General features: G+C 36.7%; 4 protein-coding genes, 3 long non-coding RNA genes, 1 other non-coding gene and 2 pseudogenes across 22 annotated transcripts; 8 read left to right on the top strand and 2 right to left on the bottom strand.

Moving 5' to 3' along the window:
- Positions 1-6,157: 6,157 nt before the first annotated feature.
- Positions 6,158-13,724, top strand: LOC126605674 (pleiotropic drug resistance protein 1-like). Its single transcript, XM_050273090.1, has 24 exons — positions 6,158-6,741; positions 7,008-7,128; positions 7,217-7,305; positions 7,392-7,476; positions 7,566-7,725; positions 7,818-7,894; positions 8,006-8,059; positions 8,158-8,248; positions 8,339-8,640; positions 8,741-9,022; positions 9,178-9,494; positions 9,581-9,741; positions 9,835-9,938; positions 10,019-10,175; positions 10,253-10,360; positions 10,446-10,609; positions 10,811-11,143; positions 11,241-11,531; positions 11,622-11,705; positions 11,824-11,957; positions 12,088-12,315; positions 12,407-12,578; positions 12,805-13,059; positions 13,177-13,724. Exons 1-24 carry the CDS (start codon positions 6,413-6,415, stop codon positions 13,432-13,434), a joined length of 4,356 nt encoding a protein of 1,451 aa, XP_050129047.1. The 5' UTR covers positions 6,158-6,412; the 3' UTR covers positions 13,435-13,724.
- Positions 13,725-18,306: 4,582 nt separating this feature from the next.
- Positions 18,307-26,699, top strand: LOC126605675 (pleiotropic drug resistance protein 1-like). Of its 2 annotated transcripts, XM_050273092.1 has the most exons (23): positions 18,307-18,833; positions 20,170-20,290; positions 20,414-20,502; positions 20,580-20,664; positions 20,760-20,919; positions 21,021-21,097; positions 21,229-21,282; positions 21,466-21,556; positions 21,624-21,925; positions 22,032-22,313; positions 22,539-22,855; positions 22,944-23,104; positions 23,196-23,299; positions 23,405-23,561; positions 23,634-23,845; positions 23,953-24,285; positions 24,434-24,724; positions 24,815-24,898; positions 24,984-25,117; positions 25,282-25,509; positions 25,601-25,772; positions 26,016-26,270; positions 26,376-26,699. In XM_050273092.1, the coding sequence occupies exons 1-23, from the start codon at positions 18,526-18,528 to the stop codon at positions 26,631-26,633; spliced, it is 4,275 nt and encodes a 1,424-aa protein (XP_050129049.1). In that variant the 5' UTR covers positions 18,307-18,525; the 3' UTR covers positions 26,634-26,699. The 2 variants fall into 2 exon arrangements, with proteins under 2 accessions (XP_050129049.1, XP_050129048.1); XM_050273091.1 differs by having other exon boundaries at positions 23,405-23,845.
- Positions 26,700-27,860: 1,161 nt separating this feature from the next.
- On the bottom strand, positions 27,861-30,732 carry LOC126605943 (probable protein phosphatase 2C 22). Its single transcript, XM_050273399.1, has 4 exons — positions 30,057-30,732; positions 29,601-29,807; positions 29,144-29,355; positions 27,861-28,642 (listed from the first exon to the last, which is right to left on the bottom strand). The coding sequence occupies exons 1-4, from the start codon at positions 30,207-30,209 to the stop codon at positions 28,078-28,080; spliced, it is 1,137 nt and encodes a 378-aa protein (XP_050129356.1). The 5' UTR covers positions 30,210-30,732; the 3' UTR covers positions 27,861-28,077.
- A 1,567-nt stretch (positions 30,733-32,299) lies between these two features.
- LOC126601699 (protein CHLOROPLAST VESICULATION-like) lies at positions 32,300-33,050 on the top strand. Its single transcript, XM_050268440.1, has 2 exons — positions 32,300-32,511; positions 32,624-33,050. The coding sequence occupies exons 1-2, from the start codon at positions 32,408-32,410 to the stop codon at positions 32,967-32,969; spliced, it is 450 nt and encodes a 149-aa protein (XP_050124397.1). The 5' UTR covers positions 32,300-32,407; the 3' UTR covers positions 32,970-33,050.
- Positions 33,051-35,992: 2,942 nt separating this feature from the next.
- On the bottom strand, positions 35,993-36,064 carry TRNAE-UUC (transfer RNA glutamic acid (anticodon UUC)). The gene has a single exon. It is a non-coding gene; the product is annotated as a tRNA-Glu (tRNA).
- Positions 36,065-36,263: 199 nt separating this feature from the next.
- LOC126604843 (uncharacterized) lies at positions 36,264-37,247 on the top strand. Its single transcript, XR_007616757.1, has 2 exons — positions 36,264-36,624; positions 36,764-37,247. It is a non-coding gene; the product is annotated as an uncharacterized LOC126604843 (long non-coding RNA).
- A 2,054-nt stretch (positions 37,248-39,301) lies between these two features.
- Positions 39,302-50,915, top strand: LOC126605948 (cysteine-rich receptor-like protein kinase 44; annotated as a pseudogene).
- Positions 42,065-43,862, top strand: LOC126605949 (uncharacterized; annotated as a pseudogene).
- LOC126605951 (uncharacterized) lies at positions 45,646-50,271 on the top strand. 14 transcript variants are annotated; one of them, XR_007617076.1, is made up of 11 exons: positions 45,647-45,804; positions 45,866-45,928; positions 46,226-46,436; positions 46,582-46,672; positions 46,813-46,964; positions 47,102-47,224; positions 48,173-48,246; positions 48,602-48,695; positions 49,173-49,631; positions 49,739-49,840; positions 50,003-50,271. It is a non-coding gene; the product is annotated as an uncharacterized LOC126605951 (long non-coding RNA). The 14 variants fall into 14 exon arrangements; XR_007617072.1 differs by having other exon boundaries at positions 45,648-45,804; positions 46,236-46,436; XR_007617075.1 differs by having other exon boundaries at positions 45,647-45,928; positions 46,357-46,436.
- Positions 50,916-53,502: 2,587 nt separating the features above from the next.
- LOC126605165 (uncharacterized) lies at positions 53,503-57,216 on the top strand. The gene is made up of 2 exons (XR_007616859.1): positions 53,503-53,634; positions 57,176-57,216. It is a non-coding gene; the product is annotated as an uncharacterized LOC126605165 (long non-coding RNA).
- Positions 57,217-61,347: the final 4,131 nt, after the last annotated feature.

The raw sequence follows: 61,347 nt of genomic DNA, 5'->3' as shown, positions 1-61,347 counted from the left end.
CACTCTCATCTAGATTCATCAAAAGCTTATGTTTCAAGGCAGCTTCTTTCGGACTTAGATGTTCTAGGTACATTTCTATTTCCCTAACCCCTGGAACGTACTTGCACATTTCACCCACATCTTGGTCCCGTTCAATAAGCCTTAATCCCTCACAATAAGACATCCCAGGAATCCTATAGTGATACAACATAAACCCATCATATCCTAACTCCTTAACCATTTCATCAATCTCGAAAAAAGACATGAAGTCTTTGTCTACGTAATCAAACCAAGCCTCAAACCCTCCCGTATATGCACTTTCAGACCACTTCCCACCGTGGTTAATTTTAAGGCTAAATAATTCGGGCATCCCTACAAAGTCAAGGAGAAAGGTGAAAACAACATAAAATCCTGGAGGCACATGGGGGAAAAGGTGAAAACATTGGTAGGACCATGAGGAAAAAAGGTGAAAACAAAACCATGAATACAGTTTCACCTTTTTTTCCTGAAACCATAGAAAAAAAGGTGAAAACAAAACCAATGGGGACCACGATTGAAGACAAACAATTGAAAAATTGAAAGCAAAACCACCACGGGGACCACGATTGAAGACAAAACCAATGGAACTCACAGATCCCTAATCCCTAAAATTCAAAATTGAAAAATCGAAAAAGGTAGGTTACTTACGATAAAGTGGTGTTTCATCCACTTCGATCCTCCTTTTATCCCACCCCATCGGCAGTGAATAGTGGTTTCACTTTTTACTTTTTCACTTTTTCTGGGTGAGATGGGGGGTCGCGATTTTTGAATTTTGAGGTGGAGTGACGGCGTGCGAGGTCGAGCGGACGGCGAGGTGAAGCGACGACGAGGTCGAGTGATGACCCGTGGGTAGGGTTTCAGACAGAGATGGGGGGTCGCGATTTTCTGGGGAAGTGAAAAGTGATTTCACTTTTCACCTTTTCACTTTTCTGGGTAAGATGAGGGGTCACGATTTTCTGGGGAAGTGAAAAGTGATTTTTGATTTTTGAATTTTGAATATTTTTTTTTCACTGAAACCCTCTCTTAAAAAAAAACACGTGGACACACATGGCGACCCATGTGGCGCCCAATCATTTGCCACATGGGCGCCACGTCACAGTTAACTGGAGACTTAACAATTTGACTAACGGATGTATAAGACTGTCCCAAAATTTACACTTTAGGTATGACTTTGAGACAAAAAAAACTTGATGTACTAAATGTTGAAAACCACTAAACTTGAGTGTATTAAACAGTCTTTTACCCTAAATTTTAATAATTTTATTAAAGATATTTATTTATTTTTGTTTTTTTAAATAATATGTTAAAAATGCCTACTAAATACGTGAAATTTATGTGTATTATTGATAAATACGTCTAAATACATAACATGACACACCCTGTCCCGAAGAAGGGCATGCTGGCCATCACGTGAGAGTGACGTAACCATTTACACAGTTCGGAAGCTTTAAAGATACAATTATGAAGATGTAACACCCGAGGGTGAGTCCTATTTTTGTGAATTCTGTCAGAACACCGTTGGATTCCTCGTGGCCACCAAAGCTCTGCTATCTTGAACCTGGAGGGGCGCAAAACAAATTTGAGTGGGTCAGTAAAACAAAGTTTTTCGAAAACATTTCCTTGAACAACATTTCTAACCCCTCGCTGTAAAACCTGTATACTTTCCCAGAAAATAACATAATATACATATAAACCTTCCTATATCTCAAATCACAAATCTTTATCCAAAACCAGAAAGTATGCCATGCTATAAATGTCAATAACAGATTAAGAATGCATCAATATAACAGGTGAAATAAGGAATCAACCGGAGACCCTGCAGTTGGTCCTGTACGGTTAATTATAAAGCTCAATATCCAATCCAACCGGAGTCACCGCAGTGACCTGTACGGCGCTACTCTGCACATAAATTGGAATTGCCTAAAGTAGTCTGTACGATAAGAATGGTGTAAGAATACGCTCTAGTGCTTCTCTCATCAACAGCTGTATAATAATCTAAAATCACCTACAGTCGGAACCACTCTATGGTCTGTACGACATGTCGGAACCCTCTCATGGTCTGTATGACATGCACCTACTTGGATCCAAGGTGAGCGTGTGGTGCGGGGTGAATAATATAAGCACTAACACCAGGGTGCAGGTTATGAGCTCTCAACACAATTCACATCATCAATGATTCACATGAATAACATAAAACTCACCTGTGCGTCCACATCACCAATTCACATATATATGCATCAATTACTAATTCATATAATTCATAATATGCATGCATGGCATTTTAAAAACATACTTTCATTTAAATTCAATTTCTGGGAAATTCAGTAGTATATAGGTAATAACAGAAAATAACTGCCCACTCACCTGGAGTTCGCCCTACAACTCCCTAGCACAACACATCAAGGCATTATGACGATCGGTGCCTAGAACAATCATTAAATCAAACCTCAGAAATCATATCGATAGAATATATAACTTATATAAAACATGTCACTATGCAGTTCGATCCGAAAGATCTGCAACACAGATTTCCAATCCATAACTTCCAGAGGTCCACAATATATCTCTAGAACAACATCCTAAAATTTCCTTACCATCCAACGGTCAGATCTCCGTCAATTGTCAAAACCAAGTGACGGTTAACATTATATTTTATGAACTTACAACTCCAATTTCGGAAGATCCGTAAATCGAATTCCCAATCCGTAAGTTCCTATAATCCGCAAATATTATGTATTACAACGTATCAAAGTTTGGTGACGATCTGACGGTTGGCTTGTCGATTCACCTTTTGGCTTAACCATGAATTGTAACGAGCTTAGGTTCAATTACTCAATTTACGTCAATCAATTATCAAAATTGAACCTAGAACCTTAAACACATGCTAAGAATGACATTAGCGGGCCATTGGTCATGCGCCGCCTCACCGGCCGCCCCGGCTCGCCGGAAAATCTAACTATTTCCAAAAATTACCAAAATTTGCAGATTTGAAGATCTCAACGAGTAAAGTAAACTTTATACCTAAGGCCAAGGCCAATTTGGCCTGGAAGAGCTCCAATTTTGCCAAAACCGTGAAGAACCCTAGAATTGGGTGTTTTCAATTCGACCTTCAAATCAACTCCACCGTCCCAACCAATGCTTGGGCTTTGTTCTAGGTCCTAAGGGAATTTGAACAAGAAAGTCGCGGCACCCACGTGTGTGTTCTTCACCAAACCACCATCAAATTTCATGATTTTTGGGGTGAAACATGAAGAGGGAAGGCATAGGTGTTGATTGGGAGTGGTACCTTGATCCAATTCATCGGAAAATTGAACGAGAACGGCGAGAAACTGCCGGTTTGAAGGCATGGGTCGCATGGGTCAAGGATGACCCGTTTCCTCCTTTTCCCCCGTTCATCACTCTCCCTCATTTCCCTTATTTCTTCTTCCTCTGATTGGTCCTCCACTTTCTCTTCTTTCTGGTTGGCCCAACTCCTCCCTCTCTCTTGTTCCGATTGGGCAGCTTTGCCCTTCTCTCCTCCTTTCTGTTTCTCTTTTTCTTTTCTTTTCCCCGATGCCTTCCTCTTTCTTTCTTTTCTTCTTGTTTTTCGTCACATACACACACACACAAAAACCTTTCAACATCTTTTTATTTTTATTTTTTTTCCCTTACATCCAAGCCATCCATTTCAGATTTCCTTTAATCTGAGCCATCCAAATTTTAATAATAAAATTCATAAAATGCCCAAACTTCAAACTTTAAAATCTTTTTCGTTATAACTCCAAATAACGAACCGTTTGCGCCCATGCTTCCGTAGCGACGAGTACTACGAGGATATGTCAAGAAAACAAATCTTAGATGGCACGACACGACGATTAACCTCAAATAATGCGCATGCCTCAAAGGGCATTTTTGTAAAATCCTTTATTAAAACTTTAAAAACTCTTAAAATTAGGGACGGGCTGTCACATAGCATGTATTAAACGTGAAAAGTACGTAAGTACGTGTGTCACATGTTGGAGTTTTAAAAAACGTGCAATTTAAAGAATTATTAAGATGTGTACTAAAAACATAAGTATTCTTTAAAAACATGTACATATATATATATATATATATATATATATATATATAATACATGTATTATATGCGAATTTACTATATATGGTGCTATTTGCTAATCTATTATATGCTACCTTGACATAAAAATTAAGTAGCTAGTACTTCTAGAAAGATGTCAACTTTGTCACTCTACCTCACCCTTTAATCCATATTACCCAATCTTAATAATTAAGGGACATTAATATATGTGTTAATTTTTTTTTCTTTTCGTCAGTCGGATTTTATGGTAATTACATGACACAAATTTTGTGTTAACTTGCCGCATCCCTTTGATGTGGTTAAATCCTAATGTGCCACACCTTTTTTCAGCTGTGTGGATCGAAGCATGCCTTGGCGATGCTCAAATTTTGATTGTTTTCCAAGAAATAGGTCTCTTAATTTCCTGGAAACTAGAAGACTGCCAAAAGCTTTTGTTAAAGGAGTAGTGTCTGCCAAGAAATAATGACTAAATAATATGAATTACTTGCCCAAAAGAAAAATCATATCTTAGAGCAAGTCCACCCCTAAGGACTTTGCGCCAGCACCCAACGCATTTATCCACTCAAGTGAACAGTAATAGACTGGAGTGAACAGTAATAGGCCAAGGCATCTCCACCCCTAAAAAATTGCGCTGGCACCCAGCGCATTTATTTGGTGTGTTTTTTTTTTTAAGTTTATTTCGGATAAGATTTTTAACCAATTTCGGATAAAATTTCAAATAAACTTAAAAAAAATACACACTAAAATAAAATTACATACTCATCAAATAAACTTAAAAAAAAACACACTAAATAAATGTGGTGTAAGGTGGAAGATGAGGGTTAGGTATTTATAGAAAAAAAAAATAACTTTTTTAAAATTTTACTGTATTTTTTTTATATTTTTTAATTAATTTTAATGTAGTTAATTAATCTGGACCGTTGGATTTGAAAAATATTCAAATCCAAGAACCCAGGATCGGCCACATGGCCATGCACCAGCAAATGGTCGGACTTCTTGGTCAGCCTGTTTTGTGCTGGCCCAGAGACCAGCATGGGCTAGGTGCCAGGCTGTTGCGCGGGCTGGAGGACATGGACAGGGTGCTGGGCTTCTATTTGGACTGAGTGCTGGGCAAAGTCCACTCCGGTGGACTTGCTCTTATAGGTTAAACAAAAGGGTCCGTTCACTAAAAAGTACAACATTCTTCTTCTTCGTCTTCTTCTTTTCTTGTGATGAAATATGCTTATTTCAGGGATTACATTACTAGACTGCATGTGCCATATTACTAATCCAATCTTAGGGATCCTATAAACAAACCCAATACACAGTTAATCCTTTAATTTAAAAAATTCTTTTATTTAGAAGTACTTAAATTATACAAGCTTTGTATGGTGGCATAAGATTTACAATCTCTAACCAGGGCCTAAGTTGACATTAAAACTTATTCTATTTAGTGTTGTCTCGGAGTTAGCGTGACGAAGAAACAATACTTGGCGCACAATCATTTCTAATTTATTTTTCTTCTGGACAGAATCTTTCTTCTTCCTTATCTATTGATTTTTTGTTACTAGTTCTCATTGATTGTTAAAATTGTCGACAAGTCATGTATATTATTTGGATTTTGGATTCTTGGACAGCTCAAGTAAAATGCCACTTCATTAATGATTTTAAAACTACATTGTGAAGGTTCTCAAAAAAAAGCATTGTTCAGATATGAGTTAACCAAGTTGATTAGAACAACGTTCACTTTCATATGTACTCAAGTTTGAATCTTATTTCTCGTAATTTAGATAATTCAATGTAAAATATTGCTTGTATATATATATGAGAATCCCACTGTGAAAATAGCACACGGTATTACAGTCACTCATAATAATTTTTCACAACCGAAATACAACTATAGTAACTTCCACCCATTTTATTGGATAATATTTTCATAACTTCTAGTTTATTTTTTCATTTTTATTTCAAGTTGAGCCGTGTATATATGATATGTGCCCTTGCATCATATTACAACAACAATATACAGTACTATACAAGTTGACTATTAATTTAGTTTGTGTATAAATACCCTTCTCTCGCTTCATACTCAAAAATTCAGAAAACCCCCACAAAATCCTCTCAATGCAGGAACACAGAAACACGGACCTGCCTCATGCCTTATTAATGTTAACTCTGCAGCCTGTTCATCCATAAATATTCAGTCCCATCCGGGATACCGAGCTGCTTTCTTCTCAGAAATCCACGACTACGTGTTTGTTTGCATGAGATTTACACAAGGCCTTGTGGGTTGTTGTGCTTGATTGTATTGGGAAGTGAAAACAAAAAGGAGTAAAAAATGGATAATGGTAATGGTGACATATTTAGAGTGAGTAGTGCTCGTTTGAGCAGTTCAAATATTTGGAGAAACAGCACCATGGATGTTTTCTCCAAGTCTTCACACGATGCAGATGATGAAGAAGCTCTCAAATGGGCAGCCATTGAGAAGCTGCCTACTTATTTGCGCATTCAGCGCGGCATTCTCACTGAGGAAGAAGGCAAAGGAAGAGAGATTGATATCAAGAATCTTGGGTTGCTTGAAAGAAAGAATGTGTTGGAGAGGCTGGTGAAAACTGCAGATGAAGATAATGAGAAGTTCTTGTTGAAGCTCAAGGACCGGATTAATCGGTAAGTTTTGCATCTTAATTAACTTGTATTGTGAAATTCAAGAGAAGAAATGGGGATCGTAGACGGCCAGTGGGTCAAGGTAGTCTCGCACCCAAGTTGAAATATGTTCCTGTGAATCAGAGTAGTTTTAAATATCATCTTTTCAAAAGAAAAGAAACAACATGGGACTTTTGTGCAATAGGTTTTCATATTTTTAGCTTTTCTGAAGAAATTTGTGGTCAGATTTTGTTTTGAAAATTTTATGTTTGTTGTTTGGTTTGTCTCAGCGTTGGACTTGATATTCCAACAATTGAATTGCGTTTTGAGCATTTAAATGTTGAAGCAGAAGCTTATGTGGGAGGCAGGGCTTTACCTACAATATTCAATTTTTTGGCTAATATTTTGGAGGTGATTCAACAATTTCACCTTTTAAATTATGCAACTTCAACAATTTATAGTTTTGAAACTTAATGCCGAATACATTTTCTGTTTGAAGGGATGCCTGAATTTTGTTCACGTTCTTCCAAGTAGAAAGCATCCGTTACCGATCCTTGCCGATGTTAGTGGAATTATCAAGCCTAGAAGGTAATTGGCTTGAACTAAGTACTGGTGTAAATCATCACGCACCTTTTAACTGTCCACTTCTAATTTTTCGGATTCGGCTTCTGCAGAATGACACTGCTTTTAGGACCCCCAAGCTCTGGAAAAACCACATTACTATTGGCTTTGGCTGGAAAACTTGCTAAAGATCTAAAAGTAAGGATATAAGATTCCAATTCTGTAAGCAACCCTTTTAATATAGTTGTTTCACCTCATGATTCAATAAATTGTTCATAAACTTGTAGTTTTCTGGGAGAGTTGAGTATAACGGACATGGGATGGAAGAGTTTGTGCCGGAGAGGACCTCGGCTTATATTAGTCAGCATGATCTCCACATAGGCGAAATGACAGTGAGAGAAACACTGGCTTTTTCGGCAAGATGTCAAGGGGTCGGACCACGTTACGGTGAGTTGAAACCCCAAGAAATTTGACTTTTGTGTTTTGACTGAAGAATTCTCATGAATCTGAATCAAAATTTTCATTTGGAATCTTTTCAGAAATGTTGGCAGAATTATCAAGGAGAGAAAAGGAAGCGAACATTATACCAGATCCTGATCTAGATATCTACATGAAGGTAAACTTAATATGCACAGAACTTTCTGTTAATAACATATTTCAGATAATGCAAAAGTGCTGGTAAAAAAAGCCGTTTTCAATATTTTGAATTGCTTTTCAACTTTTTTAGGCAGCATCACTGCAAGGACAGGAGACCAATGTAGTTACAGATTATATACTCAAGGTGGATTCTTTTTCCTTCTAAGTTTAAGCTCAAAGCTGACAAAATGTATTAGATTTTGGGACCATTTTTTCCTTCAGATGATAACAAAAATTTTGCAGATTTTGGGACTTGAGGTTTGCGCGGACATCATGGTGGGGGATGAAATGGTACGAGGTATTTCTGGCGGACAAAAGAAGCGACTCACAACAGGTAAAACATCGATTATCTTTCAGTCATAACTAATGCTAGACGCTCTTTCTTTGCCTATTGGTTATAAAAAATTCTGATCCATAACTGCAGGGGAGATGCTGGTCGGGCCGGCAAGAGCGCTTTTTATGGATGAGATATCAACCGGTTTAGACAGTTCAACAACATTTCAGATAGTGAAATCACTCAGAGAATCTATCCACATCCTCAGTGGAACTGCTGTTATCTCTCTTCTACAACCGGCACCAGAAACCTACGACTTATTTGATGACATAATTCTTCTGTCTGATGGACAAATTGTGTACCAAGGTCCCCGTGAAAATGTGCTTGAGTTCTTTGAGCACATGGGATTCAAATGTCCAGAGAGGAAAGGAGTAGCTGACTTCTTACAAGAAGTATAATTTGCACTCTTATTGTTGTCTTACTACTTCGTTAGGTCACTTTCTCCTAAGTTCCTAACCTTTCAGTATTTTTCGCTTGCCTGCTGCATTATAGGTAACATCAAAGAAAGATCAGGAGCAGTACTGGGCGGATAAAGAAGAGCCATATAGTTTTATATCTTCCAAGGAATTTGCTGAAGCATTTCAGTCATTTCATATTGGTCGAAAACTTGGCGATGAGCTTGCTACTCCATTTGAAAAGTCCATGGGTCACCCCGCAGCTTTGACAACTCAGAAGTATGGTGTTAGCAAGAAGGAATTGCTTAAAGCTTGCATTGATAGAGAATTCTTGCTTATGAAGAGGAATTCGTTCGTCTACATTTTCAAAATGACTCAGGTAAGTGGTACTTAATGTAAATTTTAATCACACTGTATTTGTAATCTGCTGGAAGATAATATGAAATAAGTGCAAACTCTACATGGAAAGAAGAGTTGTTCGGTGAAACTCAATGAGTACTAGACATATTAATTTCTTGTGGTTTTTGGTCTCAGCTCACTCTAATGGCTTTTATATCAATGACGCTATTTTGCCGGACTGACTTGCACAAGAATACAGTTGACGATGGGGGTATTTTCATGGGTGCTATGTTCTTCGCAGTGGTCATAATTATGTTTAATGGGTTCTCAGAGCTTGCCATGACTATCATGAAACTTCCTGTATTTTTCAAGCAAAGGGACCTTCTGTTCTATCCTGCTTGGGCATACTCTTTACCGACATGGATCCTTAAGATCCCTATCAGCTTCGTAGAAGTTGCAGTTTGGGTGATCATGACATACTATGTAATCGGTTTTGATCCAAATTTCGAAAGGTGAGAAAGAAAACGTCTTACACACTACATTTCCTATTTATAGTTCAGATTTGGTTCCAGAATCTGATGACAACTCTCAATGGCAGGTTTCTCAAACAATATCTTTTACTCCTATTGCTCAACCAGATGGCATCAGGACTCTTCCGATTTATGGGAGCATTAGGGAGGAATATAATTGTTGCAAACACATTCGGGTCTTTCGCCTTGGTTGCAGTACTTGTTTTGGGTGGCTTTGTCTTGTCTCGAGGTGAACCATGCACGAAAACAATATAATCTAAGTAACAAGAAAACTATCACATTTCTTTTGGCTGATGGTTTTGAACATGTCCTTTTGAATCAGATAACGTGATGAAGTGGTGGGTATGGGGTTATTGGGCCTCGCCGATGATGTATGGCCAAAACGCTATAGCTGTCAATGAGTTTCTCGGAAACAGTTGGAGCCATGTAAGCAGAAATAACTAAAATATTGTGATTTAATTTTGAAAACATTAGCTGATACATTTATGGATATATTTGTGTTATAGGTTCCTCCTAATTCAACAGAATCGTTAGGAATCATGGTCTTGAAGTCTCGTGGGGTTTTCTTAGAACCGTATTGGTACTGGCTTGGAGTAGGAGCTACAATCGGTTATATTTTCCTATTCAATTTCTTCTACACTTTGGCCTTGAAGTTTCTTAACCGTAAGTATCTATGCACATATGTTTTTGGAGTTTCCATATGAACAGAATTTCTAATGATCCGAACAACATTGTTGCAGCATTTGGGAAGCCTCAAGCAGTACTATCCAAAGAGGCCTTGGCTGAGAAACTTGCCGATAAAGCTGGAGATTCCGTTGAGCTATCATCAAGAGGAAAGAACTCTTCTGGTGGGTTGAAAAGTTCCCAGGATTATGTCTCCATTGTAGCTTTCCTATTTCAATCTATAACACGATTTCTTGGTTAACAACGCAGACTCAAGGAATGAAAGTCGAAGAAGCGTATCATCCAGAACACTGTCTGCGAGAGTGGGCAGCATTGCTGAAGTCAATGGAAACAAGAAGCGAGGAATGGTTCTGCCTTTTGAACCCCTTTGGATTACTTTTGATGAAATCAAATATGCCGTTGACATGCCCCAGGTATTTTTCAGTTTTATGTAAGAGAAAACAATGCTTGAGATTTCAGGCTTGAAGAGCTTTTCTAAAAATAAAATAAAAATGCTTCTTTTGTTTTTGGTTATTCATGAATTTTTTTGACACTCAGGTAACAATGTTGCTCTTTACTTCTTTGTAAGTAGCACTGATTGCATCTTTAACCTTCCATTTATAACATGGTTGCAGGAAATGAAAACTCAAGGCGTAACTGAGGATCGACTACAACTCCTGAAGGGTGTGACCGGTGCTTTTAGGCCGGGAGTCTTAACAGCTCTAATGGGTATTAGTGGCGCTGGAAAGACTACTCTAATGGATGTGTTGGCAGGGAGGAAAATGGGGGGATATATCGAAGGAAACATTACAATATCTGGGTATCCAAAGAAGCAAGAAACATTTGCTCGCATATCAGGATATTGTGAGCAAACCGATATACACTCTCCTCATGTTACAGCTTATGAGTCTTTGGTTTACTCTGCATCCCTCCGGTTGCCTCCTGAGGTTGATTCCACAACCAGAAAGGTAAAGTATATAACAGAAAGGTTGCATATATGTCATTTTAGTGTGGTCTGCTCGGTCAAGTTGTTTGCTATAAATCTGATGATAAAATTGTTTGCAGATGTTTATTGAGGAAGTCATGGAGCTTGTGGAACTGACCTCGATAAGGGAAGCACTTGTTGGATTGCCTGGAGTGAATGGTCTCTCAACTGAGCAGCGTAAAAGGCTAACGATTGCAGTAGAGCTTGTTGCCAATCCATCCATAATATTTATGGACGAGCCAACCTCTGGCCTTGATGCCAGGGCAGCTGCAATTGTAATGAGAACGGTGAGGAATACAGTGGACACCGGGCGAACTGTAGTCTGCACCATCCATCAGCCAAGCATTGACATATTTGATGCTTTCGATGAAGTATGAGACACTCTTTATACTGTACAATTATAAAATTTGAATTTGCTACTTAATATTACCAGAACTGAGCAATTCAATACCCCACTGCAGCTGTTTCTTTTGAAAAGAGGAGGTGAAGAAATATTTGTCGGTCCTTTAGGTCGCCATTCTTCCCATTTGATCAAGTACTTTGAGGTAAGGCTTATAGAAGCATGTTGCCAATATATATATTTAACATGTTTACAAATTCCCAGTCTCGCAAACGTTGTCATATCTAATTGTAGTTACTGACTTGATTTTTGTTTTATCAAAGGATATCGATGGAGTTCCCAAAATTAAGGATGGTTACAATCCTGCAACTTGGATGCTAGAGATTACTGCAGCCGCACAAGAAGCAAGCATTGGTGTTAACTTCACCGAAATATATAGGAACTCAGAACTATACGGGTAGGGTTCCACCACTGACGTTTCTAATACAAATTCTAAATGCTCCTAAAACCTGGAAGTTGAAGGATTCTCTAGTTCAGTTTAAGTACACTTGGTTTTGCAACTACTAATAACATCTTGAACTGTTCAGGAGAAACAAGGCCATGATCAAGGAGCTAAGCACTCCTCCAGCAGGTTCAAAAGACTTGTACTTCCCTACTCAGTACTCTCAGTCTTTCTTCAGCCAGTGTATGGCCTGTCTATGGAAACAACATTTATCATACTGGCGAAACCCGCCGTACAGTGCAGTGAGACTCATGTTCACAACTTTCATAGCTTTAATGTTCGGAACAATATTTTGGGATCTGGGCTCAAAAAGGTAAATGGTACCCCAAGTTTGAAACATACAACGTAGTGTGAAAATGAAAAATTTTACTCCTTAATTTGACAATAATTATTTGAAAATGCAGGACAAGCAAACAAGATCTTTTCAATGCAATGGGTTCCATGTATGCTGCTGTTCTCTTCATTGGGGTACAAAATGCCGCATCAGTACAGCCGGTTGTGGCTATTGAGAGGACAGTCTTTTACAGAGAGAGGGCGGCTGGAATGTACTCGGCATTGCCATATGCCTTTGGACAGGTATTTCACTGAATAAAGGTTGCCTTTCTAAACGGTAGATGATCCAATCAAACTGTGATTCTTTTTTACTGAACTGTTCAGAAGCTCAGAAAAAAAAACAATTTATCCAAGCACGTTTCAGTCTCTACTTGGTTACTCTTACCCATGAAGTTGTATAAACATGAACTTTATTGGTTTTTGTTGAACTCGACCATGATGGTATCTCACCAAGTTCCATGATTTGCAGGTAGTGATTGAGCTCCCGTATATTTTTGTTCAGACAATCATATACGGAGTTATTGTATATGCCATGATCGGATTTGACTGGACAGTCAGCAAGTTCCTTTGGTATCTATTCTTCATGTACTTCACTTTCTTATACTTCACATTCTATGGTATGATGACCGTTGCCGTGACTCCCAATCACAACATTGCTGCTATAGTCTCCTCTGCCTTCTATGCAATATGGAATCTCTTCTCAGGATTCATCGTTCCAAGAACAGTAAGTTCCTATAATTCTTATGCATCTCTGGTTTTTGTTTAAAAAACTTCCCCGTTGTAGCACGACGAAGGATGAACCATCGCTAGTTACAATGTACTGAATATGTTTGTATCACAGAGAATGCCAATATGGTGGAGATGGTACTATTGGATATGCCCAGTTTCATACACGTTGTACGGATTGGTTGCTTCGCAGTTTGGAGATATAAAAGACAAGTTCGATACAGGTGAAAGTGTGGAACACTTTGTGAGGGATTACTTTGGGTACAGACGGGACTTTTTGGGTGCAGTTGCAGCTGTGCATGTTGGCATTTGTGTGCTCTTTGGCTTCACTTTTGCCTTCTCAATCAAGGTATTTAATTTCCAAAAGAGATGAGAGGAAATTGTGGAAAACGGAAAAAGCAAATACCATCGCTTCGGGTCCTTGGTTTTGCTGAAGTTCCAAGATTCTGTGCATAATATACATGTTAGGAACTATGCCAAAGCCTACTCCATAGGTATGGAGTTTGATCTTAAATTTTTAATTTTATTTTCATTTAACATGTAAATTTCGTTTTTGTTTAATATATATTATATATATCTTTGGGCCAATGTCCAAGGTGTTGTATCTCAGCTATGTGTAATAGTATGTTCAACCTATAAATTAGGAGTAGAAACTGCCGCACTCTTCTTTTTCTCTCTACACGCTCCTTCATGTTTTTTTGTTTGTTTATGGATTGAACAAATCAAACGAGTATAGGGATAGGAAATTAAAATGGAGAAGCGTAAAAAGAGAAAAAAGAAGGGTGAATTTACTTCCTAAATCAATAAAGTTTCATGTTGTCCTAAAAATGAATAAGATTTTAAGTATGTTGACAGTAAGATGCTATATTAAAACAGAAAATTGAAAATGATGGATAATGAATGATAAGTTTAATTCAAGAAGACTTATCATGGATTATTAATAATCACTACCTACGACTAGGGTTAAAGGAGAACAATGAGAGAGAAGTGGTAATCATTTAGAAACAAGATAATACACACTTACGACTAGGGTTTGTTAATGGGTCGGGTCGGGTTAGTTCGGTCTAGGCCAGACCGGACTTTTTCAAAATTTTAAGGCTCGGACCCAGCTCACAACTAGCATTTTATAGGCCAAACGGGCCGGTCTGGATCACAGGACCGAGTTAAAATGGCCTTACTTTAAAAAAAAGTGTTTGGGTTAATAAAAGCTTTGGTACAACTTATTCTTCAAAAAATATAAATTTTCAAGTGATAGTAGCTATTTTTTCTTGTTTGTAACCACGGAGGGCTAAGTATAGTCCCTTTATATTTTTATTATTTTTTGGGGTGTGCTATCCATACACCCCATTTTACTTCTTACACACCTCTTGATAATTTTTGTCTGTTGATCTTCTTCAATTCATCTAATCCGAAGACCGAAAATTAAAAAGATGTGTAAGAAGTAAAATAGAATGTGTGGATATCACACCCCTACTTTTTAGTATGCCCAAATACCTCTTCGATCTGTCACAAAATGGTGGGCTTCACGAAAAAAAATTGCCCAAGTGTCCGGGGCCAACACTTTGTAGACCTTCTAGGGGCTGATTTGAACCTCCAAAATACGCCCATTTACAAAATGCCCTTTAGTTGGAGACTGTCGTATCCAACTTTAGGGCTAATGTTGGCCAAATGCTTTTGGTTGGAGATGACCCAATGTATTGTTTGAACATGATTGTCATGGGAGAAAAGTGTTCACCAAAAATTTTCAGAGAGAATTAATGTAGGGCAAGGAAGTAAATTGATATTGATACTATGCATATAAGCTAGCTCGAATGGTGACTAGATATTATTATTTTTGTAACAAAAATTTTTATGGGAAATTTTATTTGGATACATTTGTTTTATTTCTACACCCAATCAAACAATTTTTTTTTGCAATAAATCCCCATATTTCCCTTAAATAATTTAAAAAAAAATAGAGACGTATTTTTATTTCTACACCAAATAACCTTAAACACACCACACCAATGCACCTCTCCATTATTTTCAGCGAACCCAAACCAAACGTCGACAAAAAAATTCCTTGAGTTTGTCAAGAACTGATATCTTCATTCATTCATTTCCTTCTCTTTCTCCTCCTCTCTTTTCTCATACCTTGAAAAGAATAGGAACCCCCTTTCTCTCTTTTCCGATTCATTGAACGTCGAAGCTTCGATTGCATTCGTTGAATAAAATAGAGAGGTGCTGTGGTGAAAACCTCTTTTCCCCTCTGTTTTCCTCGATGGTGGCTTTGGCCAACCTACAAATTCTATTTTTTTTCTAAATTCTTTTTATTTGTTTAATGGCAAAGTTGAAATTCTATTACAAATATTTTTTAAGTTAGGTGCAAAAATAAAACAATGAGTTGAACTAAAATTTCCTATATTTTAATCTCTTCAAAAACAATGTTTGAGCCTCATGATCTTCCCCTACGATGAAAAAAAAAAATCACGTATCTCATTTGTCACTGCTTACGACATTATTGTTCTATCATTTATTATTATATATATCTAATTGTTCTGTGGAATGTATGTATGCATAATTTTCAGTACTAGCATGGGGAAATTTTTTTTTAAAGTTTTTTCAACCACGGAATTATGAGCTATATGTTAGTTGCCTAAATGAAATGGAGTCCAACACGATTTTCTTCAAGGAAAGTGGAAGGAAATGTATTTTTGTGATCTGAATTATGAAGCAAGCAATGACGTCTCCATCAAAGAACACAGGAGTAAGCAATGACGTTTTACAGTCGATAAGAGGACGTCGATGATACCACTGCGTGGTTGGTAATTGGTATCATTATTCGTAATTCTCGTTAGGGCTAACTCTTTTTTTTTTTAAAGAAAAAAAATGGTTTACCAAAACTGTAAATAATTTAAAAACCAAAACGACTAGAATTCCACTAATGAACATTTGACATCTGTATATTTTATTCTTTTAAATTTAAAAACTGACAATTATTTTAAAATAAACTCAAAATGACATCAGAGGCCGCCGAGCATGACGACGCCGAACCACCCGCACCCACCTCCGTCACCGGTCGGTGATTTCTCTGGCATCATCATCATCCTTCTCTCTGTTCGACTTTCTCTTTCTTTCCTTTCCCCTCCCTCTTCCGCTCTTACCTCTACTGGAACCCACAGATTGTCGGCGGCGACTCCAACTCAGATCTGCTGTCGTCAATCTCGATCTGTCAGCCGGAGTTCGCCGACATCTTTTTTGTTCTTACTCTGGAGCAGGAAAGAGAAGAAATAAAAAGGGGAAGAGAGAGAGAGAAAGAAAGAGATAGGGAGAGAGGTGATGCGGAAGGGCAGGAAGGGTGGACTGGTGGAGCCGTGGAGGTATGGGGATGGGGAGAAATGGGTTTTTCAATTTGCAGGAAAGCGTTGGGGCTCACCCCACAACTTCAAATTTTTTAATTATTTAATTATTTTGTGAAATGAATATAAGGGTAAAATGGGTATTTTAGTGTCACTTCAGAAGTAGAGGTATAGGTGTCAGATGCTTGTTAGTGGGAAGCTCCGAGTCAGCATACGTGACAGGTACTTGAAAAAAATTCCTTAAAATATATAGTATATCATTTGTGTTTTCGTGATAATTAAAAATTTCTCCAAAATTACGTGTATGTTTCAAGTTCCAATGCCAACGGACATGGATGATTCCTTAAATATTTGCAAAAGCTGGCAAAATATTGAGATAGAAGGAATTAATTTATGGCTGAAATTATTAGTTTTCGTAGCAAAATTACATGTAATGTAAGAGAAAATGTGAGAAACTTGTACTGGAAATTGTACATTCTTGGTTCTATCACATAGGATTAGTGTTTCACTGTTTTTGATCTGGCCTCGCATCATCACTTTCTCAAAGCATCTTATTATGGAAGCCCCACCAGCAAGCACCCGGTCATCTCCAATGAAGTACTATATGCCATATTTAGTAATAAAATTGATAAAATCTGTCTCTAATCAAGGGGGAAAGGGAATCAACCTAAAAGAATCAGACTAAGTTTGGTATGTAGTCCCATGATAGGCTAAGTTTGAACGAAAAAAATAATAAAATATAGCTCATATGGTTGGAGATGAATAAATTTATCTCTAAAATCATCTTTAAATGTTAACTTTTAGAGAGCTACGTTTAGCCTTTGTGATTAGAGATGATATTATTAACAAAGGGTTGACATTGTAGCTGGTGCTAGGTGATGACATAATTAATTGGAAAAAAAGAAAAGAAAAGAAAATATTCCGATTAATCGTGCTTGTGCTATTTTGTTGAAAGATTACAATTATAATGGCACTCTCAGAGTCTCACTCCTCATCATTTTAGAAATTGATCAAATCTAGCTAGCTGGGATATTAAGCAACAGATTCATACCATGATGAAAGAATTATTTCATCAAATTAATTTGTTCATTAATTGCATAATAACAGCAGACGGTGAGGATGATAAGTCTTGGAATTAGCATGTTTGATTCAATAAACAATCCTGTAGTTTCAGCTCTTAATTAATTAAGCAAATGATCATTGATTTTTGTTTGCTGTGTAAGGAAACTCCTGCAGATCTGATCTGGGGCTGTTTCTTTTCGTTTTGATCGTAAACTCTATTAGTTAAATCTGTGCAATCGGTGGCACATAATTTTGAGTTCTTGGACAGTTCAATATGCACGCAAATTAAAGAAACAAGGCTTCTATACTCTACTGTTCTTGCTTGCAAATCACAATGTTCTGCTATATCTCTTAACTGTATATCGGAGTATTCTTAAAGAATACAAGATTCTTATATCGGAAAACAATATAAATTACAATATGTAATGAACAGTTAAACACCAAAAGATACTGTGACAAAAATTTCTCACATGGTAAAATGTAAGTTACGTATCAAATTGGCATAAGCGTAAGACTAACATTTTTTTTTCTTTTTAAGACAAGTTTTTTTTTTTTTTTAGGAAATGTTGCACTATTATTTGTATACACATGCTTCAAATATAATATGGATCAGTTAGTACTACGATCTAGTAATATTCTTCTTAACTTATAAATGAGAGATATTAAGTTTAAAGTTTCAAATCTCATATGTAACGAGTTCGATAAAATAAATTATTCTCCCACTTTTTTGTTTCTTTTTATAATTATATCGTTACAGTACAAAAGAATAAAATATAAGTCCAAAGTCTCATTTCTAGTCTGGAGTTCGTATAAATAATACGTATCAAACTCCCATACCCACCGAAGGGAATGACATAGCTGGTATGACACATGCGTTTGGTCATCTCTCTGTCCGTTCATAAACCCTGGAGCCATTTCAATTAATATCTCAGTTGATTCAACTCTGAAATCCACGAAATACAATTTTATTTTGCATGTAAGTCTCTGGGAAAGCTTGGTGGGTTGTGTTTGGAATTTGATTTTATATGATAAGAAATTAGTGCAGTAGTTGAAGTGAAGGGACAATGAGCAATCCTGGGAGTGGACGTAGCAGCTTTGACATGTGGAGAAACACTTCCATGGAAGTTTTCTCCATGTCTTCTCGTCACGAAGAAGATGATGAAGAGTCTCTGACATGGGCTGCTATCGAGAGACTGCCTACGTATTTACGCACGCGGAGAGGTCTGCTTGCGGAAGAGGAGGGCAAAGCTAGAGAGATTGATGTGACGAACCTGGGATTACTAGAAAGGAAGAACTTGTTGGAGAGACTGATTAAGATTGCAGAGGAAGATAATGAGAAGTTCTTGTTGAAGCTCAAGGATCGCATGAACAGGTATATCAATTCGACTTTTTCCCTCTTTTTTTTAGAAGAAAATATTTTAAAGGAAAAATTAGTATCCGGTCCCTAGTTCTTACTGTTCATTGACTAAGATTTTATTAGTTCTCAAATTTTGATTCAAGTCCCTAACATTAATGTGATAATGAATTTACATGTTTATTATATAAATTTTTAATATAAAAATAGTAATTAATTTAGGGTTTAATACTCACACCCCTATTAAACTTCTAATTAATTTTCAATTCAAACATTTCCAAAATAATAAAAAATTAAATTAAATTAAGTTTGTACCTATTAGTTTTTTTTTATATATATATAAAAAGATTCTTAATTTTTTAATCTTAAATGTACCCATTCATATAATTTTTCAATTTTTTTAATCTTAAATGTACCCATTCTCAAATATATTAATTTGTTATATGTAAAATGTACCCTTTTTTAATATAAAATCCATTCAAAATTTTTAATCCATGTTTAAACTTATATGGGTACATTCTTTTTCGTTGATTTGAGAATGTATCCATGTTTTGGTACAATAACTTTTTTTGTTAATTTTGGTTAATGTACCCATACATATATGCGTACACACACACAATACAATAGAGAGTATAATTTATATTTTATTATTTTTAATCCCATAAATTATGGATTTTATTTAAAATCTCATTAATATAAACAATTACAAATTTCAATTTTTAATTTTTAATTTAAAAAAATATAGTAACTTATATTATTATATTAGTGTTAGGGACCTCAATAAAAAACTAAAAACTAACAAGGTTTCAATAAAAGAATATTGATAGCTAGGGACCGCATCTAAAGTGTCCCTATTTTAAACTACAATAATTTACAGTTTATAGAGAAAATCATTTGAACTGAGTGCAAGGTTAAATACCGACCAACTGGTTTAACTTACATTTGCATTTGACTTTTTCTTTTTCATTAACTTTTTCATGAATTGGTTGAGAATTTTGTGTTGAAGAATATGATCTCACATCGGTCATATGCAAAATAATTTACAATTAATACATCCGAGATCACAACTAATAACACCGAGACCTTTTTGTGATAAACACCTAGTAATATGTGATTAAGTTGGAACAATATCAGTGATATTGGTGGAGCGTATAGAGATCATTTTGTGTTCAGTATGTTTGGAAAAATAATTCGTCATTTGGTATTTCTTGAACTGGTGTGTCGATATTACATTTAAAACTTTTTGGGGACCCCTCTGGGCGGTCGCACCTGGGCCCCTTGCTGAATGGCCCTAGAAGAAACTCTTAACTTATTTGGAGCTGGTTTTTCTCTGTTTTCCAAAATTTACACTCAGAGTTGGACTTGAATATCCGACAACTGAAGTCCGGTTCGAGCATTTAAATGTTGAAGCAGAGGCTTATGTTGGCGGTAGGGCATTGCCTACAATGTTCAACTTTTCCATTAATATGTTAGAGGTAATTCAACTTTTGAATCAAACATAAATATTCGTTTTTTTCTTTACAAATTTGTGCAGTTTGATTTTGTACGTAGCAATTCAACTTTCTCTTGTGCATCACATTTTTTTTTTCTCTCTGAAGTTGTTCTTGAATTATCTCCATATTCTTCCAAGTCGAAAGCAACAATTACCAATCCTCAATGATGTTAGTGGAATTATCAAGCCAAAAAGGTAATCAATTAGGCAATATTACTGATGCAAATATTTAAATTACGGTAGTTCTCAAATTTATGGTCTAATTTGCGCAGAATGACACTGCTTTTAGGCCCCCCGGGCTCTGGAAAGACCACATTACTATTGGCACTGGCCGGAAAACTTGGTAAAGATCTAAAAGTAAGCATGTTACGTTTTCTTTTATCTAATCAACAGACTATATAGCGTTAACTTTCATGTTCTGGTTTCATGTAATTGCTTGTAATAACTTGTAGCTTTCGGGGAGAGTTACATACAACGGACACGGGATGGAAGAGTTTATACCAGAGAGAACATCAGCTTATATAAGTCAACATGATCTACACATACCGGAATTGACAGTGAGAGAAACGATGGCTTTTTCAGCAAGATGTCAAGGGGTCGGGCCACGTTATGGTCAGTTAAAATACAGTGAAATTTGACGTGTGTAACTTATTAATTAGTTTGAAGTCTATTTCTTGAAAATCAAAGTTCATTTGCGTTGGAAACGCTTTCAGAAATGCTGGTAGAATTATCAAGGAGAGAGAAGGCCGCAAACATTAAGCCGGATCCTGATCTTGATGTTTACATGAAGGTATGAGAAACGGAAGAGTACTGGAGGAAAGCAAAATTTTAGATTTCTCTTTGTAATTCATTTATATCAGCAATTACGCACCTATTCTTAAGAAAGAAATTTTATTTTCCGGTGTTGCTTGTATTTTACAGGCAGCAGCACTGGAAGGACAGGAAACCAATGTAGTTACAGATTACATAATCAAGGTACCCACCATTCGTCTACATTCTTGCATTGTGAAAAAATTATTAGCTAGAAGGACCGCATTTCTTTTACCACTCAATGACCGCATGATGTAAGAAGTACAAATCGACTGGTTGCATCATACGGTCATAAAAATGTGGTCTCTTTACTATATTCCTTCTGTTTTTGCTAATCAAGTTTTGCAGGTTCTGGGGCTCGACATTTGTGCTGACACCCTGGTAGGGGATCACATGAGACGAGGTGTCTCTGGTGGACAAAGAAAGAGACTCACCACAGGTAGGTTTGTAGTTCTAGAAGAGACCACAAATTCATCCCTACCAATTTCTAAATCCTGAAACTGCAGGGGAGATGCTGGTCGGACCAGCAAAAGCACTTTTCATGGATGAAATATCTACCGGCTTGGACAGTTCGACTACATATCACATAGTAAATTCACTCAGACAATCCATCCACATCCTCAATGGAACTGCTCTAATCTCTCTCTTGCAGCCAGCACCAGAAACTTATGATCTCTTTGATGACATAATTCTCCTCTCAGATGGCCACATTGTGTATCAAGGCCCTCGTGAGAATGTGCTTGAATTCTTCGGACAAATGGGATTCAAATGTCCAGAGAGGAAAGGAGTTGCTGATTTCCTACAAGAAGTAATTTAGTCGTACAATGACATATCTTCCCGTTTACTTATTTAATTTCTGCAGGAAGATCAGACTTGATAATTACAACTTTTATTTTTTGTTGTGTTTATTATAGGTAACATCAAGGAAAGATCAAGAGCAATACTGGGCTCATAAAGAGAAGCCTTATAGCTTTGTAACTTCCGATGAATTTGCTGAAGCATTGCAGTCATTTCACATCGGTAGAGAACTTGGCGATGAGCTTGCCATTCCGTTTGACAAGTCTAAAGGCAACCCTGCATCTTTAACAACTAAGAAGTATGGAGTTGGCAAGAAGGAACTTTACAAAGCTTGTATGTCTAGACAAATTTTGCTTATGAAGAGGAATTCGTTTATCTACATTTTCAAAATGATCCAGGTAAGTAGAATATGAGCATGTGTTGAACATTCGCTTTAGACTTAAGCCTAAAAATCACAATGTGAATTCTGGTATTGCTTTAGAAGAACAGCTGGAATTCAAAATATGACTAATCATATTGCTTTTAAAAAAAAATTGTTCGTAATTATATAAATGCCAAGTGAAAATTTGGATTGTCAACCTGCAATTAGCTAATTTGAACTACGGTTTTGATTTTGGTTTCAGTTTAGTTTAATGGCTTTGGTAACAATGACATTATTCTTACGGACTGAGATGCACCGAGGTAGTGTGGAAGATGGTGGGATTTACATGGGATCTTTGTTTTTCACAATTGTGATCATTATGTTCAGTGGGTACTCGGAACTTGCTATGACTGTAATGAGACTTCCTGTGTTTTTCAAGCAAAGGGATCTTCTGTTCTTTCCTGCTTGGGCGTATGCTTTACCGAATTGTCTGATAAGGATCCCTTTGACCATTGTGGAGGTTTCTATTTGGGTGACCGTTACTTACTACGTTATAGGTTATGATCCGAACATTGGAAGGTGAAAAACATAACATAGTAGAAATTAGTTTTAAAAATTTGGCCTCGAAACCATTTGTTATGGAACTGATGAAAGTTTGTACTGTCAGGTTCTTCAAACAGTTCCTTTCACTGCTGTGTATTAGCCAGATGGCAAATGGACTGTTCCGATTGATAGCGGCAATAGGCAGGAGCCCAATTGTTGCAAACACATTTGGGTCTGCTGCTTTACTTGTTGTTTTCGTTCTAGGTGGCTTTATCTTATCTCGAGGTGAATCAGTTATACAGATGCATCGTTATCATTTCTTTTTTGGTAACTGCTTTTAGATTTGATGGTTAAAAAATGCCCCTTTTGTTATCAGACAGTATGAAGAAATGGTTGCTGTGGGGGTATTGGCTCTCACCGATGGCATATGGAATGAATGCCTTGGCCGTCAACGAATTTCTTGGAAAAAGTTGGAGACATGTAAGCATCATTTTTTTACCGAGATGAAAGGTTAGTACATGAGAAAAAAATTAACAATGAAAAATGTTAGCTAAAATGTACGTGCGTGCAACATTTGGATTATAGGTTCCTGCCAACTCCACAGAACCATTAGGAGTTCTGGTCATGAAGTCTCGAGGGGTACTACCAGAAGCGCGCTGGTACTGGCTTGGAGTAGTAGCTTTACTTGGATTTATTCTTTTATTCAACTTCCTTTTCACCTTGGCACTTCAGTATCTTGATCGTAAGTACCAACTTAGACATTTTTCTTCTCATCATTGGAGATGTTCTAACAATCACACTAAATTTTCTGTAGCCATTGACAAGCCTCAGGCAGTAATGTCCAAAGAAGCCTTGGCAAAGAAACTTGCCAAGAAAACTGGAGACACCACCGAGCTTTCATTAACAAGAAATGAAAGTCAAGAGAATATGTCTGCCAATCGTACCAGGAAGCGAGGAATGGTTCTTCCATTTGAACCCCTCTCAATTACATTTAATGAAATCAGATATGCAGTTGACATGCCACAGGTATCTTTTCTGCTTTTGTAAAGGTTGCTGATGATGAGGGGCATATTTATTGAAGTGCTTTCTTCTAGTGTGGAATGCATTTACATACTTCCTATGCATTCTTGCAGGAAATGAAAGCTGAAGGCATAACTGAGAATCGACTAGAACTTCTGAAGGGTGTGAGTGGTGCCTTTCGGCCTGGTGTCCTAACAGCCCTAATGGGTGTTAGTGGCGCAGGAAAGACTACTCTAATGGATGTCTTGGCCGGAAGGAAAACAGGTGGATATATCGAGGGAAACATCACCATATCTGGATATCCAAAAAATCAAGAAACATTTGCTCGCATATCCGGATATTGTGAACAAACAGATATACACTCTCCTCATGTCACGGTTTATGAGGCTTTGATTTATTCAGCATGGCTCCGGTTACCACCAGAGGTTGATTCCCCAACCAGAAAGGTATACTTTCAAACTATGTTTTTCTTATTGGGGCTTGAGGCAGATGATACAATCAATGTCAACCAAAAGCTAGGTTGCACATGATTTTCATTAATTTTCTTTTCCATCAAGTTAAATCATTAACCATAAATTTGCCTATTGGTTGTAGATGTTCATCGAGGAAGTTATGGAGCTTGTGGAACTGACCTCAATAAGGGAAGCACTTGTTGGATTGCCCGGAGTGAATGGTCTTTCAACTGAGCAGCGTAAAAGGCTAACAATTGCAGTAGAGCTTGTTGCCAACCCCTCCATAATATTCATGGATGAGCCAACCTCTGGCCTTGATGCCAGGGCAGCAGCAATTGTAATGAGAACAGTGAGGAATACGGTGGACACTGGGCGAACTGTAGTCTGCACCATTCACCAGCCAAGCATTGACATATTTGATGCTTTCGATGAGGTTAGATACCTTGTTATGCTTAGGATTATACAAGTTGAGTATGTTGCTTGGTGTAAAAAGAACTGAGAACTTTACTGTCCCACATTGCAGCTGTTTCTTTTGAAACGAGGAGGCGAGGAAATATATGTTGGGCCTTTAGGCCACCATTCTTCGGACTTGATCAACTATTTTGAGGTTAGGCTTAATACATACTCAGAAACTATACCATCTGAAAATGTTCTACTCAACTGCTAACATAAAAAAGTTTTATTTCTTCAAGGGAATTAGTGGAGTTTCTAAATTACGGGACAGTCACAATCCTGCAACTTGGATGCTGGAGGTTACTTCTGCAGGACAAGAAGAGGCTCTCGGGGTTAGTTTCAGTGACATATATAAGAACTCGGAACTACACAGGTTGGATTTCCGTAAAAGTTTGAACATTTATTTATTAGCTTCTAGTGTAGTTATTAAACACTGAAGGGTGACAAATTGAGATTGAATTCATGGAAAGCCAAACAATCATGTTTTTTTGCAACACTGTACGTTCAAGTTACTAATACCGCATGTCGAATGTTTAGGAGAAATAAGGTCTTGATCAAGGAACTAAGTACTCCACCACCAAATTCAAGAGATTTGCACTTTTCTACACAGTATTCTCAGTCTTTCTTCAACCAGTGTATAGCTTGCCTATGGAAACAGCATTGGTCTTACTGGCGAAACCCATCATACAGTGCAGTGAGACTTTTGTACACTGCTATGATGGCTTTAGTATTTGGGACAATATTCTGGGGTCTTGGTTCCAAAAGGTACATAGATAGCGTTAATTACTTTCGAGATATTTCTATATATGTAAGGTATGTGACGAAATATGAAACCTAATGTTCTTGTGAAATGCAGGAATAACCAACAAGATGTTCTTAATGCAATGGGTTCTATGTATTCTGCTGTTCTCTTCATTGGGATACAAAATGCCTCATCAGTGCAGCCAGTTGTAGGTATTGAAAGGATAGTATTTTACAGAGAAAGGGCTGCTGGAATGTACTCAGCTTTTCCATATGCCTTGGGACAGGTATGTTACCAAGTTTGGTGAAGCTTGCTTTTCGCCTAGTAATTTCCAAACTTCCGTTTTTCTACTTATGTACTCCTCTCCTTGTTTCTGTCCCTTGAATCTCGTTTGATTTATTTAATCCAAAGGGCTAGAAATAAAGGGAGTAGTGCTGGAGGAGAGAAGGGAACTGCAAATCCCTTCTAGAGGGCAGATGATCCTTTCCTATCTCTAATCATCCAACACTAATTCCAAATTTTATTGTAGATAATCATTGAGCTTCCATATACTTTGTTCCAAACTATCATCTATGGGCTTATAGTATACACCATGATCGGATTCGATTGGACGGTCGGCAAGTTCCTTTGGTATCTCTTCTTCATGTACTTCACCTTCTTATACTACACATTGTATGGTATGATGATTGTGGGCATTACTCCCAACACAACCATTGCTGCTGTAGCTTCCTCAGCCGTCTACCCCTTATGGAATGTTTTTTCCGGATTCATCATTCCAAGAACAGTAAGTAACGCGCGCAACACATTGTCAATGATCACTTTGCGTATTCTTGTTTATTTGATTTAACATATTATACTAGGACTCAATATGTTGGTTTTTGTGGCACAGAGAATTCCGATATGGTGGAGATGGTTCTACTGGGTGTGTCCGGTGTCTTGGACTTTGTACGGATTGCTTACTTCACAATTTGGAGGCATCAAGGATACGCTTGATTCGGGTGAAACTGTTGAAGATTTTATGAAGGATTATTTTGGCTACAGAGAAGGCTTTCTAGGTGTTGTTGCAATTGTCCATGTTGGGATTTCAGTGCTCTTCGGATTCATCTTTGCCTTTTCAATCAAGGCATTGAACTTCCAGAAGAGATGAAAACAAACCTTATACATGTATATGTGAATAAATTGAAGGACTTAATGATCTTTAGTTTTGCTCGGAGTCCACGAACATGTCCTACAAATTAATGGGTGACTGGAATTAACGTACTTGGGTTTAGGGTTTAGGGTTGCTTCACACATTTGTCGACATAAAAGACACATTTAATTTGGGTGAACCAGCTGTGCCTGCCTATGGAATACTACTTAGGAGTTAGTCTGGGTATAGAAAAGGAGTTTGTGGGGGTGGTGTTTGAATTTTTGTGCTGTTTAGGGTTCATCTCTGCCTTCTCAGTCAAGGTATATTTAAATTATTCTTCAGTTAAAAATGTAAGATATAAATCCAATAAACCACCGAAACTATCTTCCGACTATCCTTTTTTCACAGGTGCTATCTTCTAACCATCATATCACCACAATGACTATTAATTCAATTAAGCCTAAAAGTAGCTCTTAGTATTTTGCGATTAGAACATTTAATTCCAAAAAAAATTGAGAATGTTATACAAATAAATACCTATGATTCTTTTCAGATGATAGCAAGCAGAGAGCGTTCGTCACTCCGAGTACCATTCATGCAGCATTGTTATTCAAAAATATTATTGGGTTGTTGAATTTATGAAAAAAGAAATAAAAAATACGTAGAAGAGTACACGATGATTTTATTACAGTGGTAACAACAGCTCCCATTTTATTTTGTGCATATATTGGGAGGCTTGATTCTGTCTATCGCTCACGTAGGAGAAAACTATAGTAAGATCCCATTTGAGAATGCTTTTATAGGAAACACTTCCACTAGGTAAATCCCTCATGTCTCAAACAATTAAAATTTTGAAAAAATTAAAGCACTTGGAGGTCCTTTAAGAAGCACCTAGTAAGTGCTTGATTGTACTACAAAGCACTTTTAGAACCCAAAAACTTTTTTTTGGCCAAACGGTTTCAAAAGCGATTTCCGCCACTATATAGGTGCACTTCCAAAAAGCATGTAATCAGCTTAACAAAGAGAAAAACTTACACGACAATGGCCTCTTGTGACAATTAAATGAAAACATGTGAAAGTTTTTGTCCGTATGTCCTAGCTTCATTTGCACGAGTACACCACATGCCATTTAAGTTGTTCTCTAAAAGGCTTACAAGCAACAATATAAGTGCAAGATAACCAATCATCATGTAGTTGGAAAGTGAACGCCCATTAGAATAATGATGGTAAGTCATGAACAAGTAATTCCACTGTAAATCCCATCAACTATTTAAAATCATATCAAGGACTGTCTACACGAGTTAAATCAGAGTTATACAGGGACAACAAATTAGGTTACCGACTTGGCCGCCGCATATATTACAGTTGGAACTCGAAAATCTCAGTAAAACTACGATGGAAATTTTCAATTAGACAAACACATGATGTAGAGGGGAAAAAGGGTAAAGCATTCGACATCATCTCAAGTTTTCAAGTCATCCAAGAAGCTCTGCAACTCCCTCAAACCTTCCTGCGAAAAACTCCTCTGCACTCTGGAGCGAGGGGCAATCAAATTAGGCGGAGGCTGTGGTTGGAAGCAGACGACGACAGCAGCTAAGTTGTCCCCGCTCTTCCTCTTCAAAGCCTCATCAACCAAATCCTTGCTACACGCGGCTGGGTCATTGTGCTCCTGAAGCCTCCGACGAGCAAAATCCACAGCATTTTGATTCCTGAACACATCCCAGATCCCATCACAACCAATGATAAGGAATTCGTCCTCCTCTGTCAACTTTGTGGTCATAAGTTCTGGCTCTGCACTGAGTGGCCCACCCTCCTTGGCCTTCATCCCTTCCATATGCCAGTCTCCCAAGGCACGAGCAACGTTAAGTTGCCCATTAAGGTAACCATCATACACATGTCCTCCAGATGCCTCGATCCGTTGTTTCTCTTTGCTGCAAATTGGTTTGTGATCTCTTGACATTTCAATTGCTTTTCCACGGCGGCACAGCACTGCTCGACAATCTCCAGCATTTGCAACCACCAACAACCTAGCAATAGAAACTAGGATCAACATATGACTAATCAATGACACACATATCATGGTACATTTGTAATATTTCAGGACATACATAAACGGGTTAATCAGAGAAGACACAGATCGAACCACAATAAATCAACTACACACGTATGCTTGACCTTAGGTAAACACTAAACAGGTCAACTGGATCATAGTTACCCACACCCATAAGAAGAAACTAATCTCAACAGAATATTACTAGGCAGCCTAAACTTTCCAAGTACTCTAATTAAGTCCGAGCTTGCTTCGGAAGGCAGTAGACCAACAATTACAATTTAGGGTAACAACCCAATTATGCTTTTAGTGTCATTGATCTACACTGACACAAGGTAACAATTCATTCAAGGAAAAAAAAAAGGAAACAAACAACCACCACCAAGTTTTATCCTACTAAGCGGGGTCGGCTGTCTGAACAGTCTTGATACATGCATCAATAGTTCAAAGGTAGAGAAAACGAAAAAAAAAATCCAACCTTCCAATGAGAAGAGCTGTCAATGCAGTGGTACCGGAAGCAAGTTTGGCATCCAAGGTGCAAGCTTCCTCAAAGGCAGTGTCAGTATGCAGAAACGCTGAAGTGACAACCTGTTCAATATCTGTAGGGAAGTCTTCATTCTCCAAAATGAACTTCGGCAGATGGGATGAAGCAAAATCAGCCGCATGCTTTCCTCCATGTCCATCAAACACCTGACCAACCAATACGGTAGGAATGTTCAATTAGGAAATTCTAAGGATAATATTAGCTAGCAAGTGCAACACATACAGATTATTGTTTGAAACATATGTTCTAATATCAACAACCACCACAAAAATCTACCTCTAAAGAACTGAGGCATATAGTCAACAAATGAAAACTAAACAACTCAAGAGTAGAATGTTATTGCACAATGTGTTAGGAAATTCGTAAGAACATGTGTAAAGACGATAAATACCCCATAGAAAGCACTCGGGCCATCGGCATGATCCTTGAGCCCATAATCGTCAATAAAATTGTCCAAGCAGACATACACATCTTCCATGTTTGGACGAGACCCAATGTCAGCCCATGCACCGGAGCGGACAATTGGAATGAAATTAGATTCAAAGTCCTCTGCTTGAACTCCCGGCTCAACTTTGATCTCTTTTGTTTTCGTCTTCATCTGCAAAATCCGATTCACACATTCAACAATTGCACCAAGACCAGAGAATTTATATTCGACAATTTAATCGCTACGAAAACAGATCTTCAATACTCCGAAAAACAGAACTACTCATAGCAAGTAAGCTTATTAATCAAAATTCTAGAAGCCATTTCTACATAATTAACAGCTTAAACATACAATTAATCACTAAACGTCTAAGAAACCCAAATGGAAAAATGCAGAAGCAGAGGAATGAATGAAACATACAAGAGACGGGTGTCGAACGAGTGATTTCTTGCACGGCACTGGAACGCCATCGGCGGGGCTAAAGCCACACTGCCAGTAGGCCGCAGCGGTCGAAAGAGGGTTCGGAGGCCGACCCTCGCTTGAGCTTCCATTCTCCACTTTACTTCCCTCCATAGTTCTCAACCATTAACATCCTCTGCCCCCACCAACCCACCAAAATTCAAGTCTCCAAAATTCGGAAAATTTTCTCAGAATGCGACTCACTGAGTCGATCACTGACTTTGTTCTGCCGAAAGATTGGGGCTTTAGCTGAAATGGCTATCTGGTTCTGCGCTGAATTAAAAAAAAAAAGGGTTTTTGGTTGAGAAATGATTTGGGATTATTGAAGGGATGACAAATCAATCGAATCCAATGAGAATTGCCGTTTCGGAAACGAAAAGGGATTCAATTTGGTTTCACAATTGGATTTGGGGATTTAGGGTTTTGCAAGTGCAGGCATTGAAAAAGATGAAATTTTGGTTTTCTGGGAAGTAAGTAGAAGAACAGGGTTTTAGAGAAAGAGAGAGAATTAGGGTTTTAGAGAGTGACGAAATCGCAGTGAAAGCGATGCACTGGGAGAGATTTTGGGCGATCTACACGAAGACACTGGTTTCTGCTGAATGCTGAGATCTAACTGGTCTGTTTCTTAGGGGGAGGTGAAACGGCGTCGTGCACCGAGCAACAACTGCGTTATGTTGACTTTGGGACTTGGTAAAGTCACATGCTTTGGTCATTTATTTTCGAAGAATTAGATATTTCTGAGAAATAAAAATCTAAAGTAATTTAATTAAAGAAGTGAAGAAATATTAACAGCAAGGTAAGGACTACTGTATCAAGATGTTGATTTCATGGCGTCCTATTAATAAGTAATAACAACCTAATTTTTGGTGAGATTTTGTGTACCTACTTGAGCTTTTTTTTTCTGTCTTTTAAAAAGGGGATCATTCGGTCATTTTGACATGGCAGTCTAAATTTTTTAAAGCAAAAAAAAATTACATATGCATTTCAGCTTCTCACTAGTCATCATCGTGCGATTCATCAACATAAAAAATCAAATTTAAGACATATAATATGAAATATGAGCTTGAAATTCATCACTATTAATCTACCTTGTAGTGGTTATACCTACCTTGAGCTTTCAAGTACTTGAAAAGTAAAAATTAAGGTCAACTTGGCCACTTTTAGTTATCACTTGTTGGTGAATATGTCGGCTGGCTGACGAGCACGACAAACAACAAAATAAAACAGTCATCGCTTTAAAACTAAACAAACTTTAATTTGACAATTAATCAGTAACGTTACGTATATTAAATTTATAAACTAAATAATATGTCATTAATAAGAAATAAATACGTTAATCAATATTTAAGTAATAACTTAATCATCAACTTTTATGTCTTTTAGTTTACAAAATTTAGTCTACACATTTAGTCTTCTTAACATTATTCATCAAGAAAACTAGTAAGGAAACATTCTTTGAATATAAGCAGCGTCCACTTTGAAGAGGAACTGTAAAAGAAGTAAATAGTGACCATTACAATAGAGACTATGCACTAATAACTAAAAACTTATCTCGCAAAAATCAACTTTCAAGGACCAAATTAAAAAAAACTAGAATCCATAATCTTTGAAGTTTATTTTAGCCTGAAGCTCCTTGCTTTTGACATGATTTTTTTGCAGACACTAAAATACTAGTATAATTTGTTGATTGTTTTAACAATATGAATGATGAAAAGATTAAACAAATTTGGCGTCATGTGATAGTGAAAATAAATTGGTAGCATTTGCTGTAATTGGTCCAAAGTCAAAATAAGGTAGAGCACTCAGCACTCCAACCAAATACCAATGACTCTTCCGAAGAGACTTTTTGGATGCTTCGTAGTACTCGCTAATTCAATGTTTCAAATATTAGATCTTTGTTTACCGAGTACGCTGGCTTAATTGTCGGCAGCTTCTGCTGAAAGTGAGAGGTTTTGCATGAGTAGTTAGTTGATTCTTTTGGGTGTATCTGCAGAAAAAGAGAGTGACAATATGTACTCTCTCTCTCTAACTGATGAACAGGAAACTCAATCCCACACGCGTCTCCAAGGGAAATATTGTGGTAGTAATAGACGGCAAGCAACTATTGGCTTGTGATAGAGGGTCCAACCCCACGTGGAAGGTCACCGTTGAGGTATTTGTCTGGTACTACCAATTACTCCATCTCGTTTAACCAAAACCCACCTTCCTCTTGCGATATATACGTGCTCCCTCTCCTTCTTTCATTGCTAAAATTCAGAAGGAATAGAGAAAGAAGGAGAGAGAAGAGAGAGAGAGAGAGGACATAGAGAGAGATGACTGTTACAAACTTCAACTGCTGCCTCAATCCGCCACCTTCAAATCAAAGCCATGGTTCAAGCCCTTCTTTGCCCTCAAAGCAAAATCAAGTACCTGCATGGTATGTGTAATCAAACCCCAATCTCATGCCTCGTATTTGTTTGACCAATTGAAAGTTATTTATGCATGAGGAGGTCATTTGGTGTTTAATCATGTCAAATACTTGCGTGTAGGAACAAAAATGATCATGGATCATGGGCTAAACGATGTGTTGTAGGCATGAGTTGCATCATGATCGGATTCGAAATGGGCAGCGTAGTAAGTAACCAAACCCATGAGGCCATTGCTAAAGTTATGCCTTTGCCGTTGGAAATAGCAACATCAAGTGACCAGAGGGTCGCAAAATGGAGTGAAAAAAGAATGTGCCCACAGTGGAGCCCTAACTCACTGGAGACCATCGTGCCGGAGAATCTTCCAAGGCCGTCTGCTCAAAGAAGATGGGAAGCCGTCGGTTTTTCTAAGGATGCTCCGGCGGTTCAAATGGTAGTTAGAAAAGGTGGCAACTGCTTTGCTATGTAGATTTACACTTTGATACACCATGTATATGCACCATATGTATAACCAAATACAGAATCAATGAAGATCACCAAATTATTTCTAGGCATTTTAGTCATTTTAATTATGTTTTGGATTCTTCTTCTTGTTGGATCTCAATTGGAAACTTCGCAGTACAACATTGTGTAGCAGTACATGCAGTACAAATTTTGGAAGTTTTTTGAAGGAAAAAAACAAAAACACGAAAAAGAGAAAAATAATTAGGAATCAGAGGCGGCTCTCAAAGGGTCAGCTATTTTGCCTACGACCTCAAATGGTTTTTTGTATGCGCAATCACTACAACAGATTTTTTAGCTGTTAGGTCGTAGGTCAAGATTCAAACTCTTGACGACCAAATATTTTTGTGTGTAAAATACACAGGAGCATATTAACATTTTCATTCGAACATATTTCCCGGAAGATCATGACAGAAATACTATGTCTTAATTCAATATCATCATATAGTACAAACTGTCACTTCCGCTTCTCCTTATAGTTATGTTGCCGCCACGAACGAGCAACAAAAGAAGCTATATTGCAAGTTCGTAATTTTCACTAAGTGAAAGACTTCGTCTCTCATTATCATCTTTTTCAATTGAATGACTACCAAACATGCACTTTGGGATCATTTATCCTGTTCAAGTATTAATTGAGCATGTGTGCGGGCGTGGAGCTAGTTCCGTGATTGAAACCTCAATTACTGAGGATGAAATATTTGATCCTAAGGTTGCGGGCATGTTCGATCTACTCGGAAAAAAAATGTTGGTTCCGAAGGTACCGGAAAGAGTGATGGAGTTGCTACTAAGCATGAGAATAACTGAAGTCATGTTTGACCTATCAGCTTTATTGTGTTGCACACATAACAATCCACCCTGAATAATGCATCTCATTGCTTCAATATTTGAGTCAGTCCTCAAGGTTGGATCCATAAAAATCTGAAGTTGTCCCTTTCCTCCAAGTTTTCCATGCCTGCATGATTTATGAACAAGTGAAAACAAGATGAAACAAAGTCCGAAGACACTTAGGGCATGTTTGGTATTCTACTTGAATCAACTTTTTAAACTCAAAAACAATTTTCAAGTTTTAAACCTTAAAAAGTTGTTTGATAGGATTATTTTAAAAAACTGAACTCAAGATTAACTCAAAAATATAATTTATTCTCTAAAAACATAAAAAGTGAGTTTTTAGAGTTTTTAAACTTAAACTCACTTATTTCTTTTCTCTCTCTCTCTCTCTCTCTCTCTCTCTCTCTCTCTCCCCTTTTTTTTATTACCTTTTTCGTCTCTCCTCCAATCCGTTTTATTCATTCTCTCAATTCTTTCTTTCACTCATCTTCCTCTCTATCTCGTCTGATCCTCTCTCTTCTTTCTCTTTCCTTCAATCATCTCTTACTTTCTTTCCTCTTCTATCCTCTTTCTCCCTCTACTGCGACCCTCTCTTTTTAGATCTTTTTGTCTAGTTTAAGTCGTAAGTTTTAAAAATTTTAAATCGCAAACCAATCAAGTTTTTGAGTTTTAAAGAAAATTGTTTTCAAGATTCGAGTGACGACTGTGATCGACCACACTTCAGTTGGATTTCGTTGAATAAACTCCAACATTAATGTATCTACAGCTTTGGTGTGTTAGTACCGGAAACAATAACGTGGACGAAAAATAGCTCTTTCCATCGTGGAGGAGGGAATGAAAAGTGATAGACTATTATACTGCAATTGAATGCAAGGGAAAGTATGAACAATTTATATCTGTACATTCACAAATCGTGCAGGTATGGAAAGATTGGAGGGAAGAGCCAACTTCAATTGCAATCGGTGATAGATCCCGCCTTAATTATTACAAGAACTGAAATAAAAAGATGCAATTTTATTTTCAATATGGCCAAATTTTTTTCTTGGACTTTTTTAATGTAACCCTTGTGGTGAAAAAGTTGTTAATTAAATCTCTGTGATAAGCGCTCTAGCAATTACAGTTCAAATATTGAAGTGTCTGTTAGTCTACCGTCTAATATACCTGAGAGATGGTTTATAGTCATCATGCCAGAATCCAAACAAGCACTCCAATAACCACGAGCGCTCCACGAATCAAACTCAACACAGCATACCGTTCCTGCACTAGGCTGTGCACTAGCCACGGAATCTTTTGCATTTGGGAATACCGGAAATATCACACTTACTGTTGTGCAATCAGTGATCTGTAATACTCCAAAAACCTCATTTTGGATCTCATTGCCACTCCAGAGGGGTGGATTATATCTCGTTTGCTCAATGGGTGGGCAAGGTTGCTGTAATTCTTGTATTATATATGCTTAATTACCACATAATGGGGCCTTCGTTGGAGTATTATACATGAGATTGTTAAGTAAGTGGTGGAGAATGAGGACAATATGGATGGACCTCTACTTATAAATGAAGAATGATCAGGTATTGAAGACTAGAAACTTATAATTCCAAGTAACTGTTTATTGCTATGGTTTTCAAAAACATCTCAAGTTGTAAATGCTTTTAACGGCGATTGCGCCGTTGACTATGCTGTTGGATACGGCAACCCCCTTGGCACTAGACACGATTGTTGAGAGATTGAAATCCCTTATCACATGATGATGATGATGATGATTATCTTTCTTCGTCAAATTTATCTTCCTCGTGTTTTTTGTTATGCAGCAAGATAGATATTCGTTTAAACGATTGTTGTGAGACTCACATGGCATATTGTGATCAAGGAGTAACAAAATTTATAATTTGGACCTCAATTGCCAACGGAGTTCATCACAAGTTAAAAATGAACGTCTAACCACATTGATCATGAAATTAACCTTTTAATTCCTGTATTTACAATTTGAACCTCAATTGCCAAAGAAGTTCATCACAAGTATGTAATTAATAACTTTTTCACTACAAGAATTACATTGAAAATGACGTCGAAACCACAGGATCACGAAAATTGGCCTTTTAATTTCTGTTTAATAAGAGGCAGATTCATCAAGAAGCCAAAAGGCAAAAGTTAAAGAAAAAGTTCCGTTGCCGGGAATCGAACCCGGGTCTCCTGGGTGAAAGCCAGATATCCTAACCGCTGGACGACAACGGATTTGTGGAGAACTGCATAGAGTAAGAAGATATACCTGATAGACCAACTATCATTTCATCAGTTATTCTCATGCTAACTAGCAATTCTCTTTTACTCCCAGTAGATCACAACTAGCATTTTTCATGAATGGATTTGACATGTCGGTCATTGGGTTGGAACATCACGAGAGCTGCTCTATCAAAAAATGGGAAAACGAGGTTTTTTTCAATCCAAACAAACGATACATAACAAAAGTCACGTGCTTTAATTCTCTCATTGGTGAGAGTTCTTTCTCTCTTCTCTCAGAGTATTTCTCACTGTCTGTGAGCCTTTCAATCTTGGGTTTTTTCGGTGGCATCGGCCCTAGCTTTGGCTAGGGTCGGCTGTCGTGTCTTTTCTTTTTTTCTTTTCCTTCTTCTCTCCCTGCCTCTACTGTTATTTCTTCTCAATTTTCTCTCGAGTCTCCCTTGTTCCTCTACTCTTGAAGGTATACCTCTTCCCTACCTCTCTTTGATCCGATTGTCAGCCAGGTTTCTTTCTGAGATTGTGTATCGAGTTTCGACGGTTGCTCCGGCTCGGTGGTACAACCACCACCACTTTCTCTTTGTAATATGTCGACTTCAACAGTGTCGTTCGTGGGTATCCACGAACTTCATTCTGATAGTCGGCTTTGCTCACTTGGCTACTGATTATCCCTTGTTTATGGTTGTGCTCTTGTAGCAACTTGTGGTTGGAGGTGGCATCTGTGGAGGCGTTACTGGACGGAGGATGGGAATCGGCCGTTGGACCTGTTTTAAAGGATGGAGATGGCGGTGGAAGCTTTTGGTGGAAGCTGTGTCGTTTTTGAGCCTTTCTGTTGTTGTTTCCTTTAGCTTTAGGCCTTTTTTGGTTGTATTTAAAGTATGTGTTGGGCATTTGTTGTAAAGTGTAGTTTTTGTAATAAATTTTCTTTTACCCCAAAAAAAAAAAAAAACGGGTACATAATCTACCCTAAATTCAACTACGGGCAGGAGAAGAGCTTAAATTGGGACGAAGTGGGTAAAAGACAAAGTGGTTGTATCCACCGGAACAATCCACCACTACAAAAACAAGGTTTCAGTTACTGGATCCCCACTACCGCTAGCTAGTACTTGATGATGGAAAGTTGGAAACTGTATATGTAACAGTGCTAATGCTGTAAATCAGCGCCATTTTGGTCCAATTTTGTTTTAGGTGATGTGCTTTCATTCTTTATCCCTTATTCATCCTCAAGCTATAAATAATCACCGCACAAGATGGGGAAAAAATTGTTGTTTATCTAAGAATTTCATCGTCCTGTTTAGTATAAAATGATATGCAATCAACTCCGATAATGTTCCTTTTTCTCAATCAATCGTCCTCTAAATATCTCCCTTTCCCTATTAGACTATTAACAGCCATCAAATTCTTCGTTCGATATTATTCTTAAAGGCCATCCACAGAATAACAACTTTATTATTCTTTAACATAACAAAATTGTTTTTATTATACAAAAAATAAGAGGGCGCTTTGAAATATAGCAACTTGTATGATATGGGAGTGTGGAGTCATAGTGGTGTCTCGAGAATTTCAATTTTAACTTCTTGTGACCAAATTTGACGTAGCGTGATATAATGAACAGGAAATCGATCGAACGAAATACCTTAAGCTAGAATATATGGGTAATTTAGAAAAGCCTCAAGGTTTACTATTGAATGATATTAAAGATTACAATCCTAACACCCTAGAAGTTGCTTATATAGCGTCTATTAACCCTAGATTATCTAGGGATACAAATAGGAAACAAATTAAACAAGGGGAAAATTAGGTTCACATCATTCTTTTTGTTATTCCATTGATTAAAATCCTATTCATTTTCAATTTTTGATCAAGGTCCTTGGGTATTAATAACATCATTAATTATTTGAATAATAAAATATTTTTATTTTTAAATATATTCCTTTATGATAAAAATGTTACAATTAGTATATTTATATTTATGGATAAATTTTTTATCATATATTTTTATTTTTAGTTGTACCTATTTTTAATTTGCAAATATTTTTTAATTTGTACCAATTTTCTTTTCATTTTTAATTTGTACCCATATATTAGTTTCTTTTTGTGCCATATTTTTTAAAGTTTTATTTGTGTTTGTACCCATGTGTATACCGTCACGTGACATTTAATCAATGATAGAAAATTTACATATGGTAAATTTATGTTTTATGCCTAACCTTTGTATCGTATATTTATATTTTTAGTTTGTACCCACTTTTAATTTGCAACATTTTTTTTTAATTTGTAGTATTTTCTTTTTAGTTTTATTTTGTTCCCATGTATTAATTTCTTTTAGCGCCTATATTTTTAAAAATTCATTTGTATTCATAATTTTTAATCTTTTATCTATACCCTAATTTATTTCTAATGTACCCATTCTTCTTTATTAATGTACCACTTTGTTTTATGTGAAATGTACCAATTTTTTTAACACTATGGATACATTCTTTTGCCATTTATTATTTATTATTTTTACATAGTTTTTATCCATTTATTCAATCAAAATGTTTGAATTTTTTTATTGTAACCAATAGTATTATAATGAGGGATTTTAAATTTATAGGATTATAAATCTCATAAAATATTAAACAATTAATGTCAAAACTATAAAACTATAAATATTAATAGTAATATAATGAAGTGTACAAAGTCAAGAGACCTTGATCAAACTTTGAATATTATTAAGATTTTAATCAAAGAATGTTAAGGATTAGGAACCGCATCCAAAGTATCTCTTAAACAAATAACTAAATATCTAAAAGGTCCTAAAATCTTGAAATTCCATTTTTGGGCTAGCATATTAACGACATTTTCCCAAAAATGCCTCTACATCAAGGCAAAGCACTAAGTTTGGTTCGTCACACGATTCTCTTTGAAACGGTGGGTCATAGCCCAAAACGAACAAATGAGCCAAAATCTACAATCCTCGCTGCCTACTTTACGTCCTTCAATTATTCTTTTATCATAAGATCAAAATTAGAATTACAAAGTTTATGAGCTAATTAGACATCCAAAACATGTGCTTAATTAACTTAAATTTACCTCAGCTTATTCTCTCCGAGCTGAAATTTCAAAGGTAACCAAAGAATAATTTTCAACATCGCATAAATTTCTGACTAGCAGTTTGTAGCAAAACACACTACTAATTGATACAAATTTGATAATTATCAAAAACAACAAAACAGTGGTCATATCACCAGGCACATGGTAGGAGATAATGTTCATACATAATTTGCAGAGCCATTGGTTCACACAAGACAAATATACAATGATTTCCTCAACCTCTCCATTTTTTATCTCTCTCATAATTCTGTTACTCATTGCCAATACCAGTACTCAATCCCTTGATCGTCAGCAACCTTTTCTACGTGTGGCATGTTCTTACAACAAGGGCAACTACACCAACAATAGTGTCTACCAGACCAACCTCAATCGTCTTCTGCCTTCTCTCCTCCTCAGCAATGTCAACAGCAACGGCTATGGCTTCTACAGTTACTCTTACGGTGAAAACTCCGACCAAGTTAACGCAATCGGACTTTGTAGAGGAGATCTTATAGCCGATGCCTGCAGTGCTTGCCTTGGTAACTCTACTAATATTCTCACACAGACTTGCCCTAATCAGATGGAGGCAACTATATGGAACGAAAACTGCATGTTGCGCTACTCAAACCGCACTTTATATGGAATCCTTGAAGTTCTTCCTGCTTTTTATCAATCGAATTCAGAAAACGTTTCGTCATCATCGTCAGTGGTTGATGAGTTCAACCAACATCTCATGACACTGTTGGAAAGTCTAAGAAGTGAAGTTTCGGGAGGTGGTTCGCTTAGGAAGTATGCAGTAGGAAACAAAAGCGTAACAGATTCTAATCGGACGATGTTTGGCCTTGCGCAGTGCACTCCAGATTTGTCCACCTTGGACTGCAACCATTGCTTAAACAGTGGTTTGGAGGTTATTAATAACAGTTTTTATGGCAAGGATTCTGTGAGGTTTGTTAAACCTAGCTGTAATCTAAGGTATGAGGCTTACCTCTTCTTTGATCCGGCGATCGGATCATCAGGAACACTGGCACCAGCCCCAACTTCTCCACCATCAGGTATATATATATGTCATTTGATAGTATGCTTTCAAGGTAGCAAAATATGTGGTTTAGTTAATGATGTGAACTGGAAATTAGGAAAAATTCTAATTCCACCTGCAGATTCTGTTGGGGGTCCTCAACTTCAATAGAAGATCAGATATTACTTGTTATTACTTTTTAAGAGGTCTAGGATTGAATTAAATGAAATTTTAGCCACAGAAACAGAGGATTTCGGGTTTTTGTAGGAAAGAAGAGTACTCATACACCTTGGGTTATCATTATACCTTTTGTGGCGACTGCTGAAGTTTCGGTACTAGTTATATCCATCTGCATGTGTCTGAGAGCGAAGAAGAGAAAGAACAGGCTTACTGAAGGTAAATTCAGAATAATTAGTTTTTCTTTAATTACTTGATCCACTAAAAAAAACTCCTATATGCAAATATGTAAAACAAATAATGAACTTGTTTTTCTTAAATATTTCCGAATGCTTGCAGAAGAAATTACAAATGCAGATCAAATTACTAGTGCAGAAGCCTTGCAATTCGACTTTGACTCCATTAGAGTTGCCACAAATAACTTTTCCGAGGCAAATAAGCTTGGACGAGGTGGATTAGGTGCCGTTTACAAGGTTGTGAATGTCTTGTTGTACGAATAATAATGTTGGATGTGCGCCCAAGTCAGATGTATGTTAACTTGAAAAATTGGTTGAATGCAGGGTAAGCTTGCGAGTGATGAAGATATAGCAGTGAAAAGGCTTTCTAGAGATTCTGCACAAGGAGACTTGGAATTTAAAAACGAGGTCTCGTTAGTGGCAAAGCTTCAACATCGGAATTTGGTTAGGCTCTTAGGTTTTTGCCTGGAAGGAAATGAAAGGCTTCTTGTCTATGAGTTTGTCCCTAATGGAAGCCTTGATCAATTCATATTTGGTAAGGTCTGCTTTTACTTCAAAAGTTTATTTGTGTGCAGTTCGTGCTACAAATGAGCACAAATATTGCATAATTTTATTTTTACATGAATATGTAGATCCAGTCAAGCGCGCAAACTTGAATCTACAAAATTATAGTAGGCATTGGACGAGGACTTCTTTACCTTCACGAAGATTCTCGTCTCAAGATTATTCACCGTGATCTAAAAGCTAGCAACGTATTGCTAGATGCAGAAATGAACCCCAAAATTGCTGATTTTGGGTTGGCAAGGTTGTTTGTGCTTGACCAAGTACAAGGCGAAACCGATCGAATTGTGGGAACCTAGTAAGTATTAGACTCAAAGATACAATGTTATGGTAGTGTACCAATAATTTTGAAGTGCATGTAAAGAAAGCTCCTATGAAATGCAACACAAGTAAAGAACAAGCAATAGGATAATCTTAAGAAGAATAGTGAACATTTCCACCCAAGGTAAAAATTGACCTTCTTCTCTTATATATGTGCAGTGGATATATGGCTCTAGAATATGTAATGCGTGGACAATTTTCAGTTAGATCCGATGTCTATAGCTTTGGTGTGTTAGTTTTGGAGATAGTACCTGGCCAGAAAAATAGTTATTTCCACCATGAAGGCAATATGGAGGATCTTCTAAGCTATGTAAGTACCACAAAATGGTAGGTATTTGCATGTGTCTTTAAAGATTTGGGACTATATTGCTGCAGTTAAATACACAAAAAATGAAGGAAAAAGTGTCTTATTTTGTATATATATATATATGCTCATTCGCCAAATTATGCAGGTACGGAAAAACTGGCGAGAAGAGACAACTTCGAATATAATAGACCCTACATGGATTGCTGGTTCAAGAGGTGAAATATTGAGATGCATCCATATAGGATTATTATGTGTGCAACAAAATTATATTCTATATATACTAAAACCCAAACATCTGGTTACTGTTCTAGAGCAGTGTGCGGACCAAAATGCCCCTCAATTCGTTGGTTAAGTCACTTTTTTGCCTTCTTTTCTACAGTGAAATGACTTCCTTACCCTCCGAGGCCACGCGTTTATCCTCTCCTTCTTCTGGATTTGCCCGCCTTGCCCACGCGTCGATCATCAGGAAAAAGTTCTGCTTCGGCATTTTCTCCACTTTTCCTTCCGTATTCACTTTTCTCTCTCACAAAAGTCTGCTTCTATCGCTCTCAAATCTCGACTTCTCTCTGCGTCTCTCACTTATCTCTCAGCTGTCTCTCTCCACTCTTGAGGTACCCTGCCACTGGATATCGTTTGACGTTGCCGATCTGCAAGTAAAGCTTCAATTTCCATATTAAGGTTCTATTTTTCTTCATTTCTGGAATTTGGGTGTTAATTTCAATAATTTATTTCTATCAATTTTCGTCTTGGTTGGTTTTTCCATTTTATCAGGGTGATTTGTTACCTCCAAGGTCCACCGTCGTTTATTGGTGAGTATTTTTTAACTTTTTTTTTTCTGTTTTAATTTTTTTCTGGTAGTTTTCCATTTTGAGGTGGGATTTGTGGATGAATTTTTTTTTTCTTATTCTGGGTATTTTCTTTATATCATTAGATCCGCTGTCTGGGTCGATGATTTGTTTGTGTTTTTCGTTTCAGAACGCGTTGCTCTACGTTTTTTGGAATTTAGTTTTTGTAATTTTGGGTGTTCTGTTTATATCCTTAGATCTGTTGTTTGGTTGTATGATTTGCTTCTGTGTTTTGTTTCAGGTCACTGTGCTTTTCGTTTTTTGGGGCTTCTGTATACAAGCTTGGAAGCCAATTATGTTCAAGGTAAATAATTTCGGTTTTTTACGCATTTTCTGCACAAATTGTATTTTTTAATATTGTGAAAGTTATGTTTTCTATAGTGTGAAAGTCCAATCCGTGGGATTTATTTATTTTTTAATTTTGGTGTTGTTGCTGTGTTGTTTTATGGTTTTGGATGGTGTTGGATGACTTGGTGTTTCCATTTATGTGTTGCAAAAGATTTTATCTTTGCTGCTGAGCCATATGAGTGGTACATTGACTTGCTGCGCTTCGGGGCTGTCAAACATTGTGGTTTTGGTTTAGGATTTGAACGGATGGTTCTGTTTGCTACTGGTATTGACAACATTAGAGATGTTATTCCTTTCCTTAGATATCCAGGAAGAGCAGATCTTTGAATTAGTTTATAGATTGAAAGGGATATATTTGAATTAGTTGTTATAGGTTTGTGTCCTTTACCTTTATCTACGTTAACAACAGTATTGCCCGATCATCATCGGAAGAACGTAGAACAAAGAATTGCTGCTGTCAATTTGATTTGTTATTAGTCAAGCAGATCTATTCAAAATTCTGTGTTTTGTTGATTCACAACTTTAAATTATGTTTCGTGTGATTTTTGGAGCTCCATTTTTATTTCGATTTCTTGCGTATTGGAAGGTTATGGATGCATGATTGGTTGCTGGTTGATGTGAAATTTCTTTCGCACTTTCTTCAATCGATTCTGTTAAATTTTTCATCAATTCTGTCAATTTTTTTGATGAATTACACAGTTCTGGGTTTGAATCTTTGTTTAGTGATCGAAGATTGATTTCTTTGTTTCTTCATTGTCGATTCAGGTGCTCACCTCACATGGCTTCATTGGAGAAGTGATGGTTTTGCTTAAGTGTTTTAGATAATCTGAAAAAATATGTAGATACTTTGATTTGGGGTTGCTTCCTTAAACCGTGATAAAGCAGTCCATGTAATTTTAGCATGGTATCATTTTTTATCTAATGCATGAGTATAAGAAATGTTAACACAATAGTATATTGGGAAACACCATGTGATTTAAAATACAAAGAGAAACAATGAACCATGTTTTATATTTTGTTCGTATTGGTTGATTTAAATTTGGGAACTTTTGACTTGGATTAATGTGTTATGTTTAAGATATCATTTTTAGATTATGAATCGTTTGCCAATGCAAAAGTTTACATCTTTTTTATGGTAGGATTCATGCGTTTTTTCTTAATCAGTTAATCTTTCAAGCTTTTAGTTTTTATCAAGAAATTTAATTTGGGTTTCATTTATTTGTAAAACTAGACACTATTTTGTGAAGATTTTTCTTTATAATTCAGTAAATAATTGCTTCTTTGGCTGTAAATTTCCAGGTTGTTCTAGACTTTGTCGATACAACACAGTTCTCTTCACGGCCCATTTCTATTTCGTATAGCAGAGCTTGATAACAGGTTTGGGTCAGTCTCAATTGCCAGTAGATATTACTGTGTTTTAATTTATTCATCTTTTTTCAAATTTTTGTGCAAATATTTTTGAAACCCAAGTAATTCGAAGTTCAAATTTATGTGTAAATTGATAGGTATGGGTGTGGACACCCAATATGACGTTTACATGGTGATGCTATCTGGTTTCACATAATTATACTGGGAACCGTCGAAATTTTGGTTTAGCTGCAGATAAAACAAAATCAAAACGTTACAAAGTAGAGGTATAATTTAATTTTTATATTTGATGCATCATTGGATTAAATGAATATAGTAGGAAGATTGACTTGACGTATGTGCTTTCGTTTCATATTTAGAATGGATGTTTTCCTTAAATTTGCTATTAATTGGTTTTGGTTTTCCTCACCGAGCATGTGAAGGGTGTAATCTACCTAAAGTAAATAACCCAAACAGTTGAAAATGCACTCACCTGTTTTATTGATAACTATACAGAGATTTGAATCATTCAATTTGTGTTAAAATATTGTATTGTTTTAATTTCAATGCTTTCTTCTTAATTTGTATCAGCTTTTTAGCTTATTAGTTGCTTATATAATTATTCCTGTGTTTTTTTGTAAATTTACGAAGAAGGATTGCAAAAAAATCACTTAATGCTTTGGAAAATTGCTTGGTGATTCTATTTGGTAAGCTTTGAAAAGCCTCATCTTTTTATTCTTGGTTGTTTTCCCCTTAATTAGTATTTGTCCTGTTTGTACGTTTGGTACAAGTCTGTCTCACTATTTTATTGTCATCTGTCAGAATTGTTTTTTATTATTTCCGTGATGTTTTGCAGGATACATTGATAATAGATTTCGTATCAACTACCATGCGTCCAACTACGTACCTTCTTCGTTTAATTTAAAATGGTCTGCAATGACATCGATTGTATCAAAAAGTTCGTGCACTCAATTTATGCTTTTCATGTAAAATTCTTTCAAAAAGTTCAAACATCTTTCAGTTTAAATAACATTAACGATTTATAACAATCTCTTATAGCCTTGAAACATATTTTTTTAATACGGTTTCTAATCCCGCAGCAACGCGCGGGCCATGTTTCTAGTATATACTAAAAGAGAAAAACGCCTAAAACACTGTTCATAATCACAGTATCATTCCGTTTTTGCCCTTACTTAATTTGTTTTATTTCATTTTTGCCAAAGTCTCAGTTGGTGCCTTTATCTGGCGCTACTCCTGATTTACACGTGTCAGTGATGTACACGTATTCGTAATCTGAAAGAAGAAGAAGGACGGGAAAGCCGACCTTTTTTCCTTTGCTTCCAGAAACGACGAGCTCTCTCTTGCAGAAACCACAAGCTCTATTCTTCCCTGTTTTTCTTCTCAGCATCTTACAAAACTATTTTTTTCTTCATATTCTCTTTATATTTGGCTGAAATTCTGAGTTGCCGACTCCCACTGTCTTCCTTCGCGACTCAAGTCATCGGGTAAAACTCATCTTCTTCTCTGATTTCAACTTCTCTTTAACTCTTTACCTTCACCATGCAGTCACCAGCCTATCTGCCGAGCTGTACCAGAAAGACATACCATTTTCTCATTAAGCTCATACAAGTATTTAAATTTTTGCTGTGTTTTTCCAAAAATTAGTTAAAAAGTTTCAATCTTTTCCTTACCCACGTCAATGAAACTCGAAATAATATGTGGGTTTCTTTTTTTGTGTAATTTTATTTGCTGGGTTTGTTTCTTCGTTAATTTTTATTTGAAAATCAAAACAATTTCTGGGTCTTTTGTTGTCTCTAAAAAAGGTGAAAAAGTTTCAATTTTTCGATACTAGCATCAATGGAACTTGAAAACAAATTGTGGTTTTGTTCTTTTGGTGGATTTTAATTGTGGGTTTTTGATTTGCAGCATGCGGAAGACAATTAATACGAAGAAGGGGTTGAATCAACACTGGAATTTGTGATGACAAAGAAGGATATAACTGGGAGTGGAGCTTCGGCTACTCTTCTGGTTTTTAATAATGAGGTTGGATTTTCCAGGAAGAATATGGACTCGATTTGCAGTGTAGGACGTTCTACAAAGAAGGGGAAGAGACAACAGGGCTTTATTGGAGAAAAAGGTAAATTAAAAGGTTATATATACACTTATTTTCAATTTAAACAACATCCTATATATTTTCATACTGCATGTGTGGGTAACCTCAAACAGATATGTCAAACATTTTTTTTTCTAAATTGTTGTAGTGTTTCCATTTTTTGGTGCAGAGCTCCACGATTGGCTAGCGTGAATCTTGGTATCTTCATATGCATGCAATGTTCAGGGATCCACAGGAGTCTTGGGGTACATATATCAAAGGTATAATTTTCGGTTATGCAAAAACTTCAAATTCGTTTTATTATTTGTATGGTACTCAATTCCATATTTTATGCGTTATGCTAATGAGTTTCAGTTCTATTTTTTCCTGCATTATTCTGATGATTTGGATGCTTTCGTAGGTGAGATCTGCCACTTTGGATACATGGTTCCCATAGCAGGTTGCATATATCCAATGTAATTACCAATGCTGTTTTACCGGCTTCTTTCCCCCACATTAAAAAAGAGGCACATTATGTTTGCACCCTATTTTCTCATATCTCTGTGAATTTAGGTATTTTTTACCCAAATTTTTTTTTTGTTAATCTTTCATCTTGCTGTAAATTTAGGAGTTTTCTCTTTGTGCTGGTCCATCTGCTTATACTTTTCAAATGTTGGTTCATCTTATGCAAATATTGATATGCTTAACAGCCTGCTGCCGGCAACAGTGGCGGCAGAAGTGGAGGAAATGACGGTGGTAATTGAGGTGCAGTAGTAACAGGAGAGGTAGCAGGAGGCAGTGACCGTGGCGGCGAAGACATTGTTGGTTGCAGAGTAAGTTTCTATTGAGTTTCTTGAGATGTATTGTAATTTGTATTTGTATAACACCATAACACTCCGATGAGAATATTTACCTACTAATAGATAGAGGGTAAATAATAATGTCCCGATAACTGACTATAAATTTGATATCAAATCTAATGACGGATATTTTTTTCGGTCATTTAGCAAATTTTCTTTAATAATCAATTATAGTGTTGTCTTAGAGGTGAACAGTGTAAATTGACTTTAAGACCAACTCTAATCAATGAGATGGTAAAGATTGATTAAAATTCGGACTACGTAATAGGCTACACTAGCAAATTCAGTAATTAAGTACTAAAAGAGTGTTACTGAAATATTAGATGGATAAGACATAATTGAGGAGAGCCTGTGAACAAGATTTTAATTATTATTTTCTTCCAACTAATCTTCCAACTAATCTTCCAACTAACCTCTCACTTATTTTACTTTTGTATTGAATGGGGAAGCAGCATGTGATGAGTAAGACCACATAAGGCTCAATTCTTTCAAATTTGTCTTAATTTTGGATTGCATCTTCTGAAGAATATTTGAGGCTAAGCTTAATACTAATCAATTTAGCTTCAAATTATTTTATTTTCAGTCTTCAAATTAAGACTAAAGAGTACAATATAGTTTCAATTGTTAAAGATAGTAGATTGAGGTTCTTTGAATCATGTTGGTATTGGTTTTTGGCTTTCAATGAAAGAGAATAAAACTGGCAATTCCACCAATAATAATTTGTATCAAACTTGCCATTTCATAAGACTCGAACCTCAGAGCTCTATGAAAAAGAATAAAACTGTACCATACCATTTTATTTATGTTTGATTACATTGGTTATTATTACTAATAGTTACATTTTGTGCATTTTAGGGAACTTATGCGATCTGTTCTATTGTTTATATCATTAAAGTTTCCTCTACTTTCCCTTTCTTACAGGGTTTTATTGAAAACAAACTTATACATCCCAACGCAAAAAGAGAGAAGAGGCAATGGCTGGCATTGTTGATAACGTGAGTAAATTTGTAAACAGGATTTCTAATAGTTTGCTAGCTGTAGAGTTATTTCTTCGTCTCCCATAAGGTTCAACTTTTTATTTACACATTCATGATTTCTCCATTTCTCTTTTCAACTACTGAAGCAAAGAGATAGTGTATGTCTACCAAATTCAGAAAATCAATAATGTTTTACAACTCTTTTAAACGGTTAATTGTTGTGCTATGTCAAATTAGTTGGAGAGTTGAAGATAGAAAATTTACTCATGTCAATAATTCATCGTGTTCAATTTTCGTGCTTTGCCATTCTTATCCACTTTATTACTTCTTTTGATGCAACCTGAATTATATATATATTTTTAATCTTCATCAGGCACTTCTCTTTGGAAAGAAACATGTTTGGTCTTCAATCCACCATTTAAATGTGAAAGAGGAAGTTCCCCTCTCACATGGTTATAGCCGTAGAGGTAAATGATTCTTTTTTCTTTGATCGAGTATTTGGTACTTTACCTTATGTCTAATGGCTTTTGTTGTTGTTTGTTTGTGTTAACTGATATTTTTGAATCTTTGGTAGTATTTTTATACTCTTTTGGAAAGAAATAATTTATTTCATCCTGTGTTTTTTTTTCTCAAATAAATCCATGCTTTGTTAATTGTTAGCTTTTCTTTGCTCACTAAAATAAGCCATCTTAATTAATTAAGGTCTCTTGCTGCTGTTTTTGTGATAATATTTCTATCTTTATTTCATTTTCTTCTTTTCAGTACACATTGACTTCATGTTACTTTTTAAAATTGGTCCTTACGTGGGCTGAGCCATAGTAAATTGTCCATAACTCACCTGTATATACTCTCTCGATTTTGAAGATTACTCAAATGAAATTTGTGATTAATTTTATTGAATTGTTTTTATTTAATTTAATCTGTAATTTTTTAAAAATATGCAGGGGGAGTTCAAAGTCAAGAGGAGGGGCGTAAGCACATAATAAGTTTTTGTATCTCAATCTGATTGTTTGATTTTGGTTGTATAGATCATGGGTTGAGTGATGCAGGTGAAGCTTTGTTTTAGGACCATCTTGGAGAAGTATTGTTTGTTGAGCTGCCAGAAAATGGTCACTCAATCTCTCAAGGGGGCAGCTTTGGATTGCCTTTCCAGAATGTTGAGGAGCTCCTTGAAATTAAACTAATTGAAACATTATTTGATAATTTTGGCATATGAATTTGAATTGGTATTGATTTTTTTTCACAACTTTTGGAACGACAAGATGGGACTACCAAGTCCAGAGGTCGGATGGTCATCTAAGGTGCTGTTAGTCTTGCTCTCCAAATGACTCTCATGAATGTGAACCTTAATCAAACGTACATAATATTTGAGGATATTTGAGCAGATAGTTTATCCGGTAAAGGTATCCACCTATTTTACTTTATAGATACACCTAACAGTCTTTATAAATCATTGATTTTTATAGAGTCGGTTGAGATGAAACCTGTTCTGAAACAACTTCTTTTGAAGGTTCTTTGAAATTTCTGCAGGTATTTTTGGTAAAAGAGTGATATGTCAACATAGTCATGGTATATGACAATGATAATTTGAAGAACCATTTAAAGTATTTGGGTAATCAGCATACTTAAATTTGAATGTGATATATCTGTTTAGTTTTTTATACATAATGACAATACTCAAGTATAATTTACATCATATATCTTTTGAAGTACATGAAACTATGAAGAAAAAACCCTAATTAATCTGATTATGGGGGTTTTGTTTTATATCAAGATATTGCAGCAGAAGGCAGACTTTGAAGAGTTCACGCTGCACAGAAAGATGATGAAATGCTACCTATTGAATCCATCGTTGCTCCACTGGAGGCGAAGCTTAAGCTTGCTACAGGAGGTATACTTCTGTTCTGCAATATGACCCCTTTAATTTGTTTGTACATGGGAGGTATAGATTGTTCAATGTGTATTTGGTTTCCATATTGTTTATGGATCTATCGACTCATTTATTACATGAATCAATAATTATAACGAGTTAATTTTTTTTTTTTACATGAGCACAATCAAGTTGTTTACACCTGAACTCATGATAAAATTATGGACCTACCATTATTACACATATGAATCTGCTAATAGTGTTCAGTTTTTTACTTGGTCTTTTTTTTATTAATTTGTGGATCAATTTTAGTTGCTAATCATTGTTGGAAAGGTCAATTTTACTTGGTCTTTTTTCAAGCCCTTTTCATTAGTTTTCCTTACTTAAAATGGTTGTGCTAAATTCATTAGTTTTCCTTACTTAAAATGGTTGTGCTAAATTGTGGTTACGGTTTTAAACCCGCAGCAGAGCGCGGGTTTCTTTGCTAGTGTAGCTGATAGGCCGACAATGGCTTCCGTTATTCTTATGCTTACTAGCAACTCTCTTTCTCTTCCGGAACCCTCACAGCCAGCATTTTTTCTGGTTCGATCAGACATGATGGCAGTTGAAGGGTTAGATCAATATCGAAGCAGCTTTATCCAACAATCAGTAAATGAGGTTTCAATTACGGAACTATCTCCTCGCTAGAGCTTGTTGATGGGCACTCCATTGTGAGATGTTTGCAGTGTAATTTTGCACCACTTTGATCCATTTTATTTTAAAGGATGTAATGCATTCTGTGAGTAGGTTCCAAATGCCTGAAGGGTTCCTTGCAAAAGTTCGTCGTCCCGTAACAATGCAACTCCTTGGAGATGGCATCTCCTCGTCCTCGTCCCACAATTTTCTTAAAAAAGCGAGGCTTCCTTCGATAGCACTAAGTCAGCCTGCTTCCCCTCGTGCATGATGTGAAGGTCTTTTTTGCAACCACGCCTTTACTGACACTATATGTGGCTTCACTTGATCTGCGACGTATTGACCACTCTCAGCAGACTGGTTCATTTGCTAGCACACTTTCTAAATGGTCTAGTAACTCTTCAGCCTGGCTGGATCCAAAACCAAGATCTCCATCTCGATGGTGCCCAACAAAGGCACTCTCCTTGGTTTCAATGCTAGAACCATCAGTGGCTTCTGTATAGAGTTTCGTAACTGGTTCAGCTATCTGTATCCACCCAAAATCATTGCTCTGCTCGCAAACTTCCCAATCCTTGTTGGCAGACCACCTAACAAAATTCAATTTATATTAAAACCAAACAAAAACAAGGATAACTGTAAAGGACAAATAGATAATGGATATCCCTTCCTCTTCCATTGACGCAAAAACAGTGTTTTTAAATCACACCAGAGCGAATTAATGAGAGAGATGACCTCTTGTCTCGTGCTCATGTTTGAGGCATCATAGTACCATCATAAAATAAAGAAGAAATTGATCACAAAAAGTTAAATATATACAGAGTAATCAGAAAATGTACCTCATGAGTATTACAAAAGTATGTGATTTCACCAATATTTTGTTGCACACACAGTAATCCAATTTGAATGCATCTCATTATTTCACTCCTGCAACCAGTTCTCAAATTAAATTGGGATCGATTAGATTCGAAGTTGTCTTTCCAAGTTTTCCATGCCTGCATCATTTGTGTTTAATGCCCCCAAAAATAAATTTGGGTTTTTTAGATTTAGACCCTTGCAACTCTTAAACTCAACAAAAACCCACATATATTATAACTTCTAAATAAAACCCAAATTTTAAATATGATGTCATGTTGGATAAAAGATGTCCATGAATTTGTGTTTATTTACAAAATCATGCCACTATGTCTCTTACACGTTATTTCAGACATTTAATTTGTTTGATATATTTTAATTTTGTGTGAACTCCTCCAATCCAAAACCTAATTAGATCAAATATATACGGACATATATTCTGCATTTATGTGTACTAATACCATAAAAAGTAGTAGGTAAATTGATTTTGTTACAAATTTAAAATGTAGGCACATTAGTTTTGTAAAAAATGAAAAAATAGGTAAATTAAACAGAAGGTAAGTTATTTTCATAGTAGGTAAATTATTTTCATGTAATAATACCGTAGGTAAATTATTTTCATAAAATTAAACAATAGATATTGTTGAAATTAAACACTAAGTTAGGTTCGACAAAAAAAACACTAACTTAGGTATATTCCAATTGAAATTTATTGTCGAAATTATAAATAAAAAAAAGCCAAATTAATTCCTCCTCTAGAACCATATTTCATGGCCACAAGACCTTGCCAAATTCAATGCACGTGATCGATTAAAACAAAATTACAAGAACTTTCCATACTGGCTTAGATTGGGGTACATTAGGGATCTAAAAAATATAAAAACTGACACACAAACTTAATTTGGTAAGTTGCTTAGTTGGATCTTATTCATTGGGTTTTATTGGGATAAATATTATATGATGGGCTATAGGCTAGATAAATATTATAGATGATTTTTAGTTCATTCTTTGGTTGCACATTCACTAATATGTATCAAATATTTTACTTACATAGATTAGAAGATCATCATTCTCGTCATGCATGGCGAAAAAGAACTAATCTTTTGTTCACCATCTATATATCTCCAAAACTAACATAGCAAAACTATAAACATTAGATTTTTTTAGAAAAGTGCCCACACATGTAAAGTTATCCTAATGTACACAATCCAAGACTTTTTAAGACAGAAACAGAGCTAAAAACCGAAGAGGTGGGCAACCAAATTTTCCTTTTGGTCTGAAACATAGTAGGGTGTATGAGAGAGTCTGTAGTAGAAAGAGAACTAAAAACCGACGAGTGGGCTCACTTCTTGAAATATTGTAATGTATGGGTTCTATTTTTATTTCTTTTTACATTTTAGTGAGTGTATTTAATAAAACGAAACGTTTTAATTAAGCAAAACACTGTCGTTTTGTTAGAAAAATTGGGCAGCTCGTCTCATCTTCTTCCCAGCTTCTCTGCAAATTTGCTACAAACAACGATGGTTGCAAGGCGTCACCATCGACATCACAGCTTCTCTGCATATCAGCCTCTGCACGTCTATGGAACCGAAGAGGTCCCGACCACCTCCCCACCACCACCTTCCAAGAGAACCAAGAGGTCCTCGAAGGTCCTTCAAAAGATCTTTTATTGGGACCATCCGGGTCCCTCTATAGATCCGCTCATGCACGCATATATATTATGGTGCTATATATTCACTGTAAAATGAACAAGATGAATGCCATAAACTCAATTAGCTTTGATGGAAACTTTTCGTAGTAATTATGCTCGATCTTTGAGTCGATTCTATGGTACAAATTGTTGATGCACAAAACCGGAGGGGTCTTGGAACAACGTAAATCCGACCGTGAATCATGCAAACGCCCAAGAACACAAAGATGTATCGTGGTTCACCCTAATGTTTGGGCTACGTCCACACTGATGTTGATTGTATTTCTCTGTATGGATGTATGGATTACAAGTGTGAGGGGGAGTCCCCCAGAGAAAGAGAGAGTTTGAGAGAGTTTGAGAGAGTTTCTTTGTTTGTGAGCCTTGTGGCTTCTGTATGTGAGGATCCAACTTGTAAGGGTGAGGAGTCCCTTTTATAGACTAAGGGCTCCTCCCCTTTTACATAAATCATGAGCTCAATGTCTGGAAGCCCAAGTAACGAGGACCAATATAATATGGTACCAACAGTAGTCCCCCAAGTCTTCAGTCAAGAGAGTATTTTGGCTGGAGACTTGAAATTTAGTCCATGTGTGGGCCGAAGTAACTAGATGTCGTATAGAACTAATACTCAATATGAGGCGGTGCTCAATGTGAAATGATGCTCAACTAGAAGTAACACATGTTATGAGGCTGCTCGGCTTATGACTTATGTTGCCTTGGTTGGCTCGGCTTGTGGCGTTGAAGGTGAGGGAGTTCATTTTATAGAATAAGGGCTCGCTCCTCAAAACATAAATGATGGGCTAGAGTTGATGCTCGCGGCGAGACGGTTGCTCAGTAGGCGGTGATGCTCTCTAATGATGGTGAGGGAGTCCCTTTTATAGAATAAGGGCTCGCTTCTCAATACATAAGTGATGGGTTAGGAGTGATGCTCGCGGCGAAGCGGTTGCTCAGCTGGCGGCAATGCTCTCTAATGAAGGTGAGGGAGTCCTTTTTATAGAATAAGGGTTAGCTCCTCAATACATGAATAATGGGTGTTCTCTAATGAAAGTGAGGGAGTCCCTTTTATAAAATAAGGGTTCGTTCTTCAGTACATAAATAATGGGCTAAGTCCCCCAAGTATTTTTCATAAGGCCCAGTTGTGGAAGCCCAATATATGGTACTTAGTGTAGTCCCTCAAGTCTTCAGTCAATAGAGGTTGTTGGTTGGAGACTTCAAATTCAATCCATGTATGGGCCGAAGTGGCAGTTGTTCGAATGCGGTCTTTGTATACCATGCACTGAAGCTTTATAGGTAAAGCTTTGAAAGTGAAGTTTTTATAGGTGAGGCCTTGAAAGTGAAGCTTTGAAGCTGGAGCTTTTGTAAATGAAGCTTTGAAGTCGAAGCTTTTGTAAATGAAGTTTTCGAAGCTGGAGCTCTTGTAAATGAAGCTTTCGAAGCTGGAGCTCTGTAAATGAAAAGCTTTCGAAGCTAAAGCTCTGTAAATGAAGCTTTCGAAGCTGATTGACATGAATGATGCTCATGAATGTTTATGTTGATTGACATGAGTGATGCTCATGGATGTTGACATGAGTGATACTCATGAATGTTTATGTATGATTGACATGAGTGATGCTCATGTATGATGGTGATTGTCATGAGTGATGCTCATGTATGATTTTTTGGAGGACGAGTTGTACTTTTGATCACCTGGTTGATGATAATAACGGCAGGCTACTAAATAATTTTGGAGTACTGGACGTACTGTTAATCGCCTAGTTAGTGATAATAGAGGCAGGCTGCCGAATAATTTTGGAGTACTGAACGTACTTTTGATCACCTGATTGGTGATAATAGAGGGTGAACCTTAAATGGAGGGATGGAGGTTGGAGTTTGAAGCCATAAGGCCTAGCTCTTTTGGGCATATAGGCCTTCGCCCTCTACATAACATTCTAGCCCACTATTTTGGGCTTGCTGACATTTTCCCCTTTTTTTTTTTTTTGGCATGCTGCCTTCTTTCTTTATTTATAATTACCCTCTAGTGGGGTTATACAAATGTCTCCAAAAGTTAAGAAAAATACTTATGTAATAGACACACATGGCAGACAACTTTGAAGGTGCCATTATATGTATGAATAATATAATAAAGATAAAAAATACTTATCTTCATAAGTCTTTTTTGGTGGTATTGCAGAAAGTGGATATGGCAGATGGTTGGATAGTGGGATAGCATGTGCAGCTGGCAGTTGCGAGGGGCAGGGCCTACTTAATGGGTCACGCCCATAATTCCCTTCTCTGCAAGTCATTTCACCACTGTAATTATGTCTGCTTTTTCCTTCTTTTTATCTTTTTCATTGTTTTCCCGTGGCTTTTTCAGAAAGTGGGAACATGCACTCCCCCTCATCTGCACGCTAGCAGTGGCTTGTGAATGCCCTTCAAGTTCAAGACCTCATTGTAGGGTATGAAGTCTTTCAAAACACTGGTGTCTTCCTCAACTGCCAGATCAGCTATACCGATCTCCTTCACCGCCGTGGGATTGATCAGCCAGGTCGTCGTAAAGCGTCTTGGCTAACAGGCCATCATTGTTCATCATTTTCGTGGAAGAAGACAAGGGTTTTTGACAGACTGGTTCCTTCTTGAAGCTACTCGATTTTGCTAATCCCGATATGTTTTATGAAAGCGTTTCGGATGGCTTCAGTCTGCATGCACTGCCCCTTCTGCTCAATCCCCGTCATGTAGTTCCTCACTTCCTTTCTGATCATCTCCTGCATCACATCCAAGAACTCTGAGCTGAAAAACTGCTAATTGTTGTTTAAATTACTTTGACGCGGCGACGGCAGCAATCCTATCACCGACAGTGGAGCTGCTATCTCATGTGGTTACTCTACCCTCTGGGTGGGACTAACAATCTGATTGGATCCGAATTCGAACGCCATATGATTATACCTGTCACACAACTCCGACTCAGATTCGGGAAGCGAGAGGCTGAGCGATGTGGGCGGATCAACGGCCACAACTGATGTCATGGCCTCTATCGACGGTAGAGCAATGGAATGAGGTACGGGTCTCGCAAGGGGGGTGAAGACCTGAGACGAGGGAGAGCTAGTTGGACCACCGCAGACGGTAAGACTTGCCGGATTGACCAGGAATCGACTTGCTGATCAACGACCAGTTTCTTGGGTCGTAGATCTTGACCAGATTCTGTAACGCTTCATCTTCCTCGGGGCTCCATGGACCCTTTATCCGATCCACTACCTTCTTTGTGGAAGTCATGTGGGTTTGTTGGGAAATTGTGGTTGCGCGTTGCAATGGGCTCTTAGAGCGAGTTGACTAGAAGGAGAGGAGGAAAGAGATGTGTTGGTGTAGTGAAAGAATAAGAGTGAAATGGGGTTTGGTTGGAATCTGAAGCCTGTAAGTCCATGGTGATATAAGAACGAGGACTGCATTTTCTCTCGATCTATATCTGTCGTTGTCTGGTTGCTTGCTTTCACTTCCAGGCGTTAACAGTGTTGTGTAGTGTGGAGGCCTTTTGGGTTTTGGTTGACAGTCGAACAAAGAGTGAGGGTTTTCTGGAAAAGCCCAAAGAGGGAGGTTTTGGGTTCTTGGGTTGTTGCAGACTCACAGTTGACAGTGATGAGGTCTCACGGTGGTGAGATGAAAAAATGAAAGAGAACTGACATAGCTTTTCGTGTCGATTCCCACAGACGGCGCCAAATGTTGATGCACAAAACCAAAGGGGTCTTGGAACAACGTAAATCCGACCGTGAATCATGCAAACGCCCAAGAACACAAAGATGTATCGTGGTTCACCCCAATGTTTGGGCTACGTCCACATTGATGTTGATTGTATTTCTCTGTATGGATGTATGGATTACAAGTGTGAGGGGGAGTCCCCCAGAGAAAGAGAGAGTTTGAGAGAGTTTCTCTGTTTGTAAGCCTTGTGGCTTCTATATGTGAGGATTCGACTTGTGAGGGTAAGGAGTCCCTTTTATAGACTAAGGGCTCATCCCCTTTTACATAAATCATGGGCTCAATGTCTGAAAGCCCAAATAACAAGGCCCAATATAATATGGTACCAACACAAATGAAGGGTAAACATTTATTGATTATTAACTTATGATGAAATATGAACGTATTTAGTGACCTAAAACCACGTCTTTTAGAGTAATGCTATTTTTACCACAATTTTATACCACATTTCTTTACCATCTTAGGTGGCAAATTAGTTGGACGAGCTACATCATTTAATTTCAATCTTTTTATTAATTAAAACACTTAAATAATCTTAGGTGGCAGAAGAAGACTCCTCTTATACCACAATCATCATTTAATTAACAATCTTTTTATTAATTATTGATTAACATTTTGAAATTAAATGCTAATTAATTTAGATGATGTGGTTGTTTATTTAGATACCACCTAAGACGATATACAATTGTAGTACAAAAATATGGTAAGAATAACATTATTGCATCTTTTAAGTCCTTTTTCTGTGAGAGTTAAAATTGAGTTTGCGCAACTCAACCTGGACCCACTTGCATCTGTATATAACTGAATAATGATACTCAGAACATAATCAATACTAAATTCAAATGTTGACAACTTCAATCAAATACCTAAATCAAATGATTAAGGCTTGATGTAAAACTTCCAATCCTTAATTAATTTTCAACCTATTATATTTATAAAAATGCTTTTCTGGTTACCAAATCGAATTCTTCTAAACATGATATTTTGTGGTTATAAAGAGATAAAAAGTGTTGATTAGGTTAGGACATTTGTATGGTAAAATTGATGTTTCATCACCGTTGAATGAGAAATGACTTTTTATGTGTAAGAAGTCAAACAAAGTTTGTTTTTTTTAACTTAGAAAACCAAACAACTTTTGGGTCTTAATTGTCTTGGGGTTCAGTTGGGCAAGCTTGAGCTGGCCCAAACTTGTCTATGGTACCACATGCGATGGTTCAATATTTTTCGAGAGAGAGAGAGAGAGTAGGAAATGATCGATTCCATTGCAAGAACAAGGAGAGGCTGCCACTAGTCTACGCAGAAAACTTTGAGATCACATCAGCATTGGGTTGAAATATAGGACTATGATTCTCTCCCCTTCTTTTTCTATCCTTTTTCATTCATTTCTCTCACATTCTCTATTTTGTCTTTCTCTTTCTATGAAAAATTAATATAAGATGTTGACTTGGCTTAACTATGACCGTTCAAATAGGAGAAATGGGAAGGGAAGAGAATCCTACTCCTGAAATATAAACATGAACATCCAATATATCATTCATAGGCTAGCTAGCTCTAGCTGCATGCATATCCCTATCATTTTGTTGTAGAAAAATTACACAATATTACGAGATTTAGGTAGTAGCTGGGCTTCGGTTTGTTTCTTTCATGGCTTTATCTCAGATTCAGGAAGAGCTACAAAATTGATATTACTAACAACATTGCAAGCTAGAACATATTCATTTTATCTTCGTTGCAAGCTAGATTATATGCATCAGAGTTTAACATGTACCTTAAAATGAGAGAGACTAACATAAAACGGAAACAGAAAGATGACAGTATTCTGAACCTTTCACTTTTCACATTGCATGTAAATTATACTCCTTGAAAGTACTCGTGAAAAGAGATTTTGATTTTCATGTGAGAAAAAAAAAAAGTGTTTTCATTAAGGAGTATAGCAGGTGATGGAACTACGAGCGATTTTAAGGGTGGAAATTATTAGCACTCCTATACCATACGCTGGGGACGGAACTACCAACGAAACCCATGTGTTGTAGCCCACCTTAATTTAGAGAAAATGTACCAATTCTAAGACCATTTCCAAAGGAGATGTCAAATCTTAAGTGGAATGTCATGTAATCAAATTTGAAAGTAGGAGCAAGCTCCAACTGACATATGAGTTTTCATATGTCAAATTTGACATATGAGAAAATATGATGTCAAATAATTTTTAATTATTTTATTGTGTGAGTCTCATTAATGCATCAATTATAGATCTTGAAAATTTATTTTAATTGATTTATTTTAAAATGAGTCATATAAATATCATTTATAACAAAAAAAACATATCAATTGGTTAAAGAAAAAAAAAATCTGATATTATCGCATCAGCTATTAATTTAACATTTGACATTTATTTATTAACATCTCTATTAAAGATACTCTAAGCCCTCATCCCCATTCTCACCCCTCAACCCACATCCCTCCCTACCTCAAAAGACTCAGCCAACCTCAATATGTATAAAGTCGTTGACTGCATGATGACAATCTTGCGAGCGCAAATAATTTTCATTTACTTTTTGAAAGTTTCTTTTGTATCTCATGTTTTCATGAAAAAAAAAAAAAGAGTGTATCCATAAACAAGAGAGATTTTTTAGTATGACGGGAACATGGAACGGTACACCACATGTCATTATACAAATTGTGAGATATGTGTGTTAAAAAATTAATAACTTAAAAAATAAAGTTTTCCAACACTTGTATAAAGTGAGATATATTAACTTTGTCGTTCATCTTTATTATAACACATGAAATAATCATATATGGTTCCAATACACATAAAGGATTCTCCACAAAAAGGGAATTGGTAAGAATGACTTAATAAAGCAAAGCAAATCTCCTCCAATGCATATGCATGTTGCAGACATGCAGTAAATCTTTCATATAAAGCAAGATCCCAGGTTCCCATTTTAGCAAATGGATGATTGCAAGAAGAGAGGGCCATGATGAATATATAGATATTAACTGAAAGCGCAATGATATATAATATTCTGGCCTGCTGTGTCCAATATCTGAATGATGGAATTATGGACCTACTGTACAGTTCTGTGGACGACCACATACGATGCATATCCCACTTTCAAAGGTTCAACTGGTATCGTAGCCCTTCAACTCCCCAAACCCTAACGCTAGAGAGAGAGAGAGACACAGTATATTCCTCTCATTTCAATAATATTACAGTCAGTCTCTCAAGATTTTCTTGCTTTGGAAACAGTGGAGATGGGTCCATAAGGTTTGAGGAACGCATGTAGATGTATAGTAATGTTATTCACGCGGCCATGATCGTCCTGAAGAACCAAACGTTATACGCTGCAGGGCTTGCAGCCTATCTGATATCTAGAGGCAAATGCAGTCCATTACAACTTGCCTTTAGTTATTGTCGTCGTATGTATATATGATTGCCAGTAAGAACATGAAAACCAAGAACACAGGATTTTGTCCACTCACTCTAACTCGACAAAAATAGATCGGTTCCTTACGAGGCTAAAACTACAAATTCCAAATTGGCGTATGAAATTTGTTCATGTTGTTCGTTAGAATATTTTTTCACCCTATTGAATTTGTTGAACTTAAAGCATCCAACAGAAAATCAATGTTTAGTATGAGATCAATTGATAAAACACGAGACGAAAAATTATTGTATTATGTTACAACAACTCTCACACCATAGTTAGTGATATTCTCACGTAGATCAAATGGCGGTTTAACGATCAAGTCGAAAGGCGCATATCGGGCCAAACGAACAAAGCATTGCATATTTAAACTCTTGTGTGAAGAAAATTGAGGTTTCTCCATAAAATTAATTGGTAATATAGGGAGTACCCATCTTAATTATAAGCTCATGCATGGTATTTCCTTCCATTCATGTGGAATTCATTCTCTACACGCTCCCGCATGTGACGAACTTTCAAGCCTAACACATGGACAACATAACGGGGTGACGTAGAGTGCATGTGACCGTTTGACTTCATACGTGAGACAACATGCTCTAATACCAAGTTGAAATTAAGAGTTTATGACAAATATAAGAATTCTCAACAATCTCACAAACTCGAATACCACTTTAATTCCCTTATTCTTTTCCATAAGGAGGTATTTATAAGATTACAAAGGAGTAATACGAGGAAATAAATCAACACAATCCTTTGTCTACAAGACAATGAAACCTAGACCAAATCAAATTATATAAAATCACTAATTAAATCATATAAAATCACTAATTAAATCAAATCCCTAAAATACTTTCTTTTTTATTTTTCAACACAATATTCAATTT

Source organism: Malus sylvestris, chromosome 15, assembly GCF_916048215.2.
Source record: "Malus sylvestris chromosome 15, drMalSylv7.2, whole genome shotgun sequence".
NCBI classification, from domain to species: domain Eukaryota; kingdom Viridiplantae; phylum Streptophyta; class Magnoliopsida; order Rosales; family Rosaceae; genus Malus; species Malus sylvestris.
The sequence above is the reverse complement of the archived record's forward strand: the minus strand, read 5'-3'. Positions and strand labels throughout refer to the sequence as shown.

Coding starts and splice junctions, on each gene's coding strand:
- LOC126605674 (XM_050273090.1), top strand. CDS start 6,413: ATGGATAATGGTAATGGTGACATATTTAGAGTGAGTAGTGCTCGTTTG. Junction 7,726..7,817: donor AGGGGTCGGACCACGTTACG/GTGAGTTGAAAC, acceptor GAATCTTTTCAG/AAATGTTGGCAGAATTATCA. Junction 7,895..8,005: donor ATCTAGATATCTACATGAAG/GTAAACTTAATA, acceptor CAACTTTTTTAG/GCAGCATCACTGCAAGGACA.
- LOC126605675 (XM_050273091.1), top strand. CDS start 18,526: ATGAGCAATCCTGGGAGTGGACGTAGCAGCTTTGACATGTGGAGAAAC. Junction 18,834..20,169: donor CTCAAGGATCGCATGAACAG/GTATATCAATTC, acceptor ATTTACACTCAG/AGTTGGACTTGAATATCCGA. Junction 25,773..26,015: donor TTCCATATGCCTTGGGACAG/GTATGTTACCAA, acceptor ATTTTATTGTAG/ATAATCATTGAGCTTCCATA.
- LOC126605943 (XM_050273399.1), bottom strand. CDS start 30,209: ATGGAGGGAAGTAAAGTGGAGAATGGAAGCTCAAGCGAGGGTCGGCCT. Junction 29,808..30,056: donor TCGTTCGACACCCGTCTCTT/GTATGTTTCATT, acceptor CGGATTTTGCAG/ATGAAGACGAAAACAAAAGA. Junction 28,643..29,143: donor ACAGCTCTTCTCATTGGAAG/GTTGGATTTTTT, acceptor TTCTATTGCTAG/GTTGTTGGTGGTTGCAAATG.
- LOC126601699 (XM_050268440.1), top strand. CDS start 32,408: ATGACTGTTACAAACTTCAACTGCTGCCTCAATCCGCCACCTTCAAAT. Junction 32,512..32,623: donor CAAAATCAAGTACCTGCATG/GTATGTGTAATC, acceptor ACTTGCGTGTAG/GAACAAAAATGATCATGGAT.